Source organism: Neltuma alba, unplaced genomic scaffold, assembly GCF_004799145.2.
Source record: "Neltuma alba isolate B1F8T4 unplaced genomic scaffold, ASM479914v2 tig00013563_pilon, whole genome shotgun sequence".
Taxonomy (NCBI): Eukaryota; Viridiplantae; Streptophyta; class Magnoliopsida; order Fabales; family Fabaceae; genus Neltuma; species Neltuma alba.
Genome location: NW_021637765.1, coordinates 55769 through 127358, shown reverse-complemented (window position 1 = coordinate 127358; position 71590 = coordinate 55769). Strand labels below are relative to the sequence as shown.

Here is a 71590-nt window from a genome sequence, read left to right as displayed (position 1 = left end):
TGAGTTGTCTATAAAATAAGTTTTATTATTTAGGAATCCCGTCTTATTTATCTTATTGTTTGAGTTATGACTTATCTTATTTCTTGGATTCAATTGCATCATCAAAGTCATTTTCTATTGCATAGATAAAGGGGGGGCGCAATAAATTTGTCCCTTGAGTATTAAGGGAACCTCTGGCATTGTGATTCTAGAGAGTGTCCATAATGAAACACGGATGGGTTCTTCTGAATTAAAATAATGAAGATAAGCTTAATATTCTCTAAGATTGTATTAGTTTTATTTTGCCGTAAAAAGATTGTATTACTACTTGAATCCCATATTACTCAGTTGAATTGTTTGTCAACCACAAATTACTGATTATACCAAAAATTGTCCTGCCTTGGTGTCTTATTTCCTCATTATGATGACCGAGCATATTTTTCTTTGTGGGATATTGATTTATATTACACACCAATTCATTCAGGTCAACAAGGTGTTGAGGCAACATTGGTGCAACTTCTTGAAACTGGGTTATTGCATGCTGATCCGCATCCTGGAAACTTGCGTTACACTTCCTCAGGACAAATAGGGTAACTGTCTGCTCCTTCTCAGTTAAAGTAGATTCTGGTTTTACTTCACGATTAACTACTTATTGTTTTCTTCTATTTATTGTGGTAGGTTTCTAGATTTTGGTTTGCTTTGTCAAATGGAAAAAAAGCACCAGCTTGCTATGCTTGCTTCGATAGTTCATATAGTAAATGGTGACTGGGCATCCCTTGTTCGTGCTCTAACTTATATGGATGTTGTGAGGCCTGGGACAAATATCCGACTTGTAACCTTGGTAAAATATTTAGGCCTCAGCATTTAGTCATGATACCATTGCATATTTTTAATTTTGAAACTCATTTTCATAGAACTAACTTTTCAGATCTGTTACAAAATTGCAGGAATTGGAACATGCCTTGGGAGAAGTGGAGTTCAGAGACGGCATACCAGATGTGAAGTTCAGCAGGGTGAGTTCATTTATAACAGAAAAGATGGTGAATGCACTTATGAACTAGGCAAAGTCGGTGTTCCATAAAGCTTCTAATAGAAAGAAGTGCTCTCACCTTGCCGTTAAAAGAATGTACTATGTAGAAGTGAGTTTGTTATTAGGCTCAACAGAAAAAGAATGTGCAATAATAATAGGAGGATTCAACTCTGTATGTTTGCAAATGTTGGAATTTGTTGATCCCGTCTCAAAGTAATTAAATACTAACTTTGTGATAGATAATCTGATTTCCTGATTTTTTTTTTTGTCTTTTTTGTTGAGTACCTTTTTCAAAAAACATAAATAACTGTCATGCTTCTTCTGATGAAAGATGTTTGTGATTTTTCCCCTCAATTTGTTTTGTTTGATTAATTGTAATAACCATAGATTGGATGCTCTTTGACATATCATTGCATAATTTGTAGAACGTTGGATTGGAAATATGGACTAAGGATAGAAAATGAGAAAAAGAATTTGATGTAAAAATGAGCTTCTGAGTTTTGTTTGTTAGTACCTAATTGAATGAAACAGGTTCCGAAAGATGCCATGTGTTTATCAATATAAAATCCATAAACTATTTTTATTGAATGATTTTATTTTTAAATGGAAGCTTGTAATTGATGTCAGCATTGTAGTTCGTACTTTTGTTGAAATTGTACAAATCAAATCTGTCATTTGCCGTATGCCATTGTTAATATTGACGCTGAAAATTGTTTCATGATAACAAAACCAATTTTAGAGCTTCCTACTGCATATATATTTATGAGCTATATTTGTCTAACAATTCATATTTGAGCAAATTAGCTTTAGTCATTTTGTTGAGGTGTTCAATAGGGTTTCTTCTCTTCAGTCACTGATATCTCACAGTAAATTTTCCTGAAGGTTTTAGGAAAGATCTGGTCCGTAGCACTGAAGTATCATTTCCGTATGCCACCATACTATACACTTGTCTTGCGCTCCCTCGCTTCGTTCGAAGGTAAAGTGTGAAGATCCTATATACATGACTATGGGTCACACATCTGTCATCACACTGATGCTTATGAGTAGTTCTTTGTAATGCATGTATAAACATCTAGTAATATATAGTGTTTTATTGAATTATCAATATTCTTGTTTCATTTTCTTTTTGTCAACTTAAATTTTGCTTTTGAACATTCAGGTTTGGCTATAGCTGCAGACCCAAACTTTAAGACCTTTGAAGCTGCATATCCTTTTGTTGTTCGAAAAACTTCTCACAGAAAACTCAGTAGCATCAAGGAATATATTGCATTCGGTATAAGGAGTCTCATAAACATGCGTTCTGTTTCATTAATCTGCTGTACCATAACATTTTATCATTCCGTTGTGGCTGAGCGTTTTTGATAAATAAGCTGAGAATTCAAAGTTCTATTTTGATATATGAATCTTGGTTTAACCATACCTTTGTATGAATTAGGGTAATTTTCCCATCTCAATGACTTAGAAATTGAAAATCTTAACCGTAAGAGTTTGCAGGCTGTGCTTCATTTAAAATTTTTATTTAACAGTATTTCAAAGGTCCTGATGGATTCATGTATCGTAGTCTACCGTTGTGTGTATTGAATGCTGTTTTTGGTTAATATTTCTTACAACGTTAAGATCTCCTAGTATTTACTTTCAAATTTTCTATTTGATTTCTCTTCCCTCAACTTCTTTATCTCCTGTTTAGGTGCTACTAAACAGAAAGAAAGAGTTCCTCTGGCAAAGGCTTTCCCTTTTCTTGAGGGTAGGTGCAACCAGGTATGTTGGGAGTTAAATGAAATCATTATGTCATGGATTGTTCATTATGAAGTTTTTGGGCCTTATTTGTACTACTCAAACGTTTATATTTCAATTTTGATGCTAACTCTGCAATGTTATAACAATTTTCCACATAATGATCCTTTTTCCTCCGTTTTGGTTTTAAATGTGTAAATTATTATATAATAAAAGACATAGTCCTCTGTTTCAGACTTAATTGATTGAGAATAAAGGACAAGTACAACTTGTAATAATACGAATACACATGTTGATATGACTCACTATTGGCTTCTTTTCATTGTGCTTGATTTGGCGTAATGGGCTGGGGGTAAGAAAAATGAAACAGGAAGGGCTTGATCAGGCATTATTAAATGGGTTGAAGTTGGGATGGGTTATTTTCTAATTAGTGCTTTAAAATTTTTTGTTTTTGGTATTAGTGTATCCTTTTTTTTGGGGGGGGGGGGTTTGACAACATGCATCTTGGGTTACTGCTATAGATGGAAGTAAGTGTTGGTATGAAATCTGGGCATATATGACATGACTTTCAAAGGAATAAACCTTGGGTGTATGCTATCGTCAGGATCTCCAATAAAAACTCAAAATTGAAGAAACCTTCTTCGATGCATGCCATAGTACTCCTACCATGATTCAATTTGTACCATTAAATATTTTCAGAATTAAGATTTTCTGTTGTGGAATAAGTTATAGGAGGGCTATTAGCGGAGAACAACCCCCCCCCCAGGGGGCCAAAAAAAAAAAAAAACACTCAAAGTATACTCTTCCTTCCTCTCTTGGTCTAATCTGAAAACTCAGCACATGGTAGCAATGTGTTTTAAATTTGGCATATACTCAAGGTGTCCAGGAAGCATTCTCAACTTTAAAAAAAGAGAAAAAGTAGAGAAGGAGGTGCAGCGTTCCTCATCTAATTAATGGACTCATGGCGGCCTGTTTTAGAATGCTCCAATTATTTGATGGATAGAGCATTTTCTTCATTCTGATGCTTTTCTTTTTGTCCAGGAAAGCCTTACAATCAGTGGGATCAAAAAATGAGACTTCCCTTGACCAGTTACCAAATAAGACTGGTGGTGTACCAGTATTTGATATTGCAAACTTGGTCATGAGGCTTTTACCATCCAAAGATGGTGTTGTGCTCAGAAGGCTTCTTATGACTGCTGTGAGTTGCTAAGATCTGTTTATCACGTACGCTTAAATATTTGCCGCTATTCTTATTGGGGATGTGTATTCTAGTTTGTTAATATTTCAATGTGGAATCTGCTTTATCGTAGATTAGTAATGTACATATGTTTACTTGCTACATTTGTTTGATTACAGTGCATGCTAGTTTGAAGAGGATGAGAGTTTGTTTCTTTTGGTTCCTTTCTTGCCTGAGTTTTTCAATGGATTAAACCTAGCATCAAATATAAAATTGAACAAAAATTCAGCTGTTAATGAGTCCACTTGTTGTACTAAATCTTGCATGATTAGTTTGGGTGATTTTGTATGTTCTTAATGGAAATACAGAGTATGCAGGCAGTGTGCTTATGCGTGATGGGTGTTGTTTACGTGGTTCAAACAATCTGCACTGGGTAACAGACTTACTTTTCATTGAATGAACAGGATGGAGCATCATTAATCAAAGCAATGTTGTCCAAGGAGGCAAAACCTTTTCGCCAACACCTTCGTGACATCATAGCTGACGTAATGTGCCAGAGAGTAATTAAATACTTCGGACAGGGAATCAGAGTGTCTCGGTATTACCAGGCAATATTGGCGAATGGACCTAGCATCATGGAATCAGGTTTACCTGCTAGATCATCCTTGCCTGCATACGATTATATTACCATCTTTAAAGATCGGCGACTTAAAGTAATATTCTCCAAGGCACTAAAATCTGCGAGTAAAGATCCCATATTGATGCTGAGGTTTTGTTGGGCTTGCGCTATTGTCACTGTTACATCTTCTGCTTTGGCTTGCCATCGGGTTATAGTGTGTCTCGCTGAAGCTTATTTGCAGCCAATATTTGATGCTCCAAAGAGATATGCAGTGAGGGCATGATATTGTCAAAATTTTCTTGGTTTTCTCCATGGAAGGAACTCATTATTGTGCAATGGATATAAAATATGAAGGCTTCTAATTCGCTGATAATGCAGTAGGGCCATATTGAAGTCAGGCAGGTGAAATAGTTACATAGGATGATATAGTTGACACTTGGAAAAAGTTTTTAATAAAAAAGAGAGGAAGTCTTGATAATACAATACTCTTCTTAGTTACTGTTGATGTTTAATATGGAGAAGTGTTGCACAATACGGATTGATTTTGCTGCAGTCCTGAGCTACTTGCTCGACAATTATGTACAGCTTCATGTAAATTTGTAAATTCATAGCACGGAGACTCCACCTTTTGACTATTAATATGGTATGTGGTGGGCTACAGTAATTGTCAATTGTTTCTCATAGCCCATAACTCAACGCGGGTTACTTTTACTTGTTACTACCAACTGACCACTTCCTATTTGTCTATTTGTATTTTGGGGCTGATAATTAATACGGTCCTTTGATGGGAAAATTCGAGCTGTTCTTTTATTTATTTTTTAAGAGTAAATTTTGAACTGTTATTTGAAGAGCCTCTTTGAAAATTGTATTTACTTGGTCAACGTCTAAGTGCCTCAAACCACTTGAGTGTGGTGTTTGTTTATGGTGTGAAATCTTCTAAAAACGTTTATTTACTGTGTGACTCACTTTGTTTCGTATTATACAAAAATAAATATTAAAACAATCAAATCAAAAAGGGCATATACAAGAATTTCTCGGTTGTGTCAGATTCCCACTACCATTACAAACAAAGTTGCAATTCCGATCTTTCATTAACTATGCATCCATGGTTAAACTATGGTCGCAATTGAATTGGAGCAAGTCCTATTTGGAAAAAAAACAAGAAGAAAAGAAATAAACGGAAATTCTTTCTATGACACACTAAAACTAATCATCATCCCTGTTGTAGCTTTGACATAGGAATTGAAGTCCACTGGTTGTGCTAATTTTGGGCTCGGCTGCTTTCTTGACAACGTTGATCTTCACGAAAGGATGAAAAGGTTTTGCTCCCCAAAAGTCCCCGAACCTTACGAATTTCTGGGTTGCCAGAATTATCCAAATTAGCTTTTGTCAGAGCTTCAGTTGCTATGCTTGGAAGCTCTTCAGACATTCTACTTCTCTTGATATGATCGTCAGATGTTTCACCAACCCATTGAAGGCTTAACAATAAAACGATCAGTTTCTAAATCTTCATCCCGCATTCTTGCCACGTTCTTTTGATTTGCTTGAGAAAACTCTGATTTTATCAGTGCTTCGTCCTCTTCTTCCAGCTGTTTCTCCTTGTCAGCTGCTGTGCGTTGCAAGGCCTCCAGCATTGCATCAACACAGACAGTGGCATGCCCCGACTTCATAGACTTCATCTCATCAAGGGCTGCTAGGATGTCCATCTCCCTTTTAGAGTCCAAAGTTCTATTTTCTAGGGATTTCATGGCATCTCCCATCTCTTCAGCTTCCCTCTTCTGTTTCACCTTTACTTCATCTTCATCCTATGCACGACAGGGTTCAAAATTCCTCGTTGCCCCACATTCCACAACATAATCAGAATTTTGCGGATCGGTCTTGGTCGTCAGCTCAGCTGAGCACTTAGTGCATTTAAAGTAAAACCTGAATATTTAAATTCCCAGGTACATCTCGCCTATCACATCTTCCTTTCGAGAGTTAAACTTGGTGCCTCTATAGATATAATTCCCACAAGTATTGCATCTGATGCTCATGGGAAGCATCATGCCACAAATCGAAGCAAAACACGATGATAACAGGATCGTCGAGAAACGTAGTCTTCAGAGCTCAAGCTTCACCGATAATAAGAGAGTCCCCAGAAAGACGTAGATGCGGGGATAAAATAGCTTCTTGTGCTATCAAAAAGAAAAGAAGAGAAGGCCACAAATTGCAACTTACCCACCACGAACTCTCACTGAGAAGGATTCGTCGGACTGGGCAAGCGATGTGCGTAATCAAAAGCGCCAGGCGAATGCGTCGGCGGAGCTTCAGAGCGGAAAGAGAAAAGGGTCCTGTCGAAGAGGAGGGAGGTTCGGGTCTGGATCCTCTCAGCGGCCTTTTTCTCATTGTCCCTCGGAAAATTTAAATTCTATCCGTCCGGTTGATCTGAGAGCTCACAAAAAGCCTCATGAAGCTTTTAAATTCTGACCTCGCCCAGCCGATTTCACGTTCTGCCACATCCTATCACGGCCAACCCTTCGGAACAGGGATTTCCCACGCAGACAGGAAGCTCCGCGGTTCCCCATGGTTAGGTAATCTATATTACACCTCTTCCTCTGTATCTTCGTCATTCTTCTCCATCACTCCCTTCCTCATTCTTTGACTATTGAGTGCTTATTTGCTCAAATGATTTTCCCTGTTTTTTCCTTCATGCTGCACATATATGACTTCGATTGGTTTAACTTTTGGTACATTTAATTTGGTAGTATTTTATAGACAAATGTTATGATCTTCTGCATAAAGGTTAGTGCTGATAGAATATGCCGATCTGTTTTGGGGGGAAAAAAGCTCGAGGACTTGCATTATCATTAGGTTTCCCGTCAATCTCTCCGATGGAAGTTATAAGTATGCACGATCCCTACATTACTGACCTTTAGAAAAGTTTCTGCACATGTATAATCCTAATGAAAAACCTGATAACTATATTCCAACCTCTGTCTAATTCTTTAATTAGTTACATTTGAGATTTGAATATGGGAACCAATCACCTATGCTGAAGTTTTGTGTCTTTGTAGGGGTATGCCAATACCTGCTGCCCTGGACGTTTTAGCCAAACATTCGAACTTGAAACTTTTTGAGGTAAAGATGTTGTTGAGTGTCTGCAAAAGATGCTTGGTTGTTTTGAGACACAAGTGATATAAAATATTTGGACTAACTAAATTTGGCAGAATATACCTGATCTGTGTCATAATACTGAAGAAATTAGCTACAGCAATCGAGAGATGCCATGGCCATATTGAACTAACTATATATTAAACAAAACATGTTTCCATTTTGAAGGAAACAGATCTTGTTGTCATATTGAAGGAGCTAAAGTCAGTTATCACATCGTACAATTCAAAATTGCTACTCTTCCAGTCCTAAATGTAAGACCCTTATACACACTAGTATAAGGGTCTTACATTTAGGACCGGAGGAGTATAATCAGAACTTGCTTCCATCTCAGCCATCATAGTAAGAAAAGCAGGCACTTAACTTGCTGGATTGAACAAAAAGAAATCAAACTCTTTAAGACTGATAGTGAAGCATCTTTATATGGGGGAGCAAGCATGAGAGATATGTGAGATAAACTCTCCCTAGGTATATTTTGTTTGAGTTGATTATATGGAAAAATAAATAAATAAATAAAGAACTTGTTGGATTGAATGACTGAATTACTTGATTCTGAATTATCATTGCAGGTAATGGCTGTCATTGTTGAAGCTATAGAAGATGGACTTTCACCTGCTAAGAATTGATTGGATATTGTTCAAGCTATGGAAGATGGACACTCACCTAATAAGAAAGAAGAGCAATGTAGATATTTGTATAGGGTACTAAAAAAGTTGTAATGCAAGAGAGTGGCAGTTATATTTGGCATCTTGATGTACTATGCAATTTGATTTTATTAAAACTAACAATTTTCCCTTAACTTTGCACATTTCTATCTCCATTTTTTAATACCTAACAACATAAATCCCTCTTCTTCCAATACTTCCAACAAAGGTGTTGGAAGCTGGTCCGAAAGAAGAAAAAAAAAAAAAAACAAAGGTGTTGGACAATCGAAGGGATAGGAAATTATGCATATTAGTTACACAAAAATGCATTGTATGTGTGTATTTATATTTTGTGACATTGGCTATGTATTTTATTACTTGTAGATATTATCATATGATTTTTTTTTTTTTTGCCAATATCATATGAAATATCAAATTTGTTTTAATTATTACGATTCTTCTCCTTTAATTGTGTGCTTTCATAAAACAATATTGCAGAAAAATTTTAAAAAATAATTAATATCATTAAAAAAATAAATATACATCATGTACAAAAAAATTAAAAAAATTTCTCATAAATAAAGAAACTTATTTACTCCTCCGGTCCTAATTATAAGACACAATTAACTTATTGAGAAAATTAAGGAAGTAAGTTAAGTTGGTTATTTATAATAAATAAGTGTTGTCATTCCTAAAATATCCTTGCTAATTAAGTATATTGACTAAAACTATCATTATTAGAAGGATTATCTTGGAAAAAAATGCATAAATATAAGAGACAAAATGGATTGGGGTCATATAATTAGGACCAAATAAAAAGTCAAATGGGGTCTTATAATAAGGACCGGAGGAGTATTTTATTTTCTATAAATTAAAGCCATCATGTATATTTCTGGCCAAAAAAAATTATGTATATATATTGTAAAATAAAAAGTTCATATATCCATTGAATATCAAATTAGGTAAATTGGTCAACTGACCCAATAGAACTAAAAACTGGATCGATAATTTATTTTCTATTAAAAATTTAAAAATGAAAGTTTCTAACTTTTCACAATATATATTATATTAGAATATACTTTTAGTCTTTTAACTTTATACAATATTTTATTTTAGTCTATTAACATTAAAAGTAAACTTTTAGTTCTCTAATCCTAAAACTATTAATAAAAAATGACAATATTGAACTATTGAATGTTGATAAAACATTATTAAATATTAACATATTAAGTTTAATTTCAAAACAATCATGATTGTCATAAAAAAACATAATTTAAGATTAATAATTTAAGATGAAAAGACTAAAAGTATACTTTTAAAGTAGAGGGGTTAAACTGAAATACTAAAAAACCAAATGTATATTTTAGTCTATATACTATTTTGAAGTTTCACAATAATCAAAATATCATGACCTGAATATCTAAGACTCTGATGGCAATTAATATTTTTTATTTTGGAAATACCATATCAAGCAGAAAAGCCAGCTTTTTCCATTCGATTAAACTGAAATCAATTGTCATAATTGAATAATTAGTTGTCGATAGGCTTGGATGAGGTACAGCTTAGTTCCAAGTGAAGTTTATATATATTTTCAAATTAGGGGAAAACTTTTTGTATCGGTAAATAACGAGTGTATATATGATTTAGTAGAGGTTAGCGTTTCACAACTTAGTGAATCGACTTTCAATTTTTTATGAGACAGGTGATCACATTTAGTGTTAAGAAAAGATATCAATGTTGAGGGGGAAAAATTAATTTATTAGGGATCTATGGCCACGGTTAGAAAAAAAATTTTAACGGCCAGGATGCATCATAGCAACGATGTCGTTTTCCTTTTATGATTCTCCAGATTAGTTTTACAGATTCAACAGCCAGGATTAGTGTGCATCAGGCGCGCATGATGGACAATAATCGTTAGGCAATTAGGACGCGTTAGACAGAGATCATAGATCGTCGATCCTCAGACCGACTTGAAATGCTGAATGAATCATGTGACAAACCCGAGCTCCCATCGGTGGACGTTACTTCTCTCTTCCGCTTCCCAAAAGCCCTCTGATCTTCATTTTCTGTAATCCCTGTCATCTCAGCAACTGACGTCAATCCGCGCTCACATCCTCACCAGCCATGAGCACTCCCGCTCTCTCCGGGGTACGATGCGGATCTCTCTCTCTTCGATTTTCATATTTTGAGCTCTTTCGTTTCAGATCTTGGAATTCAACTTCTTTTGGTGATTGTTTGCTAAGCATTTTGATTCGCGATATTTCTCACTCCGGCAGGGCACGAGCCTTTTTTCTGGGTTTACTCGTTTGTGCAAAGGCCTAGCGGTGGTACTGGTGGGTGGTCACATTGCGATTCAGGTTTTCCCTTCAGCTGTTGCTTACCTAGCCCTTATTCCCGCCAGGTATGGTTTGATCTAATGCGTGCTGCTCAAATTTTGTGGTATAGAATTTCGGCCTGAGTGATGATCAGTGAGGGACTATCAACAGCAATAAATGATGGGATTGCTTCAAATTTCTGTCTTGGATCAACAACTTAAATAGCATTAGTTTGTACATTGGATTGTAATTTGCATCTAATCTATGCTATCAGTTTTTCCTTATTGCCTATTGAATGATCGAAATTAACTGTCTGAGTTGCGTTCAAGCGGCATCTAAGTTTGTGGTTTTTAATTAAAATTTTGTTTGCGTTGTTGTGATTACCACTCAACAGTTTCGCAGTGAGTGGACTTTGGAATGTGTGGTTTTTCATTGTACTTGAAATCATTGTGCATCTGACATGCTCTAAAAGCTCAAACGCTCCCAATAGTATCCTAAATTTCCATGGTGAGCATGGTCGAGTTTCTGAATTTTGCTTGGCCAAGTTTTGTTTGCTTCTCTGTTTGGACTGTCATTTTTTCTGCAGCCGATGTTGATCCTTACTACTGGAAGGGAAATTTTCCTCAAATTTTTAGGCTGAAACTGAATTATTTCTCCTTCTGGAAGCGGCCAGTGGACTGTTCTATAAACTCTATTTTGCCTTTTTGGTCCAGGAAAATGTAATTTGGGGGGGTAGAGTGAAATTTGACTGTAGTGAGATGGCTGTAATGCAATGCTTTAGAAGGTTGAGATATTTTTGTTCTGAACCGGATTGCTTTACCACATGATACTTGACTGAAAGTGTTTTAGTCGATTATTGTCTTCTAATGATGATGTGATAAAAGAGTTAACATTGTCAACTTCTTCTATTTGTTTATTTTTTTATAATGGCCAAATTACAGTGTTATAAATTGAACTCATAAGAAACATGAGACTCACTTATGATAGAATAAATATAATCAGTCATCATTATAATTATTCTTCAACTCTATGATTGGAGTTCTTGTTTTTTTTTTAAAAAAAAGCTCTGTGTTTTTGAGTTTAATGGTGCATATCTGAATGAATTTTGGATTCTATTTAATTGCTTCTGTTGATAATGTTATATACAGATGTGGTTGGAGACATGGCTTTTTCTAGGCAACTATGGTTGTTTCACGTTTGTCCGAAGTGTGACAAAACTGCTAATGTTGAAAATTTAAATTTGTTTGTTGGATGACTCAATTCTTTTCCGTTTGATACATTTTGCAGAACTATCCCTTTTGCCTGGAACCTGATTTCAGCTGGTTATATTGAACAATCCATTTATGGGGTATGCTGTATGCACTTACGATTACTTCTAATTATGCCTGTGTACTGAATGAATTGCATTTTGTCATTATACCGGTATCTTTATATGACACCTCAAAGTTAATGCTGGTGATAATTCATTTCTACAGGCAATTGTCAGCACCATTGGTCTCCTTTTCATTGGAAAGCTGCTTGAACCTGTATGGGGTTCCAGGGAATTTTAAAGTTCATTTTTGTGGTTAACTTTCTGACTTCTGTGTGTATTTTCATCACTGCCATTGCCTTGTACTATATTACAAGACAAGAAATTTACCTGTAAGTGTATGAAATCTAGATTCATCTGAGATGATATTTTCTGTCTGTTGCTTAAGCTGCAATCTGTGCATTTTTTTCTTCCGGTGTATTAAATATCTGTCTGTCTGTTAAATACACTTTATTCATTTTATTCCTTTCTTTCATTCATAACAATCTGATGGCTGAAATTATATGAACTCCTGATCTTGTGTTTCAAATCAATCGGAAGCTAAATTAACTTCCCCATCCCCAGAGGAAAAATGGGATGATTCTGGGAGATAACTAGGATCATCACCATAATAGGAACTCATCTGTTAACACACCCCCTAAACTCGTTAGACTTATCTTCCAATTAGTTGTTAGGTCTTTCAGCACATTGAAATTGCACTACATTTTGTCATGCTGTGGTAAATAAAGGCAGCTTGATCGCTTGCATCCTTTCTTAATATTTGGGAAAATTTACTAGTCCAGTGCTTTTAGGCTTAATCATATGTTAAGCTTTTAAAAAAAACTATGCTACTTTTGTTAATTCTGGATTGTCGATTTGTTTCTTTGTTATCTTTTTGCCTTGTATGATATGGTTCTTTTTGACATTTTGCACTTGTTCTGGCAGCAACTTTTGATTTTCCTTCTTTCACATTTTTCTAGGTATATGCCATTTTCTGGATTTCATGGAGTTCTTTCTGGCTTCTTGGTTGGCATCAAGCAGATGATGCCGGATCAAGAACTGCCTCTCCTTAAGATAAAAGTGAAGGTCTGATACTCTTTCCCTCTTGTCTCTAATCTGTTACTTTTTAGAAGGATGAAGTCTATCCTGTAACCTGAATGACACCACTTTTAAACCTTTTTCAGTGGTTACCATCCATTGCTTTACTTCTTTCGATTGCTTTGAGCTTCTGGACACTGGAGGCAGTATCATATCTTCCCACTGTAATATTTGGGACGTACATTAGCTGGATTTACCTTAGGTACTGGCAGAGGAGAGTAGAGACAAAACTTAAGGGTGACCCAAGTGACGACTTTGCTTTCTCCACATTTTTCCCAGATTTTTGAGGTAAGTTACTGTTTTAGTATACTATTCCAAGACTTCTGACTCCTCTCGCTTTAAGCACTTTTCTCATTTTCATTTTTCCTCTTCTCACAGACCAGTCATAGACCCTATTGCGTCAATATTTCATCGCATGCTCTGTGGAAGATCTGATGCCTCTAATGATCCCCAAGGTCACACTCTTGGGGGTGAACCTTTGCCGGGTTCTGACCCCTCTGAGGCATCCAGGAGACGGTAATGTCACTTTACTGTTCTTTAATGTTAATTGAGTATATCAATCCATCCTCAGATGGACATTCGAACTGAAATGATTTCTTAAGGTAGCTATCAGGTGACTAAATAATAGAGTTGTAGGTCTGTCATTTTTCTTTTGCGTCTTACTTATATTTCTTTACCTGTAGGATTGACTGACTGAGTGTTATCTTCAGCTAAAAAGAAAAGGGAGAAAAAAATTATTGGAAAAAAGTTTCTTTCTTGTTTCTTTTGTTTTTTGCTTTGTTTCTTTTCTTGTTTAATTTTACCACGGAAGAGTGGTTAATTTTTATTTTATATATATATATATATATATATATATATACTCAATATATAGCTTGCATATAACCTTTGTAATGCTGAATGAATAATTAATAAATAGAAGATAAGGGTAACAAACATGTCCTTCTTTTGCTTGATACTGCTCTACCATGGAAACAGAATACACGCCTTTTGTCTTGGTCTGAAGACATAGCAACTTCTGTCCGACAAATAGCGGTCACCTAAATATAGCTGATCAAATTTTGTTCCAAGGGACAATTTGTTTCTAATTTGAAACATTGCTTGCTATTGCCTTGATTAAATTTGTGTTCTATCGTGGCAAAATAAAAGCGATACCAATGGTGACAGCGTCATGTAGTAAATAATCACTGTGTAAAGGAACCTATCAATGGGACTATTCTTCTTGCAGAGAGAGAGGTGCCCGAGCTCTGGAAGAAAGGTTGGCTGCCAAGATGTTGGCGACTTCACACAGTGCTGGAGAGTCACGAACTGATGCTGCTGAGAATGTATGATTCCGATTTCTTTAGATTATGCAGATTGTTGGTGTTGTAGAAAACTCGTGGAAGAATTTGATGTGGCCACCTCACGGCCACATGGGAGGTATTGTTGACCAGGAAGAAGCTTTCAAAATTGAGATCGGGCCCGTGGAACTTCGAAATAAATGTTACTAATTTGCATTTTAATCCAATTCTTTTCTTTTTTTGGGTCTTTTCAAAATGTAGTTTATGATGTTCACATTTGAACCTCACATAAGTAATGTACTGACAGCAATATCGTCATTGTGTATATTTACTAAATAGCCTCTTAGAATTGTTAATTTCCCCAACCCCCACTCTAGTCTCTTGCCTTAGCCCATGTAGAATTCTTGCCAAAAGAACCAAATCGACGTGACAAGACCTTGAGATATTCGGTTCTATCACAGTAATTTGCCAAAAGAAACGCTTTTTCTGGAACATCATGAATGCCGCAGTTTACTAGTAGAGAACATGCAGTTGAATCATAATAAAGAGCACCTGTTATCCAATATCCAATCTCAAGAGTATTTATTAGATTACTTGGCCCAAAAAAAAAAAAGGACTTTTTTCTGCGAACAAAAAAAGAATATGTATTAGACTAATGTCGGGACAAAATTGCTGCACTGTCACTTCGAAACTAGCAGGAGCATTTGAAAAAAAAAATGTTTTTACGCAAGTTGATATAATACTTTTCTTCCATATTTATAGTCCCTTTTTTACATCTTTTGAATTCTGCAAAATCATTTTTAAAACTAATCTAAACACTTCCAAATCCAAAGTGTAGAGAGAGAAGCATGTTTAACTGAGAGACAAATGGCATGTCTAGGTGGAAAGTCATTGGTTAGAAATCATGTTAATGTTTGCACCTTAAAATTTAAGAAGGTGCATCTAGCATTTTTATCCTTTTTTATAGAATATTTAGTGCCTGATCTTATTGTTTTGATATATTCAGCATTCCTAATTTTACTTTTTTAATTACATTCAATGTTTTAATTCTAATTTAGAATACTGAACATACTATTTAAAAAAAAGATTGGAGTGCTTTACTTGAGAAAAAAGTGGGTAGAGAATAAGCACCCTTGTTTTCGCTTTTATCATTTTTATCAAAACATGCAGCCTTGTGTTTTTGTCAAAAACTGTCAATACATAGGGGTGTTTGGGTAAACCCAGAAACACTTTTTAGAATCACTTTTTCGACACATATTTATTTCGTATACCGTAAAAACACTTTTAAAACTATAGTTTTATTTCTACTCAAACACCATGTCAGCTTAGTGTATCTACTGATTTTGTACGCTTGCGAGGCTGCACATGATGTGGGTGCATATAGTGCGTTTCAAATTCTTAGACAGGTGTGTAAAGTGGGCGGCTGAAGCCAATGGCAATGCTTGTGTCATTCTTGAGGAACAAAAAACCGGACCGGTCAGTAAACCGGTTAAGACACTGGGTCAAGGGTTAATGGGTTCAATCAAAGTCAGACCGAGTTAAACCAGTAATAATTAAAATAATTTAATTTAATTTAAATGTGTAAAAATATTCCTATTGTAACCCAAGAAAAAAGTAATACTTAATTAATTAATTTATTTTTTAATTCTCTCTCCTCTTCATACATTTTTTTTTTGTTTTTATTTTTTCACTTTTATTTCACATCTTCTGTCCTCATTCGTGTGGCTTGGTTTACTTTTTTAGGTTTTCATATATTTTTTTTTTATCCACTCTTTCCCTCCTACCACATGGATCCATTAATTCACACATTACCTACTTTTTGTTTTACTGCTCTGCGCTTGCAAGCCACGGGCAACATGAGCTAAGTATGTGAGTCAAATACTGAGATGAAGATAGATGGTACTGACAACCATGGAGTGCGAATGACGGTGACAGAGCAAGAAGTGAAGAGTGAGATGTCACAACCACGGCTTAGCAATGATGAACACAGATGAGTTCTAGCATTTTAGACAGACTGGCAAAGAGATTTAGAGTTTCTTTTCTTTCTTTCAATTTTTTCTCCAAATATTCACTGTGTTTAATTTTTTAAAAAAAATTTTTTTAAATGAAATGACGTTGTTTCTTGAGGGTGGAAGATTGAAATCATTAAACCGGGTAACCCATCTTAACCAGCGGGTTACTTGGCTTTTACTGGTTCTTATTGGTTGAACATGAAACGATGTCGTTTCTTTTACAACAATTGATGATATAATTTTTTTCAATTCTTCATAACTTGTACCCTCCTTTATATTTGTTGTTCTTACACTACCTCCCACATACCTCATATCATCTTCTTCATCATTTATAAACTTTCTCCCTATATGAACAAAACAAAATATATGCTTTCCAGACGTACTCGCCATCAGTAATTTAAACCTACATTAAGAATCACGCAACTGTCATTGACAAGTCAGGGAGCTATGTTGACAACTGTCATGGCACACATTGACAACTATCCCAGCATGATTGACAACACAATATCCCATTTCGTGCTAAGGGTTTCTACCCACACTAACTTTCATCTTTTTCTTCCTTTGCCACTAAACTAACATCAGAATAGAGCAAAACCACCCACAAGCAACTTAAAAACAAAACACCCATGATCATCCTACACACCCAACTTAAATTACCAATACACACCAACCAAAAACACAGCTTTTCCATCGATTAACTTGTAAATCCTACACCAAAAACAAAAGCTTTGCAATGCTAAAGGCAAAAACGATTTTCTGATTTTTCATTTCTAAACAAATACACAATTTGTTAAGAAAGGTAGGAGAGGAGAGGAAAGAAAGTTTCAGACTTGAAGATTTGTGGAGATTCACATGAAAGAGTTCACTAATAGTAATGAAAAAGATACTTCATCATCAATGGCTCCTTCCTTCTTTTGCAATGTCTTCTCTCTCAACCATACTACGCGGGAAACTCCTCACCCAACTCACCATCTTTGTTTCTAATAGCTAGGACAAGAGAGTCGTTTCAACATTCTGAAAATTGCATTTAAGTCCCTTTGAGACTTCAAAACAATTATGACATTTCATAGGACTTTTTTATTGTATATTTGGTTACGTGGGACCTTAATGTCATTTTCTCATAGATAAACGTATGATATCAGCCTTCTTATCCCACACGGAGGGAGAGCCTAGTGCCTCCCTACTTTAAAAAATTAATTTAATGCTGGTAAAAAAAAGGTATTATTTTAATGGGAGAATTGCAAAAAAAATATCTTTAAAATTTTAAAATTCTAAATCAAGAATGATTATAAAAATATGTTGTTATTTATTTTTTAAATATTGTCAATTGTTATTAAAATATAATACACAAGACTGATTTAAAATTTTAAAATTCAAAAGTTTTTTTTTGGAGATTCTTCCTATTTTAATCTTAGGGTTTAAAAAATATATTTTTAATTTTTTAAACTTAATACTGTTACGAAAATTGCTAAAGTCAACAATTTTAAAATGACGACTCAGACACCCAACATTTAAATACTGACATATTAATTTTTAATATGTTAATTTAAAAATATTTAAAATAAAACCTTTTTATCAACAATTTGTGCAGAGTTTAACAATTATAAAATAAATAATTTTCTTCCCTTATTTTGATCATTGAAAAAAATTATCTAATCAATCTTGCAATTTTCTATTAAAACATTTCAAAAATTACAATTATTTTAAGGATTACCATCATTATTAACTTTTATACTGTAAGAGAGTTTTGATGAAAATCAAACCATAGTTTTATAAATAATTTTATAACATATGAAGTAAATATGTAAAAAAACTTTACCTTGAATTGTCAAAAAATGTTTTTAAAAAACACTTGTAAAGATAACCATACACCATCCAGCATCATGATTTCAAAAGCCCATCCATGATTTCAAAAGCCGATCATCAGCCAAAACTGTTTTTAATAGAAGGCACTAGTAGAAGAACCTAGGGCCTAATTTTTTAGGCCCGCCTTTACTTTTAAATAACTTTTTTATATTCAAATAAAGTGAGCGTTTCAGAACAACTGCAACCAGAACCGCCCTCAATTGTGACAACGATGCAATTCTCCACTACCAGGCCCCATGGGCTGCCATATCTCATCAGTTTGGTGTGCTTACTAAGCCATCTATACAATTTTCCCTCTTTTTTGATAAGGACTGAGCATCTCTCTTAAAAAGATAAGAAAAGATTATGCACCAGAAGTATACATCTAGAGGCACTTTGGGCAGAAAAAGTTTTACAAATTTTATACACAAATATCAAGTCATTTTATCAGAGAACTTCTGATCCTTGTAATCTCTGCTAAACATAGCAGCACAACAAAAAATCGCCAAATTTCCGGCCTTAAGAATTTCGCTTCAGAGCTTTACAACTGTCGTGTGGAAAAGTAAGGTGATCTGTCCAACTCAAATTGTATCCGTCAACTTTCAAGTGATTCTCCGGCAAAATATTGTTTATGCACCATTCTCCTGTAATCTGCAAAGCATTAAGCATTAAATTATACATCCCACGTTTAAATTTCTATAATCAGAAAATCTATGCCTCATCATCGCAAATATAAAGAGCCCAATGAAGCACAAAAGTGTTTGTTTAATAAGTATTTGCACTCAACATGATGCAACACTCCCAAGAAGTACAAGAACACCGGGACACTTCATGGTGTTCTTGTACTATCTCATGTTCGAGCTTCAAGCTTAGAAGATAGAGACCCAAAATTCTACTACCCTCCGGAACATGGTAAGTGAGCTTCAAAAGATTTCAGGAACCATAACTGTTGTCATGGATCTATCGTAGTACTTAATACAAATGAGAAACTCCTAGCTAACAAGATAGAACCAGGAGTTAGCCATCGAAAAATGAATATCAAACTATGAAGTCGTAAGAGGCCATCTTCAAACACTCCATGAAACAACAACAAAACCAAAGGTTGGCAAATTTGACAAAAAAGAAGTCAACCTTCTTTATTGTTCCAAAGTGTCGCGGCATAGCTGTTTAAAGGGCTCTCTGGGTTAGGCTCTGCCACAAGAAAGTAATTTGATCAGGCAAACAAATGCTGAGACGCCGATGCAAAATTCATGAATAGGAAAATGCCAACTGACCTCCCAATAAACTTTGAATTGACAGAAGAATAGTTCTACAATCATAAGCTGAAGACCATTTGTCCTACAAAGACAAAATAAGGCTTCAATTGGCTCTGGAACAATGTACGTAGTTGCATAATAATCAAAGAAGATATATCTAAAAAAACAGAAGGTCCAAAACCTTCAATAAACAAGCAGTGGCTTCAATTTTTTCAATTCCTTTTATAAGCTAGTCAGTACCTGAAGAATGTCAAGGCAAATGTTGCCAAACTGGTCAACATTTGGATGAAAGCACATGGTCTCAAACTTTACTTGGGGCGGCTTAAAAGGATAGTCCAGGGGAAACCGTAAGGAGAGTTTATACGATAAACCCTCATATATAGTTCCTTTTCCACCTTCAATCGTGCCAATCCATGTAAAAATGCTCTCACCATCAGGAAAAGCTGATACTCCAAGATCTCCACCGCTCATCTGAAGAGAAAAGTCATCATTTATAATAGCACCTTATGACAAATAATATCCACGATAGTCAACTGTTAAGCCTTAGCTTCTTAATATTCAAGCACACTCAGCGGAAGATTTTAGGTCAATTGGTGGTTAAATGCAGACTTCATGACAAAATGCTAAAAGGACCAAAAATCTTAAAGAGAGATATAATCTTATGCTAAAATTGCAACTTGAATTTCCGAGGGATTATCAGCAATCAACTCATAATTTGAAGCTCATAAGCATCAAGACATTTCCAGCTAGACAGCATGCAAGCAAAGTAGATTGCAGAGTCATTGCCACATTCAAGAAAACAAGCTATAAGATCACCTATTACAAGAGTGTGATATAAATATAGCATCCCCGGGGGGGGGGGAGGAGAGGAAGCTGCGAATAACAAGAATTCCAAAAAAAAAAAAAAAAAAGGCCCTTGGGAGTAGTTCACAATTGCATGTATTAATTATTTGAAATATCATTCCAATAACCTCTCACCCATCAACGCACAGCTGACTAATAAGCAGACGTACATCTATCAATAACCATCAGAAAATTAGTCTGTTATAGCTAGCTCACAAGAAATAAATCAATAAATTTCTGAGGGTGTTGTCACTAAAAGGGCAGAATGCGAAAATCAGATGGTAAATTCATGTTCACTTATTCAGACATGCAATAAAAGTCCACAGTCCACACGTGCCCAATGATATGAAATTGAGGCAGAAATATCAAGGCAGACGGAATCTCAATAACTAAATGCCCTAAACCCCTGATACCAGGGAAAGCTTGATAAGAGAAGACATCACGGCACTGACTTCAAGCTAAACCGAAAAAGAGAGACAGAGACGCATACCATGAGTGACATCAACTCCTTCTGCAGTCTGCAATCATACCAAAAAGAATAAAAGCATCACTCCAAGGCAGACGAGAAAAAAGCTCGTTTTAGAAACTTTAAACTGGGAAGATGTCAGTAAAAGTGAAGGTTCGGGTATCACCTGGCGATGTGAAGCGTGACCAAAGTGACCAAATTTTTAATTCAAATTCATATGATGTCAAGAAGGCAAGATAATCCCACAATCAAAGTCCCCCACAATCGTTAGATTAAATTTCGCAAAACAGCATATAAATTGAAAATTACAGTATGTGATTTCAGTAACATCAGCCAAATCCATTTCTTTTTTAGAAAAGGAGATTCAGAACCATAACTTGTAAAAGGCTTGATAAAGTTCCGGCCATTCTGGAGGATCAAAGAGAAAAACAGAGAAATCATGAAATAAAAAAGAGATTGATTAAACCTCTGGGAAACAGAGGTGGTGTCCACAGGGTGAGGAGAAGCAGATGGTGGGTTAGATGGATGTTCGGGCGCGTGATGGTGACGATGCTGCTGCTGCGGGATCGACAAGTAGTCGGAGCTGGAGTTGGACGGGACCTCCATGGCAGCGATCGAATTCAAGATCAAGACGACTAAGGTCCAAGATGATGACGAAGGATCGATAGAAGGCCAAGATTCAATCTCCAGAAAGCGGGAACCAGAGAAAGAGAGGGAGTTTTCTTCCCAGAAACGACTTGTGAAACTAGAAAGATGGGAATTGGTTTTCGACTTTTCGTTTCAGATTTCGCAGTGGAGACTGGTGGGGACTGATTGTTGCGTTTCATTCTTCTTGACAATTTTTTTCCATTTTTTTCATTTCTTAAATTATTAAAAGTTTAATATTAATTTTAGTCCTTCATATTTATCTTCATCTTGATTTTGATCTCTCAAATTTCAAATCATAAGTTTTGATTACTCAAATTTCTTTTCATTTAAAAGATTGGTCCCTATAATCTAATAAAAACTTAGATCATTTTACCTGTTAAGGGATCAAAACATGTAGTTTGAAATTTAAGGCACTAATGTCAAAATGAGAACAAACTTGAGGGACCAAAAATTATATTAACCAATTATTAAACTAATCTAACTTTAATTGTCATTTTTTATGAAATTATACTTTTCATTTATTTTTCTTATATATAATATTTTCAAAAAATTTCATATTTTTATTAATTTTTTAATTTTAATATTCTTTTTCAATTCCATCTTCTTTTCTTACAACCTTCGAATGCATTTTTTGGATCATCTTTAGCCTCTAAAACTTGAATTCCTTTTAATTTTGATTTCAAAACCCAGGGATTTTGGTTTTAGGAACCAAAAATACTATTTTAAAAACTAAAAATATTTAGACGTTTAGGATCAAAACCACTCTAATTTCAAAAATTATAATTAAAAGGAAATCGAATTTCGGATATTGTCCACCACAATTAGAGTAATTCTCCCAAAAACAATTTTTGTATTCACATATATTAAATTTAAAATCTTGTGTTTAAGTAATCAAATCTTCTTTCACTGAAACCAATGCCTATTCGGCCCTTCAAAATCCAAACGTAATTTTTGATATGAAGAGGAGAGAACTCAAACTGGCTTAGGAGCTCCACCCCGATCAATGAAAAATGACAAAAAGAACAGGTTTCTAAGCTAAAATATTCTCTATACTTTGATTTTGACAGGGTGGTGGAATATTGACAGTAAATTTTTTTTTTTTAAAAAAAAAAGTTCATTGTGGGACTATATTGCTAAAGATTAAAATAGCCAATAAATGTGAGAATTAGCTTATTAAATCAACTAACTACTCCTCCAGTCTTTAATATAAAATCTAATTATTGAGTTGATTTTGGTCCTAAATATAAGACATATTTTTCATATTTATTAATTTTTCCTAAATTACCCATGTGTATACTCACTCAATTATAATCAAATAGAAAAAAGAAATGGAATATTAAGGAAGATGATTGCAGTGTTTTAGAAAAAACATGTCATATTTTTTATAATTAACTAACTTACCTAATTTTCTTAATCTAATCAAATTAGTTAAATAGGTCTTATACTCCTCCGGTTCTTAATATAAGACCTAATTGTTGAGTTGGTTTTAGTCCTAAATATAAGACTCATTTCTCATATTTATCAATTTTCTCTAAATTATCCCTATGGATACTCCCTCAATCATAATCAAGTAGAAGAGGGAGAGGGGTATTAAGAAAGATGATTATGGTGTTTCAGAAAAAACGTGTCACATTTCTTATAATTAACTAACTTACCTAACTCTCTTAATCTAATTAAATTAGTTAAATAGATCTTATATTAAGAATAGAAAGAGTATAATCATATTGATATGTTGTATCTCACTGGCCCTTTCTAAAGCGATAAAAGATTAATAACACAGGAATGAATGTGCTATATCATAAATAAAACAAAAAACATAAATCTCTAATATTAAAATCACATATATATATATATATATAAAGTAAAAAGGAGCACACTATTATTGATTTCTTACACTCCACGCAGTATATAGTCAAAAAGTAAAAATCATCTAAAGTCTAGATCATCGACGACATGATGAGGCTTGTTAGGTGAATGGACGGGATGATCTTGGTGAGGAGGCACCATTTGGATGCCATGGGGCTGCGTTGTAGGGAAGGATGGCCCTTCTTCAACGTCCCAACGGTCATATTGGCGGGCATTGGGCATGGGAGAAGTTGGAGCGCTGTCGCTTCGGCCATGGTACTTGTGCAGAAGATGAACTGGCGAGAGCCCAAGGGCAGGGCTTGCCGCTGTACTACTGTTCGATAATGACGTGTTTGCCTTCGAATGTTTGCTGTCTTTAACGTTCTTTTTGGCTGATTCGTGCCAGTTCTTCAGCGCTGTTGCTACTTTGTTGTTGAATATTGTGGGCTTCATGCTCGATCCCATCTGTATTTTTCCAATCATAATTAGATGATACTACCTTCAATTCTTAATATAAGATCTCGTTTGATTTTTATTTTGATCCTAAATATAAGACCAATCTACTTTGTATCTCATATTGATTTATTTTTTCTCAAGATGACCCTCCTAATAATGATAGTTCTAGCCAATAAATTTGATTAGCAACAATATTTAAAAATAATAATATTTATTTATTACAAATAATTAAATTAATTTATTTCTTTAATTTACTCAAACTACTTAACTAGTTTTTATATTTAGGACTAGAGGTCGTATTTCTTATCTAAGCATCTAATTAAATTATTTTTATTTTAAATCCATTAATTTTGGTTTGAAAAAATCCGATGTTATGTGACTCAAACAAATATGACATACCTCCACTTTATGCTCAGCGCAAGGGCTACTATAGGCTATAGCTAGTTTAGATAGATCATGATAATCAAATAAATTAGTTAATGATAACAAAAATAACATTTAGGTTCTTCCTAAAATATTCTCACATAAATGTTTGATAATATACGAGCTTATAACTTAGGTAAATCAATTTGAAAAAATGATAAATATGATAAATAAAGTAGGTTAAAATATTATATTTAGAATCAAATTTAATTATCTATAACTAACTCTTGTATTAGAGATAAAAGAGAGAATATATATTATGGGGATCAAGTTAGCCAAATACTCCATTTGTCCTTTTGTATATGAAACAACTATCCTCTTTATTTTTGTCTCAGATTTTCTTAGCTAATTTCATTTTTTTTTCTTATTAATTACTTATTTTAATATTCAACATATTTATCAGCTCATTTTTTTGAAGCATCATGCCTTCATTTTCTTATTTTCTCTGTTATACTCCAAGGTATTTGAAGGGAAAAAATTTCAATTTTTACATATTTATTCTTTTTAATTAATTTTAACTCATTTTTTAATCTACATTATTTAATCAATTATTGTTTATAAAAATGGATGGAGGAAGTATTGAGTACGGATTAGTTAGGGCATGTTACCTGAGTAACAAGAGCGTAAAGGGGCAAGGTCACATAGCTGCATAGAACTTGTATGAGGATCCTGGAAATAAAAATATTTAGATAAATTAAAGAAGTTAGTTAAATTAATAATTATTATCACAAGTTAGTGAGATTAATTATTTGTTTTGTAAAAGAAATTGGTTAATAATAATGGATAATTTAATTTACCCGGTTGTGAGTTTAATCACGATGTCTGCTGTTGTTTCATGGAAGCACGACCTTAAGCTGAACGCAAACTGAAGCATCATGAAACGCAGAATAAGGGCTATTGCATTTAGATGGTACTCCTCATTATCCTCGTATTACTAGTAAAAGTTTTAAATATTATATTCGATCTTTAATATAAAAACTAATTTGACATTTAACTAAATCATCAATATAATACTCTAATTCATTTTATATCTTATATTTATTTTTTTTCAAAGTAATTTTTGTAATAGTTGCATATAGTAAATGTTTTATCAAATAGTAGTTTTAGCTAATATACATAATTATTAAGAGTATTTTAGAGAAGACAACACCTGTTTAATGCAAATAACTGAATTAATTAATTTTCTTAATATACTCAGATTAGTCAACTAGCTCTTATAATTAGAACAAAAAATAATATAATATTTTAGTCTATTTATTGGTCTCTCAAGTCTTCATATTAATTCTTATCAACCGCAAATGATTAAAAATGATATTTTGACAAAAGAACATACTTTTTTTAAATAAAAAACTAAATTAATTTTTGTCTACAAATTAGTTATAAAGACCATCTATTGAAAAGGCACTGATAGAATGCTTCCTCAAGATGAGATACTTACAGCTGACCAAGCGAAAAATGCAAGCTGAAATGCATTCTACAAGAGGCAAAAAAAAAAAAAAGAAATTAATAAGGCAGGCTTAATAAAATAGTACTACCTCTGGTCCTTAATATAAGATCCTGTTTGATTTTTATTTTAGTCCTAAATATAAGACCCCAATCTATTTTGTCTCTCATATTTACTCAATTTTTTTTCAAGATAATCCTTCTAATAATTATAGTTTAGTTAATACATTTAATTAGCAAGGATATTTTAGAAAAAACAACACCTATTTAGGACAAATAACTAACTCAACTTACTTCCTTAATCTCTTCAAATTAGTCAAATGGCTCTTATAATTAGGATCGGCGGTAGTAATTTCCAAGAACATGGAAAAATAATGAATATATATATGTGTGGAAAAAAAGAATGAAGGGACCTGAAAGAGGACAAAGTGAATCAAGTTGAGAAGAAAGCGAGGGCGGTTGAACCAGAAGAGATTATCACCAGGTTCCACCACCGGCGCGCCCTTCACCACCGCCCCTCTCTCTTGGATCCTCAATCCCATCTTTGATATTATCATTTGCAGCTTCGCCCCCACCATTAATATTATCTGCATCCATTCATTCATTCATATTAACCAACATGTCTCTTAATTAATCCTTCTATAATCGTTCTCAATTATCATTCAAAAGATATATATATATATATATATATATGCATATATATAGTGTTGGGTGTGCTTACAATTAATGGGATGAATGGCAGCCACAGATAAGCGTCCCACCCTGTGCAAACAAATTATTACAATATCATTAAGCACTTGTACATCTGTGTTTTTTTTTTTTTTTGAGTAGAAAAGGAATTCATTAAACAAAGATATGTACAAGGAGCCTACAGCTCGAAAGGCAAGAGAAACAACAAACGAAATAAAAGAAAGACAGAACACTAGACTTCAGAGTCAGTTCAGTTGGCTACAGAAGTCCTTGGCTGTAATAATGTGATCAGTGAAGGAAATGGCCTCGTTGACCAGGCGGAAACTGTAAGTCCTCTCATTGCTGAAGATAAGGGTGTTGCGAGCGTGCCATAGCCTCCAACATATAACTCCAAATAAGACACACCATTGAGGGTTGGTCTTCCTACAGCTGAGGTTTTCCTGAAACCAATCTGAAAGGCTAATCAAGCTGAAACGCGTCAGGTGTGAGGATGGCGTGATTAGCTTCCAGCACTCCACCGCTAGCCTGCATCATCTTAGTACATGGTCCACATCTTCCGTGCCTGAGTTGCAAATCCCGCAGAAGGCGTTACTCGTCATGTGCCGTCTGGCTCTCTCACTGTTAGTTAGCAGCCTTCCTCCTATGGCTAGCTAGAGGAAAGTTTTAATTCTATTCGGTCCTGGCCATCTCCATGCTAGCATCCATTTACTTTCTTCTTCCTTCAAATCGTTCTGAGTGAGTAAGTTGTAGGCCGATTTAACTGAAACTTCACCACTTCTCTCTAGGTGCCAATAGCACCTTGCTGGTGGATCAGTGCGTAAGGGCATTGGCGCTGCCATGATCTCTTCTGCAATCTCTCGTGGGAGTTTATTCTCGAACTTGTTCCGGTCCCACTGGCCATTTGGGGTTATAAACTGGGATATCGTTTCCTGTAATTCATATTCTTCAAGAGGTACAAAGGCAAGGTGTTTCAGCGGACCATGATTACCAATCCAGTTATCTGTCCAGAATCGAGTTTGGCCTCCATTCCCAATGCTCCATTTGATGCCCGAGCTAGCATCCTCCCAAATCGAAACCAGACTCCTCCACAAATAGGAGGCTGTTTTAGCTTTGGGCAGCTGATCTGAGTTTGGTTGCCAGTTATATTTTGCTCTAAGCACTTTTACCCATAGAGGTTCTGGTTTTGACATCACTGTCACCACTAATTTAATAAGGAAAGCTGAGTTGTGAAGAGCTAAGTCTTTTATGCTGCACCCTCCATTTTCCTTTGGCTGGCAGGCATCTTTCCATCGCACTAGGGAGATGCCTTTATGGTTTTCGCTTGATCCCCAGATGAAATTCCTGATGATGCTTTGCAACTTTGCATTAGTTGATGCCGGGATTCTAGTGGTTTGCATCGCATATAACGGCACCGTAGAGAGTACTGATTGGGCCAGAGTGATACGACCAGCTAATGATAAAGAGCGAGCCTTCCATCCAGATAGCTTTCGTTGCATTTTCTCCACAATATACCTGTATGTATCTTTTGTTACTCGGTAATGCAGCAGGGGTACCCCAAGGTAATGCCCAAAATGTGTTGTTTTCTGGTATCCCAATTGCTCACAGATAGTATTTGCTGCTTGGGTACTCACGTTTCTAGAGAAGAAGATCCGTGTTTTGGAGCTGCTCACTTTATGCCCAGAGGCTTCACAAAATTCACTTAACAACCCATGGATGAGATCAACTTGCGCCTTCTCTGTCGTGCTGAAGAGGATTAAATCATCCGCAAAGAAAAGGTGGGATAGTGGTGGTCCCTTCTTACCCATGCGAATAGGATGCCAGTTTTTGTTTTCTACCTCTTTGGTGATGGCCTGTGACAATCTCTCCATGCACAACACGAAGATGTACGGTGATAAAGGGTCACCTTGCCTAATCCCCTGTTGCGGCTAAAACGCCTCACTCGGTTTACCATTCCAGATAACCTGCAAGCTTGCTGAGGTTATACACCTCATGATTAGAGAAATGAAGTCCCCTGGTAGCTTTGCTTCTCTCAAAGTATCTTCAATGAAGTCCCATCGGAGCCTATCAAAAGCCTTTTCGAGATCCACTTTGACTGCCATCCAGCCGATTTTTCCAGACTTTCGTCTCATTGAATGGATGGCTTCTTGGGCTATTATGATATTATCCGTAATATTTCTCCCTTTAATGAAGCTAGCTTGCGGTGGTAGCACAAGAGTGGGCATCAGATTTTTGAGGCAATTGGCCGCAACTTTGGTGACCAGTTTGTAGATCGTAGTGCACAAACTTATCGGTCGAAACTCTTTTAGCGTTTGCGGCTGGTCCACCTTAGGAATAAGAGCAATCATTGTTCTATTCAACCAGGCGGCAATTTGTTTTCTTTCAAAGATGCTCCTTACCTCGTTAAATAGGGAGTCACCAATAAGCCTCCATTGAGATTGGAAAAATAATGCATGGAGCCTGTCAGCCCCTGGTGCCTTTAGTGGACTCATTTTAAATAGTGCACTTCTAACTTCCTCTTTGGCAACGGGACAAACAGTTGAGTCAAGCAAAATTTCAGAGACTTGTGGAAACAGGTTTGTGTACATATAGCTTTGTTGCTGGGTGTGAGCATGGTTACCATCGTGCTGAGTCTTTCTTGATCTGATACCCAGTAGTCATTTTCATCTTTAAGCAGTGAAATTCGATTCCTGCGCCGCCTGATTAAAGCCTTGGTGTGATAGAACTTGGTGTTACGGTCACCATCGCAAATCCACTGACTTCGACTTTTTTGCAGCCAGAGTATCTCCTCCCTCAAGCATAGATCTTCATATTCTATAAGGAGTCTTCGTTCTAGATCATTGTGAAATTGTGAGAAAGGGCACTGCTCTAGTATCTTTTGGACGCCTGTGATTCGACGACTTAGCTTCCTTTTGTTCTGTCCAATATGACCAAAGACGCTGGAGTTCCAACGCTGCACTTCCTCTGTAAAAGTTTCTATATTATCTACTAGGCTCTTGTTTGGGCTCCAGACCTTTTTGACTAATTCACTGAATTCAGGATGGAGTAGCCAGGCTGCTACAAATCGGAAAGGCGGTTTGTCTCTTACTTCCGACATCGTGTGCGTGATTAAAACGGGCCTATGGTCAGATTGTAATCTTGGAAGGTGCATTACTACCATGTTGGGCTGTGTAGTGACCCATTTTTTGTTGCTTAAGACCCTATCCAACCTCACCATTAAACCACCTCTCTGCCAAGTGAATTTTGGGCTGGAGAAGCTTAGATCAATTAAGCCAGCCTCCTTAACAAAATTCTGAAATTTGCAACAACCCCCACAATTCTTGCGACTACCACCCTTTCTATCACCTTCGTCCAGTGTGGCGTTAAAGTCGCCAGCAAGAAGCCACGGTTCATCGTCACTCACCTGAAGTTTTGAAAGATCTCGCCAAAGGTGCTCCCGTCTTGAAGCATTGGGGCTCCCGTAGATTGCTGTGAAAGCAATAGCTGTCATCTCGTTAGCTCGGTGTATGTAAGTATGGATGAATTGTTTGTGATTGGAGACAATCTGTACAGACAGGTGATCTCGCCATAGCATCCATATCCCACCTGAGTATCCCACTGCTTCGACTCTGTGGGAATTCTGATATCCTATCTTACATATAACTTGGTCAGCCTTTGCACCCGATATCCTTGGTTCCACTAAAACCACTACATCCGGCTTATATCCCTGCAGCAAGGATTTTAAGACCCTGTAAAACTTACCAGATGCTGCCCCTTGGTAGTTCCATACAAAGTAGGAGGTATTCATTAGTAAAGGAACAAGGTTAATGCTCCATTTCAGAAAGCTCCGGAGCTGCTGCTTCGTCAAAGTTATTATCTGTGGCTTCTTTATAGCTAGTCTCTTCATCAGAAGGAACAGACGAGCCTAAAGCTTCAGTTAAGGCTTTAGTTAATTCCTCCGAAGGTGTTCCAATAGCGTCCTTATATTTTGGTCTCCAATCTTTTATTTTGATTGGTGATTGTATCTTAAACCCACTTCTCCCGATGATGGGATCCGGTGGTTTGGGCTTCAAGTTTTCCTTGCCTGCTTTTGTATACAGATTGGGCTTTGCCTTTGAGGGCCCAGTGTGACTGCTCAAATTTTTATTAGTAGTAGCCGTGGGCATTCGTGCATCAGTGAGAGAAACGGCTGAGTGGTTCCCTGTAAGCAACGTTGTTAGAACTCGAGACGCTATGTAAGCGGGGGCATCAAAAATTGTTTCGGCTGGAGGTTTTGCAGATTTGACCCCTTTGGAGGTACTTCCCCTAGCTGGCTTCTTACTGTTAGGAGCTGTTGGTTTTGGTTGACCCTCTAGTTTGTCCTTTTCTCGAGCCACAGATGGCATAGCAGCCTCTTTGCTAAGATTTGCTGCCGTCTCTACATTTCCTTCCTGATGTAAACCTGCATCTTCCGAGCTAGCTAGAGCCTCAAATCTATTGCTGTCATTTATACTCTTTTGATGATTCCTGTCAGTCTCCTTCCGGTCCCCTCTACCTATTCGCCAGTGTCTTGTTGGAGCTTTCATCCAGGAGCCGAAGACTTGGCCTTCATGGGCTCTACCATCACGTGCCACTCTCTCTGTGTTCATTGCTGTTGTTGCAGGTTGTGGTTGGTTGTCCGCTGGTGGTCGTTGGCTCGTCGCTGGGGGTTGCTGCTGCTGTACTTTTTGAGGGCATGAGGCTTCGAGGTGAGCGTAGCGCCCACAGCAATAACATATGGTTGGAAGCCCTTCGTACTCAACATATTAGGTTACTCCATCGAGCTTTATCATTGAAACGAGGGGTCTGGTTAAATCAAGTTTGACTGCCAGTCTAGCGAAGCGAGCCTTGTCAACTCCCTCCGTGTTGTAATCAATCCTCAGCACCTGTCTGATTACTTCTCCTATAGCTCTTAGGACGTTTTTATGGTAGTAATGGTAAGGTAAACCTGGTAACCGAACCCACCCATATACTTGTTTGATTTCCAGATTGAGCGGACTGAACGTAGGCTCCCATGGGTGTACTGTTAGGTAGTGACCTTGCACCACCCAGGGTCCTCCAAGCAAAGCATTCTGATAGTCAAATTCATTTTCGAGTATTACCATGAAGCAGCCACCCTCTAGTTTAGTTAGTTTAAAGTCTCCGGTGGGTCTCCATAGGCTAGTGATCTTGGAGAAGAGGATGTCTGGTCGTATATAGCGGCCAAGTACTTTCACCACTACTGCGTGTTCCATGCAGCCCTCCATGACTTCCCTAACACGCCGCGAGAAGTTTATGACTGGGATAAGGCCATCCATGTCGATGACCACGTCCCCCTGCTCCAAGTTAAGCTCCTTCTACCAGTGTTTGCTCGCTCTTCCGTCACTTCCTATGCCTCCAAGTAACTTCTCTTTGAACGAGGGGACTTTTTGTTCCTCCCCTTGTTGCTGGTTCTCGACCGATCTGACATCCTCGGGTTCCTCCGCCTGGGGGATACTTGGTAGCTGTTTGTCCGCGTCGTCTTCCATGATGCTGGTTGTCTCATCCTGGAAGAGTTGTTTCTGTATTGAGGTCCATCCTTGTGTTTCTTATGTGCTTACTATTACCTCTTCTGTGTCCATTTTTGCGACCAGCTCTTCTTTATCTCATATCTTCACCTTCTTTGTGGTTCTGTTATCCTCGGCGAGTGGTGTTCGTGCGGCCTTCTCTGTCAGTTCTATGTCAACATTACACTCCATGCTAAAGGCTGGAATAGTAGCTCGCAAGCTCTCTGTCCTCCGCCGCAGTGGGCCGCGAAGGCTCACTCACACTCTACGGCGACTTACCGCAGTGGGCGATAGTCGCTTGGCACGGTTTTCAGAACAGAGCTCTAGGGGCGTGTGTCTTACACTACCTTAGTCTTTTTTTTGTACATCTATGTTTTTCATAATATATACTAGTATTATCTCCGGTTTTTAATATAAGACTTAATTGACTAGATTGGAAAGATTAAAAAAATTAGTTAAGTTAGTTATTTGTAATAAATATGTATTGTCTTTACTAGAATACCCTTGCTAATCATGTGTATTAGCTAAAACTACCATTTGATGAAACATTTACTATGTGCAATTAGTATAAAGACTATTTTGGAAGAAAAAAAGATAAATATAAAAGATAAAATGGATTGAATTTTTATATTTAAGAGCAATTAAAAATCAAACTAGCTCTTATATTAAGGATCGAAGGTAGTATATAATTCAGGGGTTAATTAATATCGTTGCTTTTGGTCCTTATAGCTTTATAATTTTGTGGTCTAAATTTAAAAATTAGCTAATGGTTCCTATACTTTAATTTTAACAACACTAAATTCTTATAAAATTATAAGAATCAAAACTAATGATTTGAAACTATAACTAAAACTAAAATTAAATTAAATTATAAAGAGCAGCAATGATATTAACCCATTTAAGCATGGTTGAATGAAATGGAGAGCAGTCGTTACCTTTAGTATTTGTCAACAACAATAAGACGGCAAGGAACCATATGAGTGGGCTTCAACATCAAAAGCTTTCAAGTTAGGATTTGTGAGTACATTAATTTGAAAGGAATAATTAATATATGCATGCAAATTATTAACTAGTGTACGTGATTGGGGATGTTTATTTTTTTCGTACGTAGTACCTTATTCCCACCACAACCTTAAAATCCTCGTCAAGTGATCTTTGGATGTATTTTCTGAAATCAAAGCTTTCTTCGCTTCCCGGAGGTAAATGCGCCTACAATATATAATCACACGCCCTGATTAGTCTTAATTAATAAGCTTTTCATTTCCTTATACTCCTCATTTCCTATTTATAGAGCAGAGAGAAAAGACATTTTTTTGATCCTATTTATAATGCACTAAGAGAAATTTTTTACATGCATATATAATTTTACCCTTCATTTATTATTACGTTACCTTTGTTTATATGAGATATAATATATATTAAATAGGGATAAAGTTGAAAAGTTGTTAAATTTTAAATGAGACTTAATAAAGTTTAAAGTTTTTCTTGGTCTGTATGAAACATGTTGGAAGTAACTTCCAAATAATAACAGAGGAGTATATGTGTGGAGCTTAATTAACTGGGGCAGATTAATTTTAAATTTGCAGAATTAGTACAAACTGAGGATATGATAATCACCATGATAAATCCACGCCTCAGCGTCAAATAGTCTGCCTTGGAAACTGATCCGAAGAATTGCCTGAACAAGCTTGCCTGGTCAAAACCCACAATACAAAGGGCTTTACATTGCTGAAGATCGTGGGCCTAGCCCAGCCCATTAAGGAGGCCCATGGGAGAGCCCATTAAGAAGGGATGTTTTGTTTTTAATTTTGATAAAATTGTGACTTACAATCCATAGGGAAATTGATGATTGACTCCATATGTTCAAATGCTTTCGCCCAAATGTTGTGTCCCTTGTAAACCTGAACCTCTCTGGATCTACATTACTTATCCATTAGCACGTTTGTGTTTCATTAAGTAACTCAATAATGACCAAATAATATATAGTAACTTTTTTCTAAAAAATATATAATTATCAATTTCAGGGGGTAAAAACTTTTTTTTTGTGCTAAAGCATAAGTACCCTCCTATTAAAGGCAATCCTATTTAAGACACTGTCAGGTACTAAATGTGAGCACCTCTTCCCAACATGAAGTAAAACCTTTGTGTGTGTTTGTGTGTGTGGTACGAAACCAAGAATCATACCATTATAGAATTGATATTCGGGTGTTTTTGTCTCACTCTCCCACTTCTTCCATTTTCTCATCTGCACCATATGAATCAACCAGAGATTTGGAGATATAAAGAGAAAGGAAATTATTATTATCATTTGAGGTGAGAGAAATTAAACAAAATGAAATTTAAAACTAGAGAGAGAGAATGACCTTGGTTCTTCCCAAAGCTAAGGTAATAGTGCATTGCAGAATATGAAATGCTGCCAGCACAAATATGAATACGTGCAGCTGATGAATCCCATAAGCCGACACAAACGCCACTTTATCCTACACACACATACACAAATAACTTAATTACTACTTAATATATATATTGATAGTTTGCGAATATAAAAAAAATCCACTAGTTCGGAGTATTGTATAAAAATTAAAAATATTACCCAAATAAATAGCACTAGATGATACTCCCTCTATCATTATTATAAGATCTAATTTGTTGAATAGATCTGTTCTTTTTTATAAGATTGTTTTTGAGTTTGTATAAGCATTTAAGGCATTATTACCTATTTTATTCCTAATTTAATGTATTTAATACATTTTTTTATTTATCTCACTATTACTCTCTCACATTTACTTATTTATATATAGGGCTATATTTGAACAAAATTGCATCTCCTGCATATTAATTGCTTTTAACTAATTTTAACTGCTTTTTTAAACTATGTAATTTTGTTAAAAAGATCTTATAATAAGGGACGGAGGGAGTACTACCTTCTATTCTAATCATACGACCTTGTTTGTAGACTAATTTTATATTAATATCGCATGATTAAATAATAAATCTACAGTTAGACCAAAGAAAGGTTCTAAATGGACAATAATAAATTATGACAATATGTATTTACTTAATAGCGCGTATGTGTTCATTCTAATGATCAGTCCAAAAAAAAAGTGATATCATAAAGAGGGAAGCAAATCTAAAATAGGGGAATTTAATTAGATGAGGGGTTGCCTATCAAAATCTTTTTTAAACACAAAGCATTCCCATTGATTTCGTCAACTTTCAATTAAAGGGGAGTATTCTACGCACATAATTGGGGGAAAAAAGAAAAAACACTACCTCTGGTCATTAATATAAAAGTTTATTTGACTTTTATTTTGATCCTAGATATTAGATCCCAATTCACTTTATCTCTCATATTTATCCATTTGTTTTCAAGATAGTCATTATAATAATAGTAGTTTTAGCCAATATACTTCATTAGCAAGAACATGCATTTTAAGAAAAACAATACTTATATATTACAAACAACTAATTTAATTAATTTTTTTAATATACTCAAATTAGCAATTATCTCTTCTATTAAGGACTGAATATGGTAATTTTAAAAAAATTAAGATGTATTTATTACAAATAATCAATTTAATTAATTTTTTTTAATATTTATAAACTAATTTTCTAATTCTTATATTAAAGGACGAATATATGTACTATGCCATATGAGTTTTTCAAATTGCCCAGTATTATGACAAGACACGAGAGTGTATATATATGGAGTGGGAATGAATGACTTGCCTCTCCACATTTGTCATATCCTTTGCTGGCCAGGAAGCGGCGTTGAGAATATTCGAGAAGCTTCCTGGAATTGTTAGAATCTTCCCCGCCGGCTTCTTTTGCGGGCTTGTCGTCCTTGTAAGACGCGCAAGGTCGCCACGTGGCTGCCACTTCTCTCGATATGCAAATCGTCGAAATTGAGCTTTGCAGCAGCGTCAACATAAACGATATGAATCCCATCAACATAAGCTCTACAGCCGTCCATTCATTATTAATTCATTAATCACACTTACACCCCACAATTAATTCATTAAATCTCCTAATTACTGTTAATCATAATTAATCTCTTATCAATCAAATCTTAATTCCATATAAAGTCTACGTACGTACCTCCTTTGACCTTTTCAAGCGCTTCATAGAGAGCAATCTTATTATTCTTCTTGAACCACTGAAATTTCAAAGCAATTTGAGTGATTTCATATCCCATGTAAAAAGAGTTTTATCTTATAAAATACTCCTCTGCTCTTATTTATAAATCACTTTTAACATATTTCATATGAATCAAGAAAACACTTAAACTTCATTAACTCTTATTTAAACTTTAACAACTTTTTAATTTTATCCCTATTTAATATGCATTATACTTCATGTAAACAAAATCAACACAATAATAAATAAAGGGTAAAATTATACATCCATACAAAAAATTTCTCTCACTACCTTATAAATATGACCAAAAAATATTTGTTCTCTCTATCCTATAAATAGGACTAGAGAAGTATAAATCATACAAATAAAGCATATTATCTGCAGCCTAGGTAATTAATTTGAAAAAATTAAGAAAATTAATTAAGTTGGTTATTGATGACAAATTTGTGTTAATTTCTTTGTGCTATCTACTTTAATTGTATACATTGGAAGTACCTCTTGATAAGGGAAAAAAAGGACTAATGAGCTAATGTTAAGATGGTAATCTACCTCATTTCGTAAGAAGAAAAAAAACAAGTTCAAATATCAAAAAACATACTTATTGAGAAAGCTTTGCCCTTAAACACTTCCTGCTCCATAGAGATTAGTACTAAATCTAAAATTCGGGTGACAAGGCAAAAACTGCAGAGGACAAGATTTTTTTTTTTTTTGGTCAAGCAGAGGACAAGATTGAATATTGCAAACGGCTACCAATTAATTCCAAACAATAGAAAAAATAAATTTAACTGGAGATTACTGTTCTTTCATGTATATACGCACACATGTATATGTATGTATGAACAGAGATTAACTTACTTTGCCAATTACATGAATGATGTGTTCGATGAAGATTGAGATAGCAAGCAACACAAAGCACACCACAGCGACGGCCCACGTCGCCGTTTCCTCCAACGTTCTTTCTTTTTCTTCTCCGGCGGCCATTTCTCTGATCTTTCCTCTCCGAGAGATTCCAACCAGAAACTATGAATAAGCAGAGAGGAAAAAAGGTGCGTACGTACGTAGCCTAAAGAGAAAAAAATGGAAGGTGATAATGGTGAGGATCACAAGGACGATGAAACCAATAATTAAGGTTGTTTTAATATATAAAGGAGTCATTTTGATTATACATATGGCCGGCATGTTATATAGAAAGAACAAGCAAGAGATGAAAGCTTTTTTGTTCTTAGTTATTAGTGTTTGTGTATTTTTTGACACCTAAAAACAAGAAGAAAGACCAAGCAAAAGAGGGTGAAACTAACAAAGACTACTACTTTGTTTAATTTGACATATTCCACACAATAATACGTCAATAATTAATGAATAATGATGAGTGACCCCGGAGTCTTTTTCCCTGGACTTGCGTGCTCGTCAGGTTCCTTAATTAATTAATTTATTTTTGCTAAGATGATTATGAAGAAGAAGAAGAAGAAGAAGAAGAAGAAATGGGAAATTATTATTTCAATTATTAAACAAAATGTTAAACATATCGATCCTTTCAACTATTCTCAAATCAAGTGTTAATGTCGCCCTTGAACTTAAAAAATTGCTGCCACTCCCAATTTTAAAGGACAAAAAAAATTTTAACGGCCACATCACATCACTTGAAAATTTAGGATATCAAGTACTATTCTGAGAATTGTTTAAAAATAAAAATATCCTTTTAAGCACTCTCCAAAAAAACTTATTTTGTGCAAACTAGTTTGGGAGGGTATATTTTGACATATTCCACAAATAATTGCTTAAGCGGCAATGCAAATAATATTGCAATCGGAGTCAACTCATTGAGAGAGTATATTTGTGGGTGAGGAATATCTCCGCTAACTTCTTTCTCCACTTTCTCTTTACTTAATCTTTTTATTATTAGATCAAATTTCAATAGCTGAGATTTATTTTATAAGAATATTATTAAAATATTAATCTATACTGTTAAAATTTGATATAAGTAATTTAAAATGGTAATTTTTTATTATATTTATAATAATATTTTTACTTGGATTTAAATTTCAGCTATTAAAAGTTAATCCATTAAATGGAGGATAAGTTAAGAGAGAAGCTAGTGGAGACATTCATCTTCTAGTATATTTTGACTTTTGCATTTTGAAAGGTATCAAGTACTATTCTGAGAATAGTTTAAAAATAAAAATATCCTTTTAAGTACTCTTTAAAAAAACCTATTTGGTGCAAATTAGTTGGGAGAGTATATTTTGACATATTCCACAAATAATTGCTTAAGCGGGAAAGCAATAATATTGCAATTAGAGTAAGCTACTTGGGAGGGTATATTATATTGTGGCCTTTGTATTTTGAATATAAAATAGCTTTAACACCATTTGTTTTATTCACGAAAACATTGATATTATATACGGATACATTAATCTTAATTTTAAAAATAAAAATAAGTAGGTTAAACGATCATTATTTGAATTTTTGTGAGCATTTTTTGAGATTGTACTATAGGAATTTTCTTTTCATCAAATTAATGATGTTAGATTGGAAGATTGAGAAGGCAATTTATAAAATTAGATGAACAAATTAAAACCTCATGCAAAATTTGAGGATCGAAGATATATTTTTACATTATAACTTTTCATTATTACGAATGAATAGCATAGATCTTGTCATACCTACTTTCTTAGTTGAAGACAAAATTTCCCTTGATTAAATTAAATATTCAAATATACTCCTAAACGTTTCCAAACTTTATATACATTTGAGGACGATGGCAAAAAGGACAAAGAGTCGAGGACAAAACATAATGATGCTCCAATTTATCGTCATTAATTATATATCTGCTAATTCAACTATACCAGTTACCTTTTTGTATGTACTTAGGATCTATAATAAATCCTAAGTAAAGGAAAAAAAAGTAAGTACAGGTCCTTTAATTTTATTTAATACTAATAATAGATTTCAAGACATCTAATATTTATAAGCCAAACTTTCATATTTATCAATAAAAATGCACCACTTATAAGTCAAGTTTACACATTAATATTTACAAGTCGAATTACGTGATTTACAGTTCTTTTTTAAAAAAAAAAACCTTGGACGTGATTTACAGCTCAAACTTTTAAATATTGAATCCCTGAGACATTATACTAACAAATGAAATTCGAATGACCTATACAAATACATATGTGCTTTAGACGTGAGGTCCTCTTTTGTGTTTCCTTCGCCGATGAGGAAAACCAGAGGCCACGGTGCAGAAATATATATATAGACCCCCTTTTTTTTGCCAACACAAAAGGGCCTTACTAACGTAGCTCCTCTAAGAAATAGAATTTATGTGTCTGTATTAAAAAAACATGACAGTATCTTGAATATGATTATCTCTAATAGAATGATACATATATTTTAACCAAAAAAAAAAAAAGACATGATAACACAATTGTTGGTTGGTCAAGTATGGATAGCCCATGTTCATATATATATGTGTGTGTGTGTGTGTATTAATTGAACCTAAAGTATATATACTACTCCTCCGGTCCTAATTATAAGACCCAATTGACTTATTTGAGGAGATTAAGGAAGTAAGTTAAGTTGGTTATTTATAATAAAATAAGTGTTGTTATTCCTAAAATATCCTTGCTAATTAAGTATATTGGCTAAAACTATCATTATTAGAAGGATTATCTTGAAAAAAATGCATAAATATAATAGAGAAAATGGATTGGGTCTTATAATTAGGACCAAATAAAAAGTCAAATTGGGTCTTATAATAAGGACCGGAGGAGTATTAACTTTTTCGTCAATATTTCCTTGCACAAAAAAAAAAAGTTTACAAAATCACGAGGTTTCAGTTAAAAAATGGGGCAAAAAAAAAAAGTAAAAGTAAAAACGCCTTCTTAGACAGTACATTATGAGATATACATATATATAATTCCTAATAAAAAATACCTTTTTCAAATAATAAAATTACATCAAAAACAATATAAACAAAATGACAATTGAAGGCTCTGTTAACAGAGTCTTTTATGTGTCTTTCACCATGTGCGCGCTTGGAAGTTGAATGCCACATAGGATGCCATCTACTCTTTAACAAGCCTCTTGTTAATTAGGATGGAACTCCTCCCAGTTGACCAGTATCATGTAAAGCGACAACTTTGCCTTTCAGATTCCTATCAGCCTTTGCGTTGATACCATACCTAGCTGTCCCATTTGGTAGAAAGTATTAAAAATAAGAACTAAGGACTGAAATTAGGATTGAAAAAATATGTTAAAAAAGTATTTAAGATGAATAATTTCTTATTATATGAAATTAGGCAATCACATGTGGGTGGGATTATTGAGGAATACCACCTCCCCATTCCATGTAACAAAAAATTACTCGTACTAAACACTTTTTTAATGATTTTTGTGAATTCCAATCCGAATCTCTATCGTTTAGTTTTAGTACTTCATATTAAACAGGACCAATGAGTAACTGATGAAAACTAATAAGCTGGATGATCTCTGGCTTTATGAGAGTTCTTGAACGAGAACTCAGTACTATGGTGAATGTCATCACGCTGATGGATCCTCATCGGAGCAGGCCCTTGAGGCAATTCCGTTGAAGAAGCAGGAGGCATCATCATCATGTGAAGCTCACGCGCTCCAATTGTAGGGTAGGGTGCCCCTTCTTCCACGTCCCAATTACGAACACGTTCGTTTCCTTCATATCCTCCTTTGCTGGGAGACGTTGGGACACTGTCACTGCTTCGAGCTCCGGTGTGCTTGTGAAGAAGATGAAGCGTGGAGGTCCCGCGGGTTGGGGTTGCCGGAGCACTTGACAAGGGCGTGTTTGTCGTCCCTGAGTGTTTGCTGTACTCTTTCACATGTTTTCTTGCTGTGTTGTGCCACTTCTTCAGTGCTGATCCCACTCTCTCGTTGAATATTGTGGGTCTCATCTTTGATCCCATCTGTGTCATTAATTCCCATCCAAACACGCCATAACAAAGCCAAACTCAGGTTCAATTTATTAACCATTATATTAATGCCAAGTAAGCGGGATGGAGCATGGTCGGACCTTATTTGTTGTTCAATTATTATGCGAGACTCGGTAGTGATTAAATCCGTTACTAGACATTATACATAATATACTACCTCTAATTCTTAATATAAAAGTTAAATAACTAATTTAAAAAGATTTAAAAAAAACTAAGTAAGTTAATTATTTGTAACAAATGTAAGTTGACTTCTTTAAATCACCCTCATTCAATCATATATATTGAAACGACACTCGGGTGAAAATACTTTACAATCAATAGGGATATTTTTTTTAGAACACATGATAAATTTGGAAGATAAAATAGATGGGGTCTTATAATTAGGACTACCAACTTAGCTCTAATAGTAGTAGTCTTTTCGTTTATATATATACCACCTCCGGTCCTTAATATAAGATCCTGTTTGATTTTTATTTTGGTCCTAAATATAAGACTCTAATCCATTTTGTCTCTCATATTTGTACATTTTTTTCCAAAGTAATCTTTCTAAAAATGATAATTTTAGTCAATACACTTAATTAGTAAGGATATTTTAGGAAAGACAACACTATTGAGGACAAATAACTAACTCAATTTACTTCCTTAATCTCCTCAAATTAGTCAACTCTAATAATTAGGACCGGAGGTAGTATATATATATTTATATAGCTCTTTTAGGAATACTTTTGAGAGATTAAAATACACTTTAATCTAACCATAAAATTTGGATAGGCGTATATCTTACTTGTGTGACGAGGGCATAAAGAGGCAAAGTCACGTAGCTGCATAGAACTTGTATGACAACCCTGGAAACAAGCAAGGACTAGATTAGATATCATGAAGCTGATCGATTCTTACTAAGCTAATTAACGTACGTACTGATAAAATTGAAGTCCTTGCTTGATTTTGTGAATGAAATGAGGTTTTTTTTTTTTTTCTAAAGCATATATAGGTATCCTCCTATTGGAGGTAATTCTATTCGAGACACTGTCGGATACTAAATGTGGGCACCTCTCCCAGTAAGGATTCAAATCTTAGTTTGCCACATTGTAAGGGACTAGCCCCTTCTACTAGATCCAACCTCTATATGTGTGTGCTTACCCTGTTGTAAGTCTAATGACGATATTTCGGGTTTCTTTGTGGAAGCATGACCTTCGGCCGAACGCATACTGAAACACAAATGAATTACGTGCAAAGGGTAAGGTCAGATAAAATTTTTTTGCTTCTAATTTCCTTCTAGCTAGCTATATCTAAATAATGCAAAAACGTAATAATAAAAAATCTAGCTGTTAAAGTTGGGAAACCCATGATGTTATAAGGCCCTTCGATGCCCAATATGGGGCTCATAAGAACAGTAGTATGTAACAAAATCTTCAAGTAGGATTACGAGGAGACACTTACAGCAGTGTAGGCGAAAAATGCGAGTTGAAATGCATTCTGAAGATGGATAACATATATATCAGATAATGATGATGGTGAGAAATACTAATTAATTAAGAATATTGGGATGTAGTACTACTACTTCAATATATATATACTGTCTCCAATCCTAATTATAATAATTAGTTGACTAATTTGAGGAGATTAAGAAAATAAGTTAAGTTAGTTATTTATAATAAACAGGTGTTGTCTTTCATAAAATATCCTTACTAATCAAGTGTATTGATTAGAACTATTATTATTAGAAGAACTATCTTGGAAGAAAATGTATAAATATAAAAGATAAAATAAATTGGAATCTTATATTTAGGACCAAAATAAAAGTCAAACGATATCTTATATTAAGTATAGGAGGTAGTATATTGTAATATTAACAGAAAATTAAAAGATTGAATGGAATTACCAGAAAGATGACGAAATGAATGAGCCTGAGAAGGAAGCGAGGGTTACCGAACCAGAAGAATTCATCGCCAGGCTGCGCCGCCGGCGCCCCCCTCACTACTTCGCCTCTCGCTTCAATCCTCAGTCCCATTTGTGTTATTATCATTTGCAGCTTCGCTCCCACCCATAATATTATCTACAATTTATTTATTTAATTACACACATCCACCAAATTCAATTAATAATTACTTGACACAATATATATAAAAGGAGATCATTAATTTTCTAAATAAATACATGAAATGAAATTGTGTATATAGAGTATATATGTTGAGGAGTGCTCACAATCAATGGGATAAATGGAATCCAATAATAAGGGTGCCATCCTGTCAACAAGGTGAATTATATTAGAATATAAACACATGATGATCTTATTCATTACATCTAATTTGAAATTTCGAGTACTGTTATCTCTTTTCGATCCTAAATATGAGATATTTGGTTATAAATATAACATTTGAATCAACTTTATCTTTTAAATGTATAATTTTTTCCATAAGTTCTCCTTTCTTTTGATGCCCAATAAACTCTCCTTATCAACTGCATATATTATTAAAGCATTTTTTATTAAAATATAAATTATTAAAATGCAAACTATAGGGAAATCAAAACCTATTTTTTCTATAGACAACTAATTTAATTTTCTTAATTAATTTTTGTAAGGTTAAAGTATACATTTGATTCTTTAATTTTGTACAAGGTTTCAATTTGATCCCTTAATTTTAAAAAGCATACATTTAGTGTTTTAACTCTAAAATCATTAACTTTCAATGATGATTTTTTTTGTAACAATCATAAATATTTTGAAAATTAAACTTGATATGTTAGCATTTGAGAATATTTTATCAATATTTAAGATATTAATGTCATTATTTTTTTAAAAAAAAAATTTGAGGGTTAAAGGACTAAAAATATACTTTTTAAAGTTAATGAACCAAATTGAAATCTTGTATAAAGTTATAGGATCAAATGTATCTTTTAGTTTTTTTGCAAATTAATTATCTATAACTCTTATATTTAGAATCAAAAAGAGTATTAATTTAATATAATTAAGTGTTTAATGCATGTTTGTGAGGCATAGATATATAAATGAAAGCTAAAGTATCTGTGATTTATTATAGGTCGAAACCATATACATATCCAGTTTAAACTAACTTGAAAAAATAGCTTACCGTAAGTATTTGTCAAGAGGACCAAGACAGCAAAGAGCCATATGATAGGGCTGAAAGTACCAAAATTTTAAGCTTAATTAATTAATTAAATTTGGGAGTAAATTAAAAGAGAATGAAAAAAGTAAGTTGTAATTGGAAGAAGTGGATAATGATTATATATTATTGTTTCACACCTGATTCCAACGACAACCTTAAAATCTTCGTCAAGTGATCTTTGGATATACTTCTGGAAATCAAATGTCGCTCCACTTCCCGGAGCCAAATGTGCCTATAATTAAACATAATAATTTCAGAATTTTATTAATAGTTTAATTAAGTGTCGTACGTATAAAAGCTTATATAATTACCATGATAAATCCGTGCCTAAGTGCCATATAATCAACCTTAGTAACTGATCCATAGAATTGCCTGAAGAAGCTTACCTGTTCAAGCACATAAAACTTTAAATATATTAAATCATAAAATCTTAAAGGAATAAAAATATCACAAGTATAATCAAATGCAGAGCATATTATATAAATCAAAATTCCAAGGAAATTATTATTTTCTTGGGGGAAAAAATCCCTGACTTACAATCCATAAGGAAATTGATGATTTGCTCCATATGTGTATATGCCTTCGTCCAAATGTTGTGTCTCTCGTAAACCTGAACCTCTGTGGATCTGCATTGCATGTAAAATTATTGGCCAAAAATTAAAGGATAACAAAACAAAATTAAATCCAAATTTTATAATTGGGGTATTAAAGTCCAATGACCCTAAACAAACCCCCCTTAAATTCTTTTTAATCATGGAATCATAAGTTCAATTCTATCTTATAAGTGCGTGAGTTCTTTTCATTATTAAGTAAAATATAACCAAAAAAAACTAAATTTTATAACGATGCCGTTTTTTTTTAATGAAACATTTAATTGCATTACTTAATAGGGAAAATTCAACAAAAAAAAATACCTCTAAAATTTTAAAATCTTAAATCAGAAATGATTATAAAAATGTTCTGTATCTCATTTACTTTTCAAATGCGAGTCAATTATTTATTAGAGTTTAGTAAACAAAACTGGTTTAAAATTTTGAAATTTAAAAGTATTTTTTTGGCATTATCCTGCTTAATATCTCCACACATTTCAACTCCACTGTTTTTGTTCCAACTAAAATATCTTGGAGCAGATGGAGAATAGAGAGGGTTTGAATTTTCTTTGCCCCATTAAATGCATGAAATAAATTAAAATAGTCAATGTTTTGGCGTTCAAGTTCAATTATTTCAATAATCTCATATTGAAGGCGTGCTAGGCGGAGATTAACCCAACAAGGAACGTCCCAAGTTGGGCTACTTGTGTCTGTGTAGTCACTATCGTAGTTAATGCATACACAGGGACAGTGGCTTCGTGTCCACTTGAGCTAGGTGCTCGTATTAAATACCACTCCAATTCTAAATATATAAGAAATAATTATTCTAAATATAAATATAAAACTTTAATATATTTTATTTTATATATTTATTTTTTAAAAGTAGTTTCTATGATAATCACATATGTTAAAAAGTTCACATTTTAATGTATATGATTAACAAGAATATTTTATAAAACATAACACTTATTTATTATAAATAAGTAACTTAACTGATTTTTTAAATTATATTCACAAATTAGTTATTTAACTCTTATATTAAGAATTGGAGGTAATACTTGTTAGGCACGACATCCTAATTGGAGCTCGTTTTGATTCTTTTGAAGAGCAATTAAAACTTTCAATTGAAAGCAGTTTTTTAACAGTAATTTACAGAGTACAAGATAAGTATGTGATAGGAGTTTTGTCTCAATTTATATGAAAATATTTATAATGTGATCCCAAACAAGCCCAACTTCTTATAGAGTAGTTTTTAATAGATAATTTTTTATAAAACTTTTGTTGTCAATTTTAATAAAACTTATACGGAATGGGAAAATTGCTAAAATGTTCGGAAAATTTTTTGTCAACGAGGACCTGAATTTGAGTAGGTGGAACACTTTTCTAGTTTTGTTCAAATAGCTTTTATTTTGAAGATTTTTATATATAGATGTAGATATGTTGCACACAACTAAATAAGAATTGTATCCACTAAAAATAGTTGTATTAAGTTCTTTTGACTAAGAAATTTCTCAAATAGGGACTTTTTAACAAATTTTTCTTAAAAAATCACAAAATATCTTTGTTGAGCGTAAATATAAATGAGAGAAGTAATGTTATGTTTTCGTTTATATATAAATTAGGAAATATGATATTGATTGCTTGAAATTGAAAGCTTACCATTACTGAGCTGATATTCAGGAGATTTGGCCTCATCCTCCCATTTCTTCCACATTCTCATCTGCATACATTTATGTTTATATCCATTGAATCAGATAAAGAACTTAAGACATTCGGAAAGAGCAAGAAATTGTTGCTGGAAAGTGAACGGAAGATGAAAATTAAAATAAATAAATAAATCAATCGATGAAAAAGAGTACCTTGTATCTGCCCAAAAGCAAGGTAATAATGCATTGAAGGATATGAAATATTGCGAGCACAAATATGAATATATGAAGCTGATGAATGGCGTATGCAGACACAAACCCAACTTTACCCTGTAAATATATATATCCATATAAAATTAATATAATTAGTGAAAAAACTTGACAGGAGTCCAAATATAAAATACGTGCTTGTTTATCAAATACTACTTCTGTTTTTTAATATATGATTCACCTTGTAATGTTATTATACAAAGTAAATCTTACACTAAAAATCAGAGGTAGTACAGTACATCTTCCCCCCCCCCCCCAAAAAAAAAAAGTGTTCTTGCGAGAAATGAACAGAAGTGAATGTGATTGGTTGCTAGTAAAAGGGTGGAAAGGAAAGGGATTGCCTTTCCGCATTTGTTTGGTCCCTTGGCGGCGAGGGAACGGCGAGGGTGGGTGGAATCGGAGAACTTGAGTGATTTGACGTATTTGCCCTTGGAGTCGTAAGAAGAGGCAGCGCAAGGGCGCCACGTGTCGGCTACTTCTCTCGAAATGCACATATCAGATATCGGGTCTTGGAGCGCCGTTAGCAGAAACGATATGAATCCCAGCAACATCAGCTCTGTCGTCATCATCATCATTCCGCCACAATTATTTCAATTTCAATTTATCATATAGAATAATCAAATAAATATATATAAACAGAAAAAGAAAATTATTGTTAACCAAAAATCCCACACTTTAATGGTATTACAAAGTCAGTCTCCACAAATTATTTTTGGTGACAAGTTATTTAATATTCACATTTATTTATATTATACTATTTATCAATCAAATAATAATTCAACGAATGATGAGTATTTATTATTAATACTCCTTAGAAATAAAAAAATTGTAAATTTAATTTATTAATAATACGATTTTCTCTTTATAAAATGGATTCGCTAGTTTTTAGATATGATGACCTTAAAACTCGGCTTTCAATTCAATTAGTAACCTTTCTACCATACTTTTTTCTCCATGTTATTAAAAAAAGCCTTTCGTAATATCTGTGTGTGTGGGTAGGAACTATCAATATTTTCAGAAAAATAAAAGGGTAAGCAACGATCTTCCAAAAGAAAAAGTACTTTATCCATCTAAATCTTTAATGTAAGACATAATTAACTAGTTTGAGTAGATTAATGATATTAGTGAAATTAGTTAATTATGGTATGTTTTTTCTAAAATAATTTTAGTATCTTTCTTAATTTTTTCCTTCTCTCTCTTCTATTTGATTATTTTTGAGAAAATATCATAAGAGTTAATTTGAAAAAAAATTGATAAATATTACATGTAGAACTAATATTAACTTCCTAATCAGATTACGTCAAGAACAAGAGGAATAATAATATTTAAATACTAGTTTCTGCCCTTACCATAAGAGCTAGTAGCATAAATTAGATTTAACAATACACTGGGTGGCTGAGAACAGATGAAAGTGATATAAAGAGAGAGTTGTGAAGATGAGGCTGAGAAATAGAGGAGAGTAAATTAGTCATTGTATTTGGATTGTACCTCCTTTGACCTTTTCTAGGGCTTCATGAAGAGCATGTTTGTGTTTCTTCTCTAACCACTGCAATTCCACAGATTGTTTATGAGTTGCAGAACAAGAACAAGTGCGTGTGTATATATATATGACTCAATAATTTCGGAGAAGAAGTTAATTACTTTGGCAATATGTTCGATGATATGTTCGATGAAGATGGAAATAGCCAGCAGCACAAAGCAGACCACAGCGACGGCCCAAGTTGCTGTTTCCTGCAACCCCCTCTCATATTCCTCTGTCGCCATTTTTGGAGTGTCTGCAGCTCTGGTTTTTTTTTCCCCGGTTCCCACGCTCTCTGCTAAAAGCAAAAGGCAAGAGATACGGTGAAGAAGAAGGTTTAAGGCAAGCCTGGATTTTGAGCTTGAAACTGAGGAAGAGAAGGGGGGGTTTGGGAGAGTGTCGTGCTATTTGGGTTTATACGAAGAAGGAGGACGAGAGGGAAGGACGGGAGTGGAGACCGACTCTGACAGTTCAAAAGCTTTGGTCAGTCAATAAAAGTCTTCCTGCCAAACAATACTGTCTCTCTAATAATGTGTTTGTGCGTGTGCACGCGTATTTTAAGGGAGAATATATATATATATATATATATATATATAGTTCTTAAAGTATATATTTTGAATCAAAGTTTAGGTTCTTCTTAGCAAAAATACCTTCTACTTTTAAAACTTGAGGACATAAATTTTGTTAAAAATTGATTTTGAGACATAAAAACATGTTTATATACTATTACCTCCGGTACTTAATATAAGATTTTGTTTGACTTTTATTTTGATCCCAAATATAAGAATCCGATCTACTTGTCTCCCATATTCATCTATTTTTTCCAAGATAAATCTTGTAATAATGATATTTCTAGCTAATACATTTAATTAGTAAGGATATTTTAAGAAAGCCAATAACTATTTATTATAAATAACTAACTTAACTAATTTTTTTAATTTATTAAAATTAGTTAACTAGCTCTTATATTAATGACCGAAAGTAGTAGATCAAAAAGTTAGTTAAAACTAATTAAAAACAATAAATGATTAATAGAAAAAATGTATTTGCTTATATTTTCTAAAAATAAGTACCTTTATTTATGTTGAGAGGAGGAGACTTAAAAATGTGTAAGAAAAAGAGATGCTTGAAGGATAAGTAATGCGGCCATAATGTAATTAATAGAGATGAAAATTATAAAAAAAAAGTGGGTTAAAATTTGAGTGGCATCCATTCAATATATCTTCCCAATATATAGCAGAGGGAGGGTGTCATAATATTATAAATTTTCATGGCGAAAATATTCAATAAAATTAGAAAGATGAAAAATTGAAAAAGGGTATTCGTCTGGTCCTTAATATAAGACTCATTTAACTAATTTAATTAGATTAATAAAGTTAGGTAAGTTGGTTAATTATAAGAAATGTGACATGTTTTTCCTAAAATATCATAATCATCTTTCTTAATATCCCATCTTACTCTTCTACTTAATTATCGTTGAGAGAGTATTCATAGGGGTAGTTTAGAGAAAATTGATAAATATGAAAAATGGGTCTTATATTTAGGATCAAAACTAACTCAACAATTAGGTCTTATATTAAGAACCGGAGAAGTATTAATTTCTATCTCTCTCTCATTCTACGCTCAGGCATTTGATATTTGCATTGGAATGCAATGAGCCATTGGCCACAAGTCGGCTTCGCGTCAACTTGGGTTCTTTAGCCGAGTCAAGCCATGACTCCATGGCGTAACCGTCTTTTTCTTAACAAAGGTAATTTAATTACTCACTGGATAATTTCCTTAATCTTTTTTTTGCCGACGATAATTTTCTTAATCACATTTATAATTTAATTACTAAACCATCACTTTACTAGAAATAACTAAATCACAATTAAAGAAAATCCTTAAATTTTCAATTCTCGGTTTAAATATTTATTTGTCCTGTTGACATGAGACAAGTTGTCATGAACAGGCGGAATGGCATTTATTGACTGAAACCGTTTTGTTTGGCTGTCTCTGAAATTATGCGAAAATTTTGGATTATTTGAAGATAACAAGGAATTCCCAGGAAGCCTCGAACCTCCGCACAAGTTGGGCAAGCAAACGAAGACGACCTCTTGCCGTAATTCATCCACATATGGTGGACAAAAAGTGTGCTTTGATTATTTCATAATTTCCTTGAGGAGTTGACCCATTCTAACCTTTGTAATTAATTTTTCTTACTTTTGTATTTCTTACTTCAATAGTTCCTTTAAACTTATTAGATTTTTCTGTCCCCCTCTCAATTTTCCTCGCAGTAAGAATTTGACTTTGTCAGCTTATATCGTAGGAAGTTACATTTTTTCAATAAATAGTGAAATCTATTAAATAAGAAAGATAGTTCAAAAAGTGTACAGTACTCTTTCAGTTCTTAATATAAGATTTATTTGATTAATTTTAATTAATTTGATTATATTAAGAAAGTTAGGTAAGTTAGTTAATTATAAGAAATATGACATGTTTTTCCTAAAACACCATAATTATCTTCTTTAATATTCTCTCTCCCTCTTCTACTTGATTATAGTTGAGGGAGATCCATAAGGATAATTTAGAAAAAATTGATAAATATGATAGATAAGTCTTTTTTAGGACAAAAATCAACTCAATAATTAGATCATATATTAAGGACCAGGAGGGTATATTTTTTAATCAAACTCCACCGCCTTACCATGCTTGATGAATGACACAACAATTATTTTTCATGTTATGGGATAAATTAGCTAAATGATTAGCAAATATACAACACCTTACTTTTCAAACATAATTTGATCACAAGCTAAATGTTTGATCATGATAATAAAAAATCACTTAACATTTTTAATTACTTTCAATATTTAAATGTCAACCATATAGTAGAAGTAGAAAAAAATCAAAATTTATTTGTGTTGGGTAGATTCAAGTTAACCTAATAACTTTTAAATTTTTGTATGTTCTTAAGAAATTAAATCCTTCATCATCATCATGGAAACCAAAATACCCATTGTCTCACCCCACCTGCTTGGGGTGGCAAAAAGCAATATTTATTGGTTCAATACGGTCCATGAAGTGCAAGTTGCCGGGTCATGTTGAAGATCACTTTCCCCCTCCAAGTTGGAACAGTTAATGCTTCTGGGCTTCTTCTTCTTCTTCTGAGTTTTTGATTTTCCCATATCAGTCGAAATTGTAGTCATTGTATCACTTTCCCTCTCTGAATTTTCTCTCGTGAGAATATGTATATACTCTTCCGGTTCTTAATATAAGAATCATTTAACTAATTTGATTAGATTAAGGAAGTTAGGTAAGTTGGTTAATTATAAAAAATGTGACATGTTTTTCCTAAAATTCCATAATCATCTTTCTTAATATCCCATCTTACTCTTCTACTTAATTATGGTTGAGAGAATATTTATAGGGGTAGTTTAGAGAAAATTGATAAATATGAGAAACGGGTCTTATATTTAGGACCAAAACTAACTTAACAATTAGGTCTTATATTAAGAACCGGAGGAGTATTAATTTCTGTCTCTCTCTCATTTTACGCTCAGGCATTTGATATTTGCATTGGAATGCAATGAGCCACTGGCCACAAGTTGGCTCCGCGTCAACTTGGGATCTTTAGCCGAGTCAAGCCATGACTCCATGGCGTAACCGTCTTTTTTCTAACAAAGGTACTCTTTCGGTCCTTAATATAAGACCTATTTAACTAATTTAATTAGATTAAGAAAATTAGGTAAGTTAGTTAATTATAAGAAAAGTGACACATTTTTCCTAGAACAGCATAATTATCTTTCTTAATACCCCTTTTCCCTCTTCTATTTGATTATGGTTGAGGGAGTATTCATAGGGATAATTTAAAGAAAATTGATAAATATGAAAAATAGGTCTTATATTTAGGACCAAAACCAATTCAAGAATTAGGTTCTATATTAAGGACCGGAGGAGTAATTTAATTACTCACTGGATAATTTCCTTAATCTTTTTTTGCCAACGATAATTTTCTTAATCACATTTATAATTTAATTACTAAACCATCACTTTACTAGAAATAACTAAATCACAATTAAAGAAAATCCTTAAATTTTCAATTCTCGGTTTAAATATTTATCTGTCCTGTTGACATGAGACAAGTTGTCATGAACAGGCGGAATGGCATTTATTGACTGAAACCGTTTTGTTTGGTTGTCTCTGAAATCATGTGAAAATTTTGGATTATTTGAAGATAACAAGGAATTCCCAGGAAGCCTCGAACCTCCGCACAAGTTGGGCAAGCAAACGAAGACGACCTCTTGCCATAATTCATCAACACATTGTGGACAAAAAGTGTGCTTTGATTATTTCATAATTTCCTTGAAGAGTTGACCCATTATAACCTTTTTAATTAATTTTTCTTACTTTTGTATTTCTTACTTCAATAGTTCCTTTAAACTTACTAGAATTTTCTGTCCCCCTCTCAATTTTCCTCACAGTAAGAATTTGACTTTGTCAGCTTATATCGTAGAAAGTTACATTTTTTCAATAAATAGTGAAATCTATTAAATAAGAAAGATAGTTCAAAAAGTGTACAGTACTCTTTCAGTTCTTAATATAAGATTTATTTGATTAATTTTAATTAATTTGACTATATTAAGGAAGTTAGGTAAGTTAGTTAATTATAAGAAATATGATATGTTTTTCCTAAACACCATAATTATCTTCCTTAATATTCCCTCTCTCCCTCTTCTACTTGATTATAGTTGAGGGAGATCCATAAGGATAATTTAGAAAAATTGATAAATATGATAGATAAATCTTTTTTAGGACCAAAATCAACTCAATAATTAGATCATATATTAAGGACCAGAAGAGTTATTTTTTTAATCAAACTCCACTCCACCGCCTTACCATGCTTGATGAATGACACAACAATTATTTTACATGTTATGGGATAAATTAGCTAAATGATTAGCAAATATATAACACCTTGCTTTTCAAAATAATTTGATCATAAGCTAAATGTTTTATCATGATAATAAAAAATCATTTAACATTTTTAATTACTTTCAATATTTAAATGTCAACCCTAGTAGAAGTAGAAAAAAAATCAAAATTTATTTGCGTTGAGTAGATTCAAGTTAACCTAATAACTCTTAAATTTTTGTATGTTCTTAAGAAATTAAATCCTTCATCATCATCATGAAAACCAAAATAACCATTGTCTCACCCCACATGCTTGGGGTGGCAAAAAGCAATATTTATTGGTTCAATACGGTCCATGAAGTGCAAGTTGCCGGGTCATGTTGAAGATCATTTTCCCCCTCCAAGTTGGAACAGTTAATGCCTCTGGGCTTCTTCTTCTGAGTTTTTGATTTTGCCATATCAGTCGAAATTGTAGTCATTGTATCACTTTCCCTCTCTGAATTTTCTCTGGTCAGAATATGTATATACTTTTCCGGTCCTTAATATAAAACCCATTTAACTAATTTGATTAGATTAAAAAAGTTAGACAAGTTAGTTAATTATAAGAAAAGTGACACATTTTTCCTAAAATATCATAATCATCTTTTTTAATACCATTTTCTCTCTTCCACTTGAGTATGGTTGAGAGAGTATCCATAGGAGTAATTTAAAAAAAATTGATAAATATGAAAATAGGTCTTACATTTAGGACTAAAACCAACTCATAAATTGGGTCCTATATTAAGGACAGAAGGAGTATATAATTTTTCTATGCGTTACAAATTTTTGAAAAATAAATTGCATTTCATAACTGTTAAATAATACAATTTTTTTATCAAATTTATTATTATTTTTCTCAACAAAAGTGTGTTGGTTATGTATTAAAAAAAAAAAACTTTTTTTTAACCATGCGGTTGTAGGACACATATCTCAAATTGATGGATATGAGGAGTGAGGAGTTGAACATGATCATTTTTTAAATTCATTAAATTTTCATAATTTATATAATTGTATTTATAGCTGGTTATATATGTTGGATTTGAGCTAGATTCAAGCTCCTTTCAATTAATACATGTATGAATAATGGGTATCCTTTTTATTTTTATGACTTTTCTCACTTGAATATATTGTTCCCCTTTGCGTACGCACACGGTATGATTGATCACCACTCAAATTTTTGCAAGTTGTCAAGGTTTGATTAATGCGACGGCATATAATAATAGCAGCAGCAACAATAATAATTGTCAATGGAATGTTAACGAAACGATGAAAACATTGGACACAAATTATAAATTAAGATGTTGAATTTAACTAAAAATAGTTAAGATACTAAATTGAGAATAACTAAACTAATTGTTGGAAAAAAAAAGGATAACTAAATTAATTCAATGAGAAAAAAAGATAATTAACCAATTCTTTTAAAAAATGGGATAGTGGTGGAATTGAGCAAAAGTTAGTTGAAATTTAACTACCTGTGAAGGTATAACTGATAAGGATAAGCAGTAGTAAGTATCAATAATAATAGAAATAAAAGGGAAAAAAAAGTAAGCTGGACATTAAACTGATTGAGATAGTGGTTCAAATGCCAATAGATCACATCAGGATTAAAACAGTTATATTAGAATAATTTAATTTAATTAAAAATAACAAAATATATCAGTATTAATAATCACTAATAAAAAAATACAAAAAAATAACAATAGTTTCATTGTAACAATAACAAAATATAACTACATTGAGAATTTTGATTGTTATGATTTATCAACAGCTAAAATTAATAATCATTGATATCAAAATCATCATTAAAATTCATTCAAACTTGTAATGATTGAAATATTAAAGCTAAATAAAAAAAATAGAACCAATAGTTACACAATCATCCAAATCTGTTTAACATTAGTTCACACCGATTGATATCGGTTTAACACTCAAACCAACCAGGTCGATTCACTGATTTGAGTTCGGTCCTTTTTTTTTTTAACATGGAGGAAATTAGATTTGTTACTGAATCAGTCCAAAAATTGTTCACGGAACGGACCATAGTCTAACCATTAAGAATACATTAATATATTTTAAATAATATTTTCTTAAAATAAAAGTAATTATGTGCTGCGTGCAATAATAAAAATGATATTAAAACCCAAATAAAATAATACATATAAAAAAAAAAAATATCCAGAATATAAATACTCATTTCATTATTTATAACATATAACTTTAGAATATCTACAATATTTTTTGCACATATTTGTTCATTTTCTTCATTTCTCAATGCTTATTAGGTATAAAAATATGGATAAAAATTTTAAAAATAAAAACCAATTCTATTAGTATGTTGAAATAAGTTTTGCGTCGTTTGTTAAGGAATAACTGACTGGCCCATCGGCCACACACTGGTCCTAGGCCACTTGCTCTGATGAAACCCCAAGTAGGAAAAAAGAATATCAAAGCCCAATAAGGTTTTTAGCTCTATTTCTTTACAGCCCCCAGAAAATACGCCACATAAATTAAAGCATTATCTTAGACTATTTTCAATATTGTAATTTTATTTTAAAAACTAAAAATCACATTTATATCTAATTCCAACCCAAATAGTCACTCAAGGCTTCTGCCTTTCCGCGGGCGAGATTGCTGTTAGGTAAATGCAACGCAATAATATTCTGCTTTAACCCGGGAAAAAAAATAAAAGAAATTATTAAAGGAGTGGCAATGGGTATTAAACAATAAAGCTAAGCCAAGTGGCGGAGATGCGCGCTGTTTGCATCCACAGAATTGATTAGTGCTTCTGATATATTCTTCCGATATTTAATATAAGACTTATTTAACTAATTTGATTAGATTAAAAAAGTTAGATAAGTTATTTAATTATAAAAAACATGACATAATTTTCTTAAATATCATAATCATCTTTCTTAATATCCTCCCTCCCTCACTTACTTGATTATGGCTGAGGAAGTATCCATAGGGTAATTTAGAAAAATTAATGAATATGAGAAATATGTTTTATATTTAGGACCAAAATTAACTTAACATTAGGTCCTATATTAATGACCGGAGGAGTACTACGTAAGAGCTAGTTAATTAATTTGAGTAAATTAAAAAAAAATAATTAAATTAGTTATTTGTATAATAAATATGTATTGTTTTTTTCCCCTAAAACATCCTTATTAATTAAGTGAATTGGTTAGAACTATCATTATTACAAGGACTATCTTGAGAGAAAAAAGATAAATATGAGTTACAAAATAGATTAGAATCTTATATTTAGGACCAAAATAAAAGTCAAACAAACTCTTTATTAAAACCGGAGGTAGTGTATATATGTCCTCTGTAATCTCGATTTTTAAGCGGCTGAAAAAAAGATACATGAGGACGAAATAGATAGAAAATTAGTGTAACTTACTTGAGATGGTGTCCCATTCACCCATTCCCAAATACATATAAACATACACACACACATTTATATATATATATATATATATGCATTTTGGAGAAGTCAGAAATGAAAAAAAAAAAAAAAAAACAAAAAAAAAGGAAGAAAGAGGCATATATATAAGAGGTTGTGTGTGGATGGTGCTAATAAAGCTGTTCTTTGCGAGCATGCCACCATCTCCACCTGCACCCAACCAAACCAACCCAGAAACAGCTTTTTGTTAGCAGCTTTCATTACATCAAAGCTTTTTTCTTTTTTCCTAATTAATTAAAAAAACATATTTTTCTATAATTTTTGTTTTTAAAAAAAATTGGTACATATATAGAAAAAGGAAAAGAAAAAGAGAGGCAAACCAGTAATAATCCCAACGGGGTTTGACTTTGGACATGCGATTCTCGCCGTAGGGGTAATCGGTGAGGGCTCTTCGGGTGTTATGGAAGGCGCAGCAGCCGATGCAGTAAATGCCGATGAGCAGCACCAAAACGACGACGCTTAGGACCGACACCTTGTGCCAGTCCCTCCTCATGCTCTCCAGCACCCCCGCCTTGCACGAGTCGCACTCGTAACACAGTAAACTCGGCGAGTTGTTCCACCTGTAACAGTCTGGATCCTGACCCTCCATTATCATCCCCGCGTTGTAGTTGCACGCCGTTGGTGGCTTGCAGCACCCTGACTGCACCATATAACTTCTCACCTCAGCTTCAAAGTTCATTCATATCCATCATCTTCTAACAATTTTTTAAAGAAAAATTGATATTTAAAATTTTTATCGATTTGAAAGCATCTAAATTTGAGTGTTAGTATTTTTAATGTATAAAATCCCGCAAAATTAAGTGTATATATCAAAATATACGAAGCCAAAATAAAATTTTTAAACAGAAATGTTTCATCGATCCTTCTTTCTTTGTCATCGCAATGAAAAATATAGATGATTATCAAGTATCAAGAAAAAATTTAACATAGAAAATGACATGTCATTGAGATTTTTTTTTGGGAATAATTAATTTTTTTTTTTGGGGAACCTAAAGTAATTCGAAAGCTTGTTTTTAACATTCCTATAAGAATTTGACAAATGGAGATTCAGATTCTTTGAGACATGGTTATATGTAATATGTGTTCCTTCTTTTCTCACACCCTACAAGATATCTGCACCTACACAGTACAGTAATATTCTGAAAGGTCGTTAAGCTGTGTGGTCTTAAACCATATCCAATCCAAGTTTTTCACAAGATGCAAACTTATCTCTCAGTTTTAAAAAGCATAGGATAAATTAGTCGCTTCATTCTTAAGCAGTCAAAATCATTGATTTGACTCTATCAAATAAAATTATAGATATATATATATATACACAATTTATATAAAAAAAATTGTCAACAATTCATAGGCTAATATTTAGTTTTATTTTATATAAAAGATAAAAGATGCTTTTCTGCTTAAAGCCTGACCAACAAGCCTTGGGAGCTCGCGCCAAGGTTGAGTTACTTGCATTCATATATCTGCTTTTCCTAGAAGGCATAAAAAAGAGTGCAATTATGACTCAACACCACATCATGTGAAGTCATTTTCTTGATTATTTTTTAAAAGAGGTAATTATTTCTTCATTTGTAATAAGATAATTAAATGAAATACAACATACTCCTAGTGTAGTTTGTTTTTTTTGTTTTAATTAGAGGACAAATACTAGTTATATGAAATTATAAGTAAGATTAAATTTGCAACCTTCCATTTTTAGGAAAATATTCATGTTGTTAGACTAAGTGCTTATTGGCCATATGTATAGTTATACTATCTCCGATCATAAATATAAGAGTTAGTTGACTAATTTGAGAAGATTAAGAAAATAAGTTAAATTAATTATTTGTCATAAATAGATATTATCTTTCCTAAAATATCCTTGTTAATCAAATGTATTAGCTAGAACTATTATTATTAAAAGGACTAATTTGGAAAAAAAATACACAAATGATAGACAAAGTGAATTATAATTTTATATTTAGGACCATAATAAAAGTCAAGCAGGTCTCATATTAAGATCAGAGATAGCATATTTTAAACACTGATATGGAGAGATTAGTGGATGAAATAGGAAAGGAAGCGATAATTGTTTAGCTCAACTAATTAATTTTGTTTACTCTGTTACTCTGTATTTAAATACTTGGTAACAAACAAGTCTATACCTAAAGGGAAAACAAAAAAAGAAGAGATTTGAATTTATTACAAACTTGACGAGCACTCAAACACAATATACTCACCGAAGGCCCTCCTATCTCTATATTCATTCGAACAGGAAGAACAAACATGAAGAAGAAGAAGAAGAATGAGATCCATATATATATATATATATATATATATATATATATAGTGTACGTACCTGAATAGGAGTCATATCTCTCTGTATATAATCAAGGGGGGTCCAAGAAGCAAGCTTAGCACAAGTCCTTGAGCCCAAAATACAGCTCCTTATAGTGTTCCAATACCTCGGATCATTAATCCTATTCCTCAGCCACGGCGAGTAATCCTCCAGCCGGTACTCCCTATACGCCCTTCCCGGAACCTCCACGCCGCCGCCGCGGCTGGTGACGGCGAACCCGAACAGCGTCAGACCCATCGCGTCCCGATCAGAAGCAGCATCACCACCAGGTACAGCCACAGAGCACAAGCGACGTGGAAGCATGCTCCGATGAAACCCGCCAATGAAATCACCAGAACCACGAAACCTATGACCAGAAGTGGTGTCTGTAAGAAGTTCGCGCACGTTGTACTGCTCCGAGCCATCCATAATCCTGCTCCTATTATGGGGATCGAAGCTAGCAGAGTGAACAGGTTCAGGAACCCTATCACTGTGTTGCTGAATCGATACATGTTCTTCTGTTTCTCTCTAAGGCTGGCTAAGCGATGATGATGATGATGATGTTGTTTCGGGGTTTTGATCGTATATATGTGATCTGGGGTTCGAGAATTTCGAGTTTTCTTACATTGTCTAGTGTCTTTTGGTCGTGATCGGTATGCTTTCTTTTTGTCTGCATAATTATGTGGGCTGATCAGAAACTTTAGATAAAGCAAGCATGTGAAAACGACTAAGAATTTTTGTACCGGATCATTATATATTAAACAAGTGTATGTGATCAGAATGACCAAATTGCCATTGCATTGTCAGCTACTCTTAGATGCCATTTATATAATCCTCGGGTACTAAATATAAAATTTAGTTTACTAATTTGATTAAATTAGAAAAAACTAGTTAAATTAGTTATTTATAATAAATAAGTATTATTTTTTTAAATCATCTTTATTAATCAAGTATATTAGTTGGAATTATCATTACTATAATGACTGTTTTGAAAAAAAATGAATAAATATAAAAGGTAAAATAAATTGAGGACTTATAATTAGGACCAAAATAAAAGTCAAACTAGCTCTTATATTAAAAATCAGAGATAGTATAATAATGACTATATATGAGTTTAATTTGTCCCCCATTATATAATGATTAGAGGAATGTTTATTTTCGGAGGCCCCAAATCGCCTTATAATATATTAATATGTAGCTGCTTTGGATGCACCCCAGAAAAACATAGATGTCCTTTTTATATGCATTTTAGCCCGGCTATAATAATCACTCTACATGGTTACATAAACATACCCATAATCACTTCAGTAATGAACAGCGAAATAATTGTATTATTTTATGTTTACCCAATTAGAATTGCGAATCCATGTTGTACAAAATGTAACCGATAAAAGCTGTAACCATATGATGACAAGTCCTATTCTGTCCAAACGAATTGATAACAATTACTATATATATATATATATATATATATTTTGTTGACACTAGAGCATTTACTATCGATAACAACGACTAATCCCTCGCACTGTAAATTTTTCATAAGAGTTTTAGCATTGGATATAGGATCCTTTCCATACACACTGCTAGGAATCAAATCCCTAACTATACTTAAGGAATCCAACCAAGTATCAATTGTCCTAGGTCTTGTGGTTAACAATTATTATATATTTACAATAATATAGAGGTATCCTACTATAAGCAAATGACTCGTATCCTTGAGAAAGTTTTTTTCCCCCCAAAAAAAGGAGAAGAAGATTAAAGTATATCTGACATGTATTTTTTATCTTCGTAAGTGTATTTCTTATATCTATTCACTAAAGCAAGATGAGCCTCTATATTACACGAAATTTACAAAAATGAATTGCACTGTTTTTGTCAGAGTTTTCATATGATGTATAGGGAAAATGCCCAAAAAAAGGCGAGCAAGCAAAGGGCATATAAAAGAAAGATATGATATCAGCTCTGATTCTTAATATAAGAACTAGTTGACTAATTTGAGTATATTGAGAAAGTTTGTTAAATTAGTTATTTGTAATAAATAGATGTTATCTTTTCTAGAATACCCTTACCAATCATTTGTATTAGTTAAAACTATTATTTGATAGAATACTTAACATGTCTAATTACTACAGGGACTACTTTTAAAAAAAAATGAATAAATGAAAGATAAATTGAATCAGAATTTATATTTAGAATCAAATTAAATGTCAAACTAGCTCTTATATTAAGAACCGAAGTTCGTACAACAACTGGACTAAAGATGCGTTGAGAATGAGGCATGGCTGAGGAGGAAATTTAGTAGCAGAAGCAAGTTCATGGCCTTTCTGGTAATTGCCGAAGATGATGCTTTAGGATGAATGATGGGCCCCTTGGAACTTAGTCAAGAAGCAAGGTTTTATCGATATTTATAATTATATGGCCCAGGATTGGCTATACACTTTGCGTGGGTATAGAATATATAGGATGCCTTGGCTACTTTCTTATCTACTGATCTCATATATTCGCGTAGAGTTCTTTCCGGCTCCACTAAACCATAATTCCAATTTTAGAGTGCTTCTAAATATTCTACCACTCACCTCCTCACATTAACAGTACTTTATAAGAGCCTTACCCTGTTCTGTATTTGTATTCTTCTTCCATGGCATCTTTCTTTACTACACCATAACCATGTTGTTCAATCAACAGGTCTCAATATATTTAGCTTTTGAGATTTGAGATTGTGTTAAATATTCCATTCGGACTAGAATAATGCAGAAATTGCTAGCATCCTGTCATTGCTGCTTTGTTTCTGCTTTTTCAAGTTTCTACAAAGTCCCATAATACAAATATAACATTAAAAGATATAAATAAATAAGCAAATTGGTCAAAAGTACCTCTTTAGAAATTTTATCGGTCAAAGAGACCTGAATTTGAATAGATACAGTTCTTTTTTAGTCATGTGCAATATATCTTCAACTATGTGGAAATGACTTTCATTTTAAAGACTTTTTTACATATAATTGCAGATAGGTTGCACACAACTAATGAAAAGTTGCACCTATTAAAGATGATCTATATCAGGTCCTTTTAACTAATAAATTTCTCAATTAGGTATTTTTAACCAAATTTTTCAAAATAAATTAACTTGTTCATCATAAATATATTAGATAAGAAATTTAATCTTTTCAAGTTTTGAAATAACAAACAAATACATCCTTATATTCTCAGGATCATCATTCTACATAATCTTTCTCAGAACTCTCACCCATATGCTAAAGTACTAGAAGCTTACAAGTGCAGATTCACGTCAATAATGTGCCAGCAGAACAGTAATCATACAAGATATAGCAGATGCCAGCAGAAAACCAGCAATCCCTCTTGGTACAATTAACAGCATAAAGGGACCTGCAAACTATTCATCCTTCCACAAAGTCTAAACCCTTTGCAGTCACAAATTAAATGTATATAGCACAATCAGAAAGAGATTAGAAAAATATGATGAATGAGAATTCAGATAAGAAATAAAGCTCTTACACAGTTTCTTCCTTTTTATTACTCTCTTTCTCAATGTATATCTGCATAACTAAAAAAAAAAAAATCAATTTCAAGCCCCCACTCCTCAACTGCATTGAAGGGGTCAGAGGCTCACAGAGAATGATCTTAGCATTACAAAGAATCAATTTCATAGAACTACATGCCACATTTTGACACAGGAAAAGTACCTTCGGTAAGTAAAACTCCTTAACCTTCCAGGAAACTTATGAGAAATGCATTTACAGTGTTTCTTCCCAGTCCATGTATATGAATGATTTTGATGTTTTCACTGAACTAACAATTTGGTCCTTGAATTAGTGAGACTATTATAGTTTTAGTCTCCACAATTAGTGAATAAAGAGAAGTCAATACCTGAAAATAATAAACTCATTGGATAATTAGTCCTTTTGTCAAGCAGATCAAGAATGCCAAAAGGAGTAGCATAAAACAAGCTTGTTATTTTCAAGCATTAACTTAAATGTTCGCTAATTTTCAACAACTATAAACAAGCTTCATAATGCAGTAACCAAATTGTTGTTTCCGAATAATTGTTAATAGAGTACAATGGCGTTCTGTGATTCATGTAGCCGATCCTACTTAGTAGAATAAGGCTTATTGTTGTTGTTGTTGTATACTTTGAAGGTTTATGATCAATAAACCTGACACAATTTGAGTTTAACTTGTCATGGGCTTGCTCTCCAAGAATGACCGGAAAAGAATGAATGCTTGGCGAGGTCGATGTAGTGGAACTTCATGTCCAGCTCCTGTTACTGTAACAAACGTAAGCCCTTCATAAACTTGGCTCCATCCACCAACCTTCACCCAAGAAGAAGAAATTTCAGCAGATAGTAGAAGCACAAGGCCGTATTAGATTCCAGCTTTCAGAAACTAAGAAAATTTGTCTGGAAATTCTGAAGGTCAGATTTTGAAGTTTGTTTTCTCTATATTCAGCAATAAGAGTTAGGTTGTTCTGTGTTCTCTAAAGAGAAATGTAAAGAAAACTACTTTCATTGAGGTCTATCTTCTAAATGATTAATATTTTTTATCTTTAGAATGGGATTTTATTTATGCATGTCGGTACTTGAGGTCATTATTTATCCATGGGAAAGTTGAAGTTTGAAGATAAAACTTTATCCCAACGGTACCGGAAATTGATTTTTTTGGGCCAACCAAAAACCATTATCAGAAACCAAAAATACAAAATCAGAATCAAACAAGGATAGGATTACAAATTAGACTTTTTAACAATTAAACAATAATGCATTCTGGAAGAGAGTGATATAAAATGATATGACTATATATGGGCTTTCTTTCTATTTACGCATCTCTTTTCTCTTTCTCTCTCAAATATAGTATGTACAATCACTTTTTTGTAACTCCAGAAGATTCATATCGAATAATTATTACTCTAAGAAAAGAGGACTGACCTTGCCATTATCATACCAGGGGTACCAATTAGTAATGGTGGGAAGTTTCAAGGCGTCAATGGAATATCGAGTAGCAGTTACTGGAACCACAGAGTCCGTATCTCCACTGCCAAAAGGAATCAACTTAGCTATAAATCCAGCCAAAATTATGAAAATGCTATTTTTCAGTTTTAAACAGAAAATATAGATTGTTAACAACACAAATAAGTCGCATTTTCTGCATAGAAGTGCAATGTCGGAGACTATGGTATAGACGGAAAAATCTAGAATGAAGTAACTGAAACATCTATCTTTTTTGGATAAATTCAAAGTACATATTATTCAGCATTACATATCATTGGCCCCAAGAAAAGAAAACATCACATATGTGAATGGTTCATTTAAGGGGGAAAAAGCACCTACCTAACTGGGTTTTGTTAGAAAGCTATGTAATAGACAGACCTATTCATGAAGGATTAGTGAAATTTCACTGCATCTGGTTAGTGGGAATTCATAAATCATGTCATTTATAGTTTTCCACATTCTCTATCAAGCTTAAAGGTTAAGGGAAAATTAGTAGGATCCTAGGTTGATGAGATGTTGTTCTATATATATCAGTTGAAGCCACCTTGCGTCACTTAGTTCTCTATCCTGGAACCCGAAGACTGGTCTGGGTATTAAAATAGGTAACATGAAATGCTGCCCAGTGAGCTAAATTACAAATTGTGTGTCGCAAGTCTAAAAACATTCAGAATGATCTGATATATTCCTCTGGTCCTAAATATAAGACCTTTTTTGTAGTGAGTATAAGGGTCTTATATTTAGGACCAAAAGAGTGTGTATATATATTTATATATTGAAACAGCCAATCAGTTAAGTCCCCCAAGAACTAAAAACAATAGGAGAGCTTTGTGAGAAGGAAGATCAACCAAGGTCCACCTGATTCTCACTATGTTTAAGCCATGAGAAATTACAATTTTGACTAGAGGCAAAATTCCACATTTTAGCCTGCAGACTTGGAGATACTATTAATTCATTTATAAAATTCTGTAAGGACTTGTAGGCTTAGGCAGGTCAATTTTAGCTTTAGGAAAATTCAGTCATATAACCAGCTATGCACGTTGGTGTAGCGTGCCCTTAGTCCATAGGCATACAAAGAAACCAGATATATGGTCCCAAGAACCCTGCAGGGTTATTTCCATTCACCCCTCGCCCCCTCCCCCCCAAAAAAAAAGGGGTCTCTGGAGGAAGTTCGATGGAATACCAGCTAAAGTCCTCTAGAACAGTAAGCTTAGACAAACTCTGTCAGATATTTTAACAATTTTTTTTTAATTGGCTATAAACTAGAATCATTTCCTCCTAAAGTTAGGAAATTGCAAAACCCGTTATTAGCAGTAGCACTCGATTTACAAAATTGGCAAACATGGGTAAGTTCACCTGTATACCCATATCTTGAGACCAACACCAATGAGTTCTTGATATATTGGAAGCATAGATAGTGGAGAATCGGCCCAGTAGTTTCCAACAATATCACTGTAAAAAAAAAAAATCTAAAGTCAAAATTCTAATAGAAATGATCTCTTAAGGATACCTAAAATCACGCATCAGTTTTTAATGTACCTGCATGTTTTCCATGAATATGGGATATTAGTTACATTGGCATGGAGTGTCTTCTGAACATCAGGATGATTGAAGTACATGTCTGAATACCTCTCAGTACAAGGGTCGTAAGCTCGAGACATCCATGGCTGGGCTCAGAAGTCAATGGTAAGCATAAAGAAAAGATAAATAAGTCAACTGAACAACCAATGTCATAGCTTTCATATTATAAAAAAAATGACTCTATAGAAAAAATTATCATTTTGAATATTAAAGGACAGATCAAATCAGTTGCACTAAAATTACAACACTAAGCATGAGATTTCAGAACCTACTTCGTGCAAAAGACTTCTGATCTAAGTATATTACTTCTTTGTTTTTTTCTTTTCTTATTTCCTTTAGCTAGGGCTAATCTTATCTAAATTAAGTGAGCGCATGTTCTGGAATTACCATATATCATCTTTAGAAGCACAAGTGAAGTTTTATATCTAAACAAAGAGATGCATGGTAGAAGACGGGCATCACAGGGATAAATGAAATTTGAAGAGTGGATAATCAAAGGAGAGTGACTTCAAACTCCCAAATAAGCTCGAGTCTATGTCCTTAAAATGAGAAATAATTGCATATTGTTTGCATGGATTTAGGATTGAAAGCCTATACATTGCAAAATTTAGGAAATAAAATATGTGCGCTTCCACCTTGCATGGATTTAGCAGTAGAACCCTCCATAGAACATCGTCGCCTTTAAAAATCCAGCAAACTAATGATTCTAATAGATACCCATATTTCCATGACATTCCCCGCCAGTTTTAGTTCCAAGAGCTTCCTCCAGAGACAGAAAATCAGAAACCTGATTACCTAAAAATCCTCTGGAGGAAGTTTCACTTGTAGTTTTATTTTTAGAAACTTCTTGATTGCAAAAACAGATGTAAGAAGCTAGTTTCCTGCTTGCATTACTATTATAATACCCATATTTGCCATTTATAAGTTCAACAGCATGTAAGGGCTTGCATGTAGACATATTCTACGTTTTCAAGTATACTAAATGTGTTGAGACAAGAGCTTACATAGCGACCGCCCAACCTGCGCTTGAGTGATGCAGTATCATTGCATGGGCGTGTATAAATGCTATATGGATCAATGTTTCCCCGCTCTAAATCTGCAACTCTTAGAGCCTCTATGCATTGTATTGATGGATGCTGGGAAGACCCAAAGTCACATGCTAGTTGAAGCATCTTATATGTGGAATCCGAAATCAAACCATGGGTCCACCAGTACTCAAATGTGCCAACATAATCGTTATAATCATCAGTAACAGCGTTTCCAACCTTGGATATGTGAAAATTGGCACTCATCAGATGATTATCTATCAAACAAAATAGTGGTCTCTCCATAAACTTAAAGAGGTAAGAAGATCATCATTGTTTTCATCTATCTTACAACCTTACCATAAATCCCTTTAAATTTATAATTGGTTTCTGGACACCCTTATTTTTATGGTAAACAAGTTGAGCCAACTGAGGAACATAGTGACCTACACAGAAATTGTAAAAACCAAGCATTCAATTATTAAGTCTACAAACAAAATCATTTGGAGAAAAAAATTGATATATAAATAGAAGAAGGACCTGCATAACTTTCTCCAGCAATGTAAAAATCTCTATACTTATACTGAGGAAATCTTTCAAACCAATTAACAAGAAATGTATAGGCATCTTCAGCTGCAAAGTCAGAAATCCTGATTACAGTCTCACAAAATATATCAGATAAAACCTGGCACTGACCAAATCAGGTAAAACAAGCACGAATTATTCATCCTCCATAAGCAAGAGTTACTCTTACTCATAAGATGTTACAACCATATTACCTGTTCTCTGGTCACCTGCAGAGTACAGATCTGATGTTTCATTGGAATATGAAAAACCCACACCAGCAGGAGACTCAATGAAAAGTATATTTGCCACTGAAATGCCAAAATATACAAGTATTTATTATTTATCGCAGAGAAAAACTCAACACTAAGCAAAGATTTCGAAAAAGTTCACCCACTCATATTTTAATTATAAATTTAAAAAAAAACAAAAACAAAAACAAAAAAACTTAAAGCGGGCATTTGAAGAAGCGGGGATTCACTCTTACAATTGTTCCAAGCATATGGATTCATGTAAAGTGACTTCCCATCAGAACTAATTCGAAAAGGGCCAATCTCTTCAGCCAAACCGTAAGCAATAGAGGAGCATCCAGGACCACCATTAAGCCATAAAACAAGTGGCCTGGACTTGGGGCCACGACTTGAAGGCGACTCGATCAGCCAGTAAAATAACGCCCTCCCTGCTTGCTCGTTCACAGTTACATAACCAGAGTACTGAGCAAATCCTACATTTTTTGGTTGTCCTGGTAAATGGGTTATCTTATCTCTCTCTTGATCTTCGATGGGGGAGGTGGCTAAACAAAGTTCAATAGGAATTGATAAAAGTAAAACAACAAATAATTGAAAATAACCCATGAATCTAAGAGCGAAAACCCAAAAGAGTAATAAAATATTTCTGGGTGTTGTAGCCTTTCAGCTGCTTACTCCGAAAATCATGCAGAAAACCAAATAGAAATAGAAAATAAGGGAAAAGATAGAATTCTTTATCAATGGAATTCGCGGGAAATGCTTCAGAGAAATGTAAATACCAAAACAATCTAAGATTTCCCTAAATGGATCTGAATTTTAATGCCAGAGGTTCATAGCAAATGGTAGGCCCAGCTAAGTATGAGCATCAACCAAAATGATAGGATAGAAAAGAGAGACGGATATGGTGAGAAAGACAGTGACAAAGACGTGCATTAAAATGTTCGGTTTTAATTAAAGAATACACAATCCTAACGATTGTGAAAAGATGAAATGAGCAGTAAAAATTCTACGCCATGCATTTTCTCGTCGACTTGATGATCTAATCTTTGAAAATTTTCTTCAATGGGAAAGGACCCATTATCAAGACCTGTGAGCAATGGCGGCACAGGGAGCTAGTCCTCGATGGTCAATCTCTGCGGCTAACATCACTGACTATTGCAAATTTACAAGTTAGATCCCAAATATAAAACTATTTATTTAAAATTCATTTTGTAAAATAAATTTTATATTTAGCACAGGGGAATACAATGTGCGGACTATTGCCTGAAGAAATGATGACAAATATATAAAGAAAATAAATAATAATGATAATAGTAAAAAGAATGCAACCATGACAAATTTTATGTCAAAATTAAATAATTAAAAAAATTAAAATTATTTGAAGAGAATATTTTTACAATACGATGTTTGACATCTATAGTAACAGTAACAAGATTTTGCAATGTTGATTTTAAGAAACCTAAATGGTAAGTTTACAAGCGCACCAATTATTATAGTACCTCCGATCCTTAATATAAAAGTTAGTTGACTAATTTAAGTAAACTAAAAAAATTAGTTAAGTTAGTTATTTGTAATAAATAGGTGTTATCTTTTTTAAAATATCCTAGCTAATGAAGTACTACGTCTCGTCTCAATTATAAGAGCTGGTTGACTAATTTGAAAAGATTAAGAAAGTAAGTTGAGTTAGTTATTTGTCTTAAATAGGTGTTATCTTTCATAAAATATCCTTATTAATCAAGCGTATTGGTTAGAACTACCATTGTTAGAAGAACTACTTTGAAAAAAAAATGTATAGATATTAGAGATAAAGTAAATTGGGATCTTATATTTAGAACTAGAATAAAAATTAAATAAGGTCCTATATTAAGGACCCGAAGTCCTATAAAAATTAGAACCGGAGTAGTATATTGGTTAGAACTATCATTATTATAAAAACTACTTTAAAAAAATAAATAAATATAAAAGACAAAGTGGATTTGGGTCTTATATTCAGGACCAAAATAAAAATCAAATAGGTTCTTATATTAAGGATAGGAGGTAGTAATTCTATTGTGTCATACGGGCCAAAGCCAATAAAAAAATTGATAATTAAGAACTTTTTTTTTCGCAGATAGTTAAGAAACCTAACATCTGAGGGTGATAATCACAAAAAGATCTTATATTATAAATTGTGATATTGGAGTCTTTGTTTGCATTTCTTTAGCATGTATCTTCTTGAGACTCTATATCATCATTCTATTCTTGAACATATACAATTATATAACGTATTTAATGCGACATTCTAAAAAAATAAAATAAAATAAAATAAAACCAAGGATTAATGAACACCAAATATTAGTTGGAAAAAAAAACAACAAAGGTAAAAATATTAAGTAAAATATCCGCACTTTTGTTTTTTTGGGTACAATACGAACTTTTTTTTTCTTTTTTAATTTCATTGAAACGAGGACCTTGTATGGGTCCATTAACGAATAGTCTTGGGCTCATTGAGTCACAGTGCTGGACAAACCATCAAGGTTTTGGCGGGAAAAAAGGTAACAAGTAACCGCTCGTAGTTTTTTTCTTTAATCTTAACTTAATGAAGCCTCAATCTATATAATTGACTCAGAACTCAATCCTTAATTTTAACAGCAACTCAATCTAAATACTCTTCTTATCTTTAACATAAGACCTAATTATTATGTTAATTTTAATTCTAAATATAAAACTCATTTATCATATTTATGAATTTTTTTAAAATTATCCCTATAAATACTTTTTCAACTGTAATCAAGTAAGTGGTGAGAGAGGGATATTAAGAAAGATGATTATAGTATTTTAGAAGAATATATATTATATTTCTTATAATTAACTAAGTTACCTAACTTTTTTAATCTAATCAAATTAGTTAAAAAGATCTTATATTAAGGATCGGATGAATAATTTTTAATTGGTTGAAACTTGACATTCAATACAATTCAATCCTTATATTTTAACTACTACTAATATAAGAACTAGTTGAGTAATTTGAATGCATTAAGAAAAATAGTTAAGTTAGTTATTTGTAATAAATAGGTAGTGTTTTTTTAAAAATATCTTTACCAATTAAGTATATTAGCCAGAACTATCATTATTATAAGTACTACCTTGAGAGAAAAATAGATAAATACTATCTCTGGTCCTATTTATAAGAACTAGTTGACTAATTTAAGGAGATTAAGAAAAGAAGTTAAGTTAGTTATTTGTAATAAATAGGTGTTGTCTTTCCTAAAAATATCTTTACTAATCAAGTGTATTGGCTAAAACTATTATTGTTAGAAGGGTTATCTTGAAAAAAAATACATAAATACGAGAGACAAAATGGATTGTGATCTTATATTTAGGACCAAAACAAAAATCAAACCAACTCTTATATTAAGGACCGGAGGTAGTATTTAACATGTTGTCTTTATATTTTAGAATTTTAAGATTTTAAATGACTAAAATTATAAAGATTGACTTACGCCACATTAAAATGTAGGATTTAAATTTTAATCAAAATAAATTACGAAAAATAATTTAGCAACGCGGTGATAATTAAGTTAAAATTATACGAATTAAATAAAAGATTTTTTGGGCACAAAGAAAAAACAAAAAGTCGAAATGGGGGTTGGAGGCGGCCGGGCCCAAAAAGAGAGCGAACATGAGCTCCCAGCGCTGCAGGAACATGCCGGAAGAACTCGCCACGCAAGCCCTAAGATTATATTCACGCGCTCGAACGCGGGTGCGTGCGTTGATCATTGCCTGATGGGAACCAGCGCTTTCTCCGCCGCCTAAAGGCGCCAAGAGCCCAGGACCCAAGAGAAGAGGGTCGTTCCCTTCCCACGCGCCCGCACGTGTTTTTCAATGACGTCATCTCTCTCCCTGTTTTGTAGTTTTTGACTCCGTCCGTCCATTTTTTGCAAGCTGTCAAAGCAAGGACGTTAGTGAGTTCTCATTTGTTTACTCAGATTTTCCACTCTTAACAAACTTCCTGAAAAATAATTACCGCGTAAAAATCAAGTTATCTTTTATTATTTATTACTATTAACTACTATAATTTCATTTCAATATCCATTTATTATCTTTACGTACCTACTATATGGTATTTGGGAATGGGCGCGTAGTTTTTTTTTTTTTTCAATGTACATTATTGCACATTGGCTTGGACTAATTGTTTTGAAGTAGTACTTATAAAAACATACTTCTCTGATTCTATTTATAAGACAAAGAGAGAAAATTATTTTTAATCCTATTTATAAAGTATTGAGAGAAAATTTTTATATGGATATCTAATTTTACCCTTTATTTATTATTATATTGACTTTGTTTACATGAGGTATAATGTATATTAAATAAGGATAAAATTAAAAAATTGTTGAATTTTAAATGAGAGTTAATGAAATTTAAGGTTTCTCTTGGTATGTGTCAAACCTATTAGAAGTGACT

At 33.5% G+C, this 71590-nt stretch overlaps 5 protein-coding genes, 1 long non-coding RNA gene and 3 pseudogenes across 10 annotated transcripts; 3 read left to right on the top strand and 6 right to left on the bottom strand.

Moving 5' to 3' along the window:
* The window catches only part of LOC114738224 (uncharacterized protein sll0005-like), a 7543-nt pseudogene extending 2263 nt beyond the window's left edge, over positions 1 to 5280 (top strand).
* A 520-nt stretch (positions 5281 to 5800) lies between these two features.
* Positions 5801 to 6663, bottom strand: LOC114738236 (splicing factor YJU2-like; annotated as a pseudogene).
* Positions 6664 to 6693: 30 nt separating this feature from the next.
* LOC114738235 (uncharacterized) lies at positions 6694 to 8488 on the top strand. The gene is made up of 3 exons (XR_003739512.1): positions 6694 to 7109; positions 7593 to 7656; positions 8259 to 8488. It is a non-coding gene; the product is annotated as an uncharacterized LOC114738235 (long non-coding RNA).
* A 1848-nt stretch (positions 8489 to 10336) lies between these two features.
* LOC114738234 (rhomboid-like protein 19) lies at positions 10337 to 14609 on the top strand (annotated as a pseudogene).
* A 4073-nt stretch (positions 14610 to 18682) lies between these two features.
* Positions 18683 to 21499, bottom strand: LOC114738228 (probable ubiquitin-conjugating enzyme E2 C). Of its 2 annotated transcripts, XM_028926262.1 has the most exons (6): positions 21200 to 21499; positions 20758 to 20785; positions 19665 to 19895; positions 19443 to 19506; positions 19300 to 19359; positions 18685 to 18819 (listed from the first exon to the last, which is right to left on the bottom strand). In XM_028926262.1, exons 1-6 carry the CDS (start codon positions 21337 to 21339, stop codon positions 18764 to 18766), a joined length of 579 nt encoding a protein of 192 aa, XP_028782095.1. In that variant the 5' UTR covers positions 21340 to 21499; the 3' UTR covers positions 18685 to 18763. The 2 variants fall into 2 exon arrangements, with proteins under 2 accessions (XP_028782096.1, XP_028782095.1); XM_028926263.1 differs by lacking the exon at positions 19300 to 19359 and having other exon boundaries at positions 18683 to 18819.
* Positions 21500 to 23282: 1783 nt separating this feature from the next.
* On the bottom strand, positions 23283 to 36875 carry LOC114738229 (MLO-like protein 12). The gene is made up of 16 exons (XM_028926264.1): positions 36750 to 36875; positions 35856 to 35913; positions 35487 to 35716; positions 34682 to 34684; positions 34121 to 34237; positions 33942 to 34002; positions 33586 to 33674; positions 33375 to 33449; positions 32872 to 32966; positions 32693 to 32742; positions 26270 to 26310; positions 25962 to 26135; positions 25544 to 25579; positions 24903 to 24970; positions 24714 to 24774; positions 23283 to 23691 (listed from the first exon to the last, which is right to left on the bottom strand). The coding sequence occupies exons 1-16, from the start codon at positions 36873 to 36875 to the stop codon at positions 23308 to 23310; spliced, it is 1668 nt and encodes a 555-aa protein (XP_028782097.1). The 3' UTR covers positions 23283 to 23307.
* Positions 36876 to 40168: 3293 nt separating this feature from the next.
* LOC114738225 (MLO-like protein 2) lies at positions 40169 to 48418 on the bottom strand. The gene is made up of 15 exons (XM_028926257.1): positions 48134 to 48418; positions 47981 to 48038; positions 46834 to 47048; positions 46436 to 46552; positions 46236 to 46296; positions 44524 to 44612; positions 44298 to 44372; positions 44124 to 44218; positions 43951 to 44000; positions 43064 to 43104; positions 42741 to 42914; positions 42299 to 42334; positions 41999 to 42066; positions 41643 to 41703; positions 40169 to 40831 (listed from the first exon to the last, which is right to left on the bottom strand). Exons 1-15 carry the CDS (start codon positions 48254 to 48256, stop codon positions 40367 to 40369), a joined length of 1728 nt encoding a protein of 575 aa, XP_028782090.1. The 5' UTR covers positions 48257 to 48418; the 3' UTR covers positions 40169 to 40366.
* A 7906-nt stretch (positions 48419 to 56324) lies between these two features.
* LOC114738227 (tetraspanin-6-like) lies at positions 56325 to 59384 on the bottom strand. Its single transcript, XM_028926261.1, is given in 4 exon segments — positions 56325 to 56559; positions 56730 to 57049; positions 58748 to 58992; positions 58995 to 59384. Coding segments are annotated over 4 exon segments (849 nt in total). The 5' UTR covers positions 59239 to 59384; the 3' UTR covers positions 56325 to 56519.
* A 2779-nt stretch (positions 59385 to 62163) lies between these two features.
* LOC114738226 (serine carboxypeptidase-like 27) lies at positions 62164 to 67762 on the bottom strand. 4 transcript variants are annotated; one of them, XR_003739509.1, is made up of 10 exons: positions 67384 to 67762; positions 67112 to 67207; positions 66873 to 66965; positions 66693 to 66778; positions 66312 to 66572; positions 65266 to 65393; positions 65083 to 65178; positions 63667 to 63772; positions 62837 to 63055; positions 62164 to 62288 (listed from the first exon to the last, which is right to left on the bottom strand). XR_003739509.1 is itself a non-coding variant. In XM_028926259.1 (9 exons), the coding sequence occupies exons 1-9, from the start codon at positions 67748 to 67750 to the stop codon at positions 62915 to 62917; spliced, it is 1374 nt and encodes a 457-aa protein (XP_028782092.1). In that variant the 5' UTR covers positions 67751 to 67762; the 3' UTR covers positions 62613 to 62914. The 4 variants fall into 4 exon arrangements, 2 of the variants coding, with proteins under 2 accessions (XP_028782092.1, XP_028782093.1); XR_003739510.1 differs by lacking the exon at positions 62164 to 62288 and adding an exon at positions 62295 to 62611; XM_028926259.1 differs by lacking the exon at positions 62164 to 62288 and having other exon boundaries at positions 62613 to 63055.
* Positions 67763 to 71590: the final 3828 nt, after the last annotated feature.

Coding starts and splice junctions, on each gene's coding strand:
- LOC114738228 (XM_028926262.1), bottom strand. CDS start 21,339: ATGGAGGTCCCGTCCAACTCCAGCTCCGACTACTTGTCGATCCCGCAG. Junction 19,360..19,442: donor AATTCAAAGTTTATTGGGAG/GTCAGTTGGCAT, acceptor TTCTTGTGGCAG/AGCCTAACCCAGAGAGCCCT. Junction 18,820..19,299: donor ACTTTGGAACAATAAAGAAG/GTTGACTTCTTT, acceptor AATGCTTTGCAG/ATTACAGGAGAATGGTGCAT.
- LOC114738229 (XM_028926264.1), bottom strand. CDS start 36,875: ATGGCCGCCGGAGAAGAAAAAGAAAGAACGTTGGAGGAAACGGCGACG. Junction 26,136..26,269: donor TGCCATTCATCCCATTAATT/GTAAGCACACCC, acceptor GAATGGATGCAG/ATAATATTAATGGTGGGGGC. Junction 25,580..25,961: donor TTCACTTTGTCCTCTTTCAG/GTCCCTTCATTC, acceptor TGCCTCTTGTAG/AATGCATTTCAGCTTGCATT.
- LOC114738225 (XM_028926257.1), bottom strand. CDS start 48,256: ATGGCGACAGAGGAATATGAGAGGGGGTTGCAGGAAACAGCAACTTGG. Junction 46,553..46,833: donor GACCAAACAAATGCGGAAAG/GCAATCCCTTTC, acceptor ATATATTTACAG/GGTAAAGTTGGGTTTGTGTC. Junction 44,613..46,235: donor TGAATATCAGCTCAGTAATG/GTAAGCTTTCAA, acceptor CATGCAATGCAG/ATCCACAGAGGTTCAGGTTT.
- LOC114738226 (XM_028926259.1), bottom strand. CDS start 67,750: ATGGGTTATTTTCAATTATTTGTTGTTTTACTTTTATCAATTCCTATT. Junction 65,394..66,311: donor GCAGGTTGGGCGGTCGCTAT/GTAAGCTCTTGT, acceptor TTCTGAGCCCAG/CCATGGATGTCTCGAGCTTA. Junction 63,056..63,666: donor CCTGGTATGATAATGGCAAG/GTCAGTCCTCTT, acceptor TCTTGGGTGAAG/GTTGGTGGATGGAGCCAAGT.